The sequence below is a fragment of the Leuresthes tenuis genome, unplaced genomic scaffold, assembly GCF_036924035.1.
Source record: "Leuresthes tenuis unplaced genomic scaffold, fLeuTen1.0.hap1 SCAF_15, whole genome shotgun sequence".
Classification (NCBI taxonomy): Eukaryota; Metazoa; Chordata; class Actinopteri; order Atheriniformes; family Atherinopsidae; genus Leuresthes; species Leuresthes tenuis.
Window position 1 is genome coordinate 1507752 of NW_027325369.1, and position 58374 is coordinate 1566125.

The 58374-nt window shown below is 42.2% G+C and overlaps 2 protein-coding genes across 2 annotated transcripts; one reads left to right on the top strand and one right to left on the bottom strand.

Moving 5' to 3' along the window:
- Positions 1 to 816: 816 nt before the first annotated feature.
- coch (coagulation factor C homolog, cochlin (Limulus polyphemus)) lies at positions 817 to 28381 on the top strand. The gene is made up of 13 exons (XM_072365872.1): positions 817 to 859; positions 11534 to 11690; positions 12425 to 12558; positions 13251 to 13322; positions 14165 to 14221; positions 17035 to 17182; positions 17764 to 17867; positions 21042 to 21268; positions 26174 to 26288; positions 26599 to 26742; positions 26826 to 26982; positions 27596 to 27690; positions 27962 to 28381. Exons 1-13 carry the CDS (start codon positions 817 to 819, stop codon positions 28132 to 28134), a joined length of 1626 nt encoding a protein of 541 aa, XP_072221973.1. The 3' UTR covers positions 28135 to 28381.
- A 5353-nt stretch (positions 28382 to 33734) lies between these two features.
- Positions 33735 to 55113, bottom strand: strn3 (striatin, calmodulin binding protein 3). The gene is made up of 16 exons (XM_072364834.1): positions 54546 to 55113; positions 47219 to 47322; positions 46006 to 46079; positions 45192 to 45270; positions 44789 to 44950; positions 44478 to 44616; positions 43786 to 43921; positions 42503 to 42642; positions 42244 to 42422; positions 40662 to 40709; positions 38824 to 38945; positions 37763 to 37930; positions 35732 to 35872; positions 35492 to 35599; positions 35107 to 35193; positions 33735 to 34998 (listed from the first exon to the last, which is right to left on the bottom strand). The coding sequence occupies exons 1-16, from the start codon at positions 54801 to 54803 to the stop codon at positions 34829 to 34831; spliced, it is 2115 nt and encodes a 704-aa protein (XP_072220935.1). The 5' UTR covers positions 54804 to 55113; the 3' UTR covers positions 33735 to 34828.
- Positions 55114 to 58374: the final 3261 nt, after the last annotated feature.

Below are 58374 nucleotides of genomic sequence, written 5' to 3' on the forward strand. Positions count from 1 at the left end.
TCTTTAAGCGTAGGCGAAAAGACATCAGGAAGAGGTTGTGGTCGCTTCCAATGTCTGCTTTTGAAAAGCTGCGCATCCTCCCGGTGTTAACGCTTGAGCGAAAGCGCTTCTTGACCATGATGTAATCTATACTCTCCACCGGGGCTGTGCCAGATCCATCGCTTGGAGGCCTTATAGGGACCAAGTGTGTTCATCAGCAGCAGGTTGTTTTACCTGACAAACTCCAACAGCCTTAGGCCTCTGTCGTTGGTCTCGGTGTTGCCGTATGGACCACATGCTTCTTTCCAGTTGGTGTAGGCAGTATCTCCAACCTTTGCCTTCCAGTCTCCTTGTACTAGCATGATGTCTTTCTTTGGAGTTTGTTCTAGGACTGCTTGTAGATGGTCATAAAGCTCTTCCACCTCACTGTCCTCATACATGGATCTTGGGGCATAGGCCTGGATGATGGTGATGTTAAATGGGGTTGCTCTCATACGAATGGTAATAAGTCTACTTGAGACTGGCCGGCAGTCCTAGACAGTGTCCTTAATGTCTTTGTGAACAAGGAAGCCAACACCATGCTGGTGTTTGTCTTTCTTGCCGTTGAAATAGAGGTTGTGGCCTGCATCGGTTGATGTTTCACTGAATCTTCTCCAATGTGGCTCGCTGATGCCAAATAGATTCCAGCAGTATTGATCCATTTCGTGGGTTAGCTCTTTGAGTTTCCCATTAGCAGTCAGTGTTCTTACATTCCAAGTTCCCACAACTATGTTATCCCTAGTGCAGAACCTGCAGATTTTCCCAGTAGTACACTTTTCACCTCTGTCCTGGTGGCCAATGGTAGGCACGGTCCTTGGTGACCTGGGCAACGACCGAGCCGGTATGGGTGAAACTGTAGTTGTCGTCATGTGGCGTGTCTTGGGCAATTAAACCTGGCGGCGCCCATCCCTCTCCAGGTTGGATGCAGTTTAACGTCAAACATTTACTTGTCTACAATTTGTATTTTATTTATGCAACATTTACCACATTCGGTAGTCGGTATTATTCAGTATTCGGCCAAGCGTTTTATTTTTATTTGACTTCGGTCACAAATTTTCTATTCGGTGCATTCCTAGTTAACATATTATTTTATTTGCATTTCTTTTCATTTTATTTCTGTTTCACTGTTGGAGGGAGGCCTCTTCTTAGCTGTTGAGCCCACGGTGTTTAATGTTGATCGTTAGTTTGAAGGTGCTCCCTGTTAAGTGTCTTCTTGTTTCAGAGGCTGAGCTCCCAGTGGTGGTGGTCAGAGCTTTTCAGATGGCGGTGTCCCCTTCCAGTGTGCACCCTATTTTGCATCTCGGGTTTTGGGTTGCACAACTGTGTGATGCATGTGTGCTGTGGGGTGATTTGAGATGTCTTCTAACCCTTGACCTTGCTTCTCACTGGTAAACCTCAGCTATATTTTTAGCAGTTTTGGTTACTTCTCAGTCACTCTGGGGGATGAAATGTGTTACTTTAATCACCAAATCCATAACATGGCTAATATTCAGTGTCTTGGCGCAGAGGGCTTCCTGTAGATAAATGAAATATCCATTAAAATTAAACTATATTTATCCTGCATGTCACTTAAAATCCCAAAACTAATACTCACTCACCTGATGTATGATACAGTGCAGTATAGGGCCATTCACTCCACTCTGTTGTGAAACAGGTGTCTTCCTGGCAACGTGGGTGCTCCATCCGTAACAACAGCTGACAGCTTGTCCAAGCCACCATACATGTTTGCAACACTGTTGACAGCGTTGAATATGTCCGTGCCCTTGGTTGTATCATGCAAAGACACCATTTTCAATAAGTCCTCGTGCACTTCAAACAAACTAATACAGCTCTTGTAAAAATCAGCAGCTGCCTGACATCCGTCACATCTGTACTTTCATTCAAGGCCAAGGAGAAGTACTTGCAGTCCTGCATAACTTTCAGCTTCCCCTCGACATGATTGTGAATGTCAAAAATTCTGCGAGTCACTGCAACGAGACAATGAGACTGTATCAAAGTTTTGAACCAGGTTATCGTCACCAAAAGCTCTTGCCATTTCCATAGTACACCTCTTCACAATTTCGCCATCTGACAGGGGCTTCTTTGATTTAGCGAGCTCAAGCGCAATGGCATAAGATACTTAGAGTGCAGACCCTGTGTGGTTGGTAAAAAGTTGCTGTTGTTTGTATACTTTGATTTGAGGTCAGCTAAGATTGCAGTCCTTGCAGCTTCAGTATACTTCTTGTATTTAGCTTTGTGCAAGGTGTTGTAGTGGCAACTTAAATCGACTAAGCAGACTAAGCACAAAGGTTTGCCTTTAAATTCTATGAACAGATAATCTACTTCCCATTTCACCTGAAACACAATTTTCTCGATCAAGTTTTCTCTTTCGTCTCTTCCTCACTGGTGGAGAAGACCTGGAGGAAGCGTGGACGTGGCGGCCAGCTGTGTCATTACAACTGAATCAGTTGCCAAGAGGACACATTTTTATAATTTTCAAAGATTAATCTAAGGGCCAGTTGCTCATCCCTGGTCTAATAGATTAAACAGAATAAAAGCTCCTCTTATCCATTGACAACCCTTTTAAAGTGAACATCAGTAATCCTGGTTTTATTTCAGCAAACTATTGACTCTCCTAATTGGTATGTAACAGCAATCCCTCTTTCTAAGCTAGATCATTAATCCTGTTGGCCTTTCCTGGTTTTTCTGGAGTATTTTTTATATTTCTAAATATACTCTGCTTAATAACTGTCAGTATTTTATTGACAAATTGTTAAAACTAACTAGTCACACTTTCTGGCACTCTGGAAAGGATTATTACAACTGAATATCGTTTTGACTTTTGCATAAGTGAGACTTTAAAAGTTTTTTTTCTGCACCTCATTACAATCCTGGGTGTGCTATACTTTAAGACATTAATTAACTGTTTTTAAGCATCAGCTGGTAAGCTCATTTCAATTGGAAAAACTTTTTTTTTAAATCTTTTTTTTACACCTAATATTACTTAAATTTTACAAAAATCTACTTTATTTATCAATAAAAAGAGGAAAATACCAGAATAAACATAACAAATGATATAAAATATTAAGAAAAACGACTTGCATCATGAGGATTGATTCAAGATTTATTTCTAGGTAAGTTAACATAGCCACAGGTTTTAAATCAGTCTAGGAGCACCTACCTGATAATGGTATGCTTATTCACACCAAGAAAATATCATATTAACATATTGTTCAGTTCAGTTCTATTTATATAGCACCAAATCATAACAAATGTCATCTCAAGGCACAGAGATACAGTCCAATTTGAGCCAATTACAATCCAATTCAACGTAATACAATCAGAATCAAATCAAATTAATTAAAATCCAAATGAATCCAATATATACAATGTTGATTGAACAAAATGTTGCCTAGCTAAGGAATCCAACAGATGGGATCAAAAGTTCTCCTTGATTCAATCCCTTGTTCTGAGCGTGCAATGAAAAAAGAAAAAAAACTCCCTTTTTAACAGGAAGAAACCTCCATCAGAACCAGAACCAGGAAGGGTCCATCTGCCTTAACCAGCTGGGAGCTGAGAGGACAGGAAAGAGGGGACAACAAGCACCGTAACACCAGGCCAGAGACACCTGCTGAGAGAGAGAAACACAAGTTAATGACAGCAATGATGTCATATGTACATGGAGGGAGGAGAGGTGCATCATGGGATGTTTCTGGGTCACTTGAACCATCCCTAACTATAAGCTTTATCAAAAAGGAAAGTTTTAAACCTAATCTTAAAGGTAGAGAGGGTGTCTGCTTCCTGAACCCAAACTAGCAGCTGGTACCACAGAGAGGGGCCTGATAACTGAAGGCTCTGCCTCCCATTCTGCTTTTAGGGGCCTGATAACTGAAGGCTCTGCCTCCCATTCTGCTTTTAGGGGCCTGATAACTGAAGGCTCTGCCTCCCATTCTGCTTTTAGGGGCCTGATAACTGAAGGCTCTGCCTCCCTCTCAGTAATCTTTGATAAATATTATTTCCAGAAATTTGAATTTGTAGTTTTGCATATATTTCAACACATTTCTTCCTAATCATCTACCAGTAAACTGTATGCAAGTTCTTTTTGCCATTTATTTTTTACACTTACAGTATTTTGTTTCACTTAAATAATTTCTTGCACGTTTTTGCAAGAAATCTTGCAAGTTTTCCATCTTTTGTGAAAACAATATTAACTCCACAGTCCATTATATATACTATATACAGTATATGTTACTATATATAGTTGAAAGCTTTTTGAAAGATTTAATTTCTATGTGCAACCTTTGTTTTGCAAATTACTGGGCCTAAAATTGCCCTGGAGTGCCTGGGGTCTGACCATGCTTCGCAACTTCGGTTTCCTGCCCAGTTTGACTCTGTTTTGCTTAACGGTACCACGTGATACCAGCGACTAGATAACAACATACTTTTGCCATTACAAATAAAGTTTGGGGAGAAAAAGACACTGATAGCATTATCATTTGGCTGTCGATGAAGTTGCTGTCAAGTTTAAATTCATGAAAAGTATACAATCATGATCATTTCTCCCTCTGCTCTGTGTAGACTGTAAATCAGAGGAGATAGAAGCTGCCCCTTCTGGTCCAAAGTAAATGTCTTGACAGGTGATGTTATAATGCTGTTTTTCTTTTACCTAGTAACACCTACAGTCTTCATAATCCTTGCATTTCTGTTCTTCATTGTACAAAAGAGTGCAATGGAGTGACGATAGTTCAGTAGATTTCTGACAGTTGGACGTAGATTGTCTTTACTATAACCACTTCTTCCAGTAGTTTCGTTCTTGAAGAAGGCTTGACAAAGATACTAGTTAGAGACAAAACGTCAAAGGTTGTTTGCCAGTTTTATGTTGTTTCAAGGATTCATCAGCAAAATCTAGAGAAGGTCATCTTGCAGGCACATGATGTTAGCTTTGAAAGGGCATAAAAAGTCTCTCGTTATGTTTATGTTTATGCATTTGGCAGACGCTGTTATCCAAAGCGACTTACATATGAGGATATAACATTACAACTAACATCAAAGCTAACAATAAGCTAGCTGGCTAGCAGCTCTTCCCCTAAGACTAATGGGCTAGCTTAGTAGTGTGGTAATGGTCTCAAAATTAGTATTGGGCTATATAACAGGCACAATTATGTTTTCCCAGAGAAGTCTATGCTTTTGACTATTGAAATTGAGAGGGAGAGTGTAGAGCTGGCCTTTCAAATGCATGAGAAGGTTACAAGGGTTTTATTGGTCAATTACCCCTCTTACAGCTGAAACTCCCAAAAGAAAGTTCCATCTGTTAGAATTCTACACTCCCGCAACTCATGTCTTGTATAAATAAAAAAAACAAAAATTGTGGTTATCATATCACCACTTTCACTGTTTCGAAAAATCAATAAATCTATCAGTCAGTGCCAGTGCAACTAAAGAAACGCAACTATACAAGTACTGAACATGAAATTAAATGAAAAAGAACATGATATTCATTTAAACTAATTGATACCTTATTATATCTCCGTCCCACATTTCACAAACACCTGACCTACGCCCACCCAGGACCAGACTCAGAAAAATTATGGAAAGGTCCTTTCAGACTGCTGCTCCACATTAACAATAGCCGATAATGTAAAACAACCTACTGGCTGATGTATTTGCATTAAGTTCATCATCTCTCTCAGGCTTCCCCAATGTTATCGATGCACTGGACTGTACCCATGTAAGCATCCAGGCCCCTACTGGACCTGTGGAGGCTGACTACATAAACCGAAAATTTTTCCATAGCCTAAATGTACAGGTACGTACTGGGGATAATTGTCCATAGACTCTGAACTGGACTCATTCACAGCTCATTCATGAATGAGGATCTCGCACTACCTGAAGCAGCCTAGGAAGACACCCCTTATGGACCGCCCCATCAAAGTACCATCATGATGAGGCAACAACTGATTGCACGGCTTTAGTTGCAGTCATCGAGCGCCTGGCTATAGCGAGACATTTTTTCAAGCCATTGTCATATGAAATCATTTCTTCTTTATTTCGGTGACATTATGAACTACAGGTGACACGGAATTAACAGCACTCGTAATTGCTTCCCATTCCTGCTGAAAAAGACAGATTTTCCTTTTTGGATCTCTGAAAGCAGAACTTCAACCTCATAGCCCGTAAAGTTGCGCCTTGATGCAATTCTCATGACTCAACACTTCTTGGCACAGGAGAAAGGAAGCATAGCCTTATATGGTATTATTTTGGGCTTGGAGTATTCAAATTTACTATCCTCGGGCACAAGCACTTAAATACGCATGGGTGGCATTCATCATTTACGCAGGTTGTTTACATACTTTTCCGAAGTTAAGAGCGTTTGTGGAATCTGACGTGGCATGTTCGTACGAGACCTTCATACGAAAAAAGTGAGAGAATTTTAGAATAAGAATACAAAAATGTTCTTGCATGAGGCCCATTGACTCATTCACACAAGCATCCATAGTTTGCATTTGTCACCTCCCATGCACTGAACATATTGAGTACAAAAAAGATAAAGTGCAGAGATAGAGGGGGGAGGTAAGTACAAGGTAAGTGCTGGGATAGGAGATGCTCTCTGAAGAGCTGGGTTTTCAAGAGTTTCTTGAAGATAGACAGGGACGCCCCTGTTCTGGTAGCGCTTTTGTTCTGGTCATTCCACCATCGTGGGACGACACATGAACAGAGTTTGGATTGTCTTAGGCGTGGTGTAGGAGCTGCTAGACGACAATCCTGCGACGAACGGAGGGACCAAGTTGTGACATAAGCCTTTGCAAGAGCATTCAAGTAGATGGGAGCCGTTCCATTAAGCACTTTGTAGCTAACATCAGGGACTTGAATTTGATGTGGGCGGCTAAGGGCAGCCAGTGGAGCTCAATGAACAGAGGGGGGAGGTGTTCTTTTAGGCTGATCGAAGACCAGACGCGCCGCCGCGTTCTGGACCATCTGCAGAGGTTTCACAGCACAGGCTGGGAGACCAGTGTGGTCGTCAGGTGGGAATGACAGATAGAACTGGGTATCATCAGCATAACATTGGTATGAGAAGCCATGTGATCGGATGAACTGTCCCAGTGAGTTGGTGTATATGGCAAAGAGAAGAGGTCCCAGTACTGAACCTTGGGGGACCCCTGTGACGAGGTGGTGCGCTGCAGAAGTGTGACCAAGCCAGGATACTTTGAATGACCGACCAGTGAGGTATGATTCAAACCAGGAGTGTGCTCTCCCTGTGATGCCCATGCTAGAGAGTATGGACAAAAGGATTTCAATGAAGAAAAAATTGAAAAACTTTTCAATGAAGATTTTCGTGAGGGATGGCTCAGGTGAACCTGAAACATCCCATAGTTATGCTGCTATAGGCCCAGACTGCTGGAGGACCTCCCATGATGCACCTCCCCTCATTCTGCTCTCTTTACTTTCTATGTACATATGGTATTATTGTTGTCATTAACTTGTGTTTCTCTCTCTCAGCAGGTATCCCTGGCTTGGTGTTATGGTGCTTGTTGTCCCCTCTTTCCTGTCCTTTCAAGCCTAACCAGTCGAGGCCACCCTTCCTGAGTCTGGTTCTGCCAGAGGTTTCTTCTTCTTCTTTCGTTGCCTCGTGCATGCTCAGGATCGAAGAGAAGTTTCAGTGCAATCTGTTGGATTCCTTAGCTAGGCAACTTTTTTATCTCCCTGTGTGGGTTCTCTACAGGTACTCCTGTCCAAAAACATGCATGTTAGGTTAATTGGTGACTCAGAATTGTCCTCATGGGTGAGTGTGAGCATGCATGGTTGTTTGTCTCGTTTGTCTCTGTTTGACGCTGTGATGAACTAGCACCCTGTCCAGGGTGTACCCTGCCTCTCGCCCAATTACAGCTGGGATAGGCTCCAGCCCCCCTCAACCCTAAAGTGGACTAAGTGGGTATAGAAAACAGATGGATGGATGGAATTGATTGGATTAAGATTGTATTACTTTCTTATTGTATTACCCATTATTGGACTGTAATTTGTTTGAATTTGGTTGTATTTGTTGTGATTTGGCACTTTTTAAATAAATAAGTTGAAATTAATTGAAAATCTACATCTATTCACACGGGTGAAAACACGGTAAGGAACTGAAAGATGACATCATCCATAATGCACAGTTGCAGGTCATTTTAAGCATTTTAATTAAACAAAGACATCAGCTGTAATTTTTATATTGGCAGTTTGTTGTGCTGCTCACTTTCATATTCTGGATCTGATTCTGCCTGGAACATGTATGGTTGGATTTGAGGTGTTTTACAAAGTTTCTTCTTTGTTTATGAGTTGTACCGTCCTGACCGGTGTAATGCGTTCAGGAATCACCAACATCCTCACCCCCGCCCCACCCCGACAAGTCTCCAGAAATCCAACCAATCAGAGGATACTTCCCCCAAAGCCCTTCTCCAGGCTTACCCCAGGAGAAAGCTCTCCCTTATTCTAAAACTATTTTGAGTTATGATGGGTGCAAACTAATCTAGAGGTACACAGGATTAAGAATTAAATTACTGGAAATAATCATGCCCACTTTAAGGCTGAACTTTTGCAAGACAGCCAAACCAGACAAGTTCCAGAAGGCCTGGGTCCTCTGGTGACACCCATGTCTAAGTGATTATGAAAACATCCAGCTTATTTGTAACAGTAACATCTTTAATCACAAAAAAATGTTAGTGAGAGACCTGACATTTAGGAGACCAAAACTAGCTGCTATTGGTACAAAGGAAATAGAGGAAGGTTTCCAGTGAATAAGAATTAAGATATTATTTACATTTCCCAGTATATTTTAGGACATAAGGCTTTGTCGCTGGTTATGGTTTGAATGTGGAAGTTTCTTGGTGGGATGGATGACACGTGAAACCAAAAGATCAGCGATTGGAGCTGTTTTGTTCTGGGATGGATGCAGTCAGAAAGAATGGAAAACATGCTGTGCGTTTGCTTCTAGCATCCAGCTACATACCATATGCAGTCCTTCAGTACTGAAGAAATAAGATTTGATTCCAGAAATTTTTTTAAAATTGAATTGACAATGAAATTAATTGAAACTCATGATAAGATGATAAGATTTGATGATTAAATTAAAAGAAAATATTTGATACATTTCAAAATGGAAATTATGATATTGCGGTACTTAAAAAAAATAATATTATTGGTCGTAAGCTGTTGTTATGTATAGTTATTGCAGAGCCAACTTTCTTCATCAGTTTGTTCAGTTTCTTTGTGTCACTAGCTCTGATGCTGCTGCCCCCATAGATGGCTGCAAAGCAGACAACACTCTCCATCACAGATTTATGTTTAAGATCAGGTGATTGTTTCCGCACCATGCCACAAAGTGATCGACCAATTCCCTGTAATCAGCTTCTAGTCCATCGCTGATGTGCCAAACAACTGCAGAGAATATTTCTGGAGATCACAGAACTCCCCTGTGGTGCTCTGGGTTGCTGACCATCTTCTCCGACACACAAACTTTGGTCTGTTTCTGAGATAGTTAATAATCTAGACTGCTGTTTCTCACATAAGAGTGCAGGCTGAATTGTATTAAAAGTGCTGGAGATATCAAAGAACATGATCCTCGCAGTGCTTCCTGCTTTGTCCAGATGAGAGTGGGCTCACAGAAGCAAATATATGATAGCATCTTCAACACCAACCCCAGGATGATTAGGAAACTACTGGGTCCTTAAAGGTGTTAAACTGAGGTCAACAGTCTCTCCAGGACTTTCATGATGCGGGGTGTTAAGTCAGCCGGTCTATAGTCACTGAGGACAGAAGGATGAGATTTTGTATGTTCAAGAATGAGATATGATGTCTTCCACAGCACTAGAGCTTTCTTTTGACGCCGGCTAAGGTTAAAAGAGACCTCCTTTTTGATTTCCACTTCTTGATCTCGCATTTAAATTGCTCTAAAAACATGTGTACATGTGGTCTGAAGAATGCATGAAATGTCACATTCTCACCAGCCATTCTTCCCTTATACCTTGTAGGCATACTGTACATCGTACATAGCATGTTTTTGTGTGTAGACAGTGTTTGTGCATCGAGCCAATTAAATCCTTTAAAGGTAAAGGGAAAAATAACTTTTCTGTTCTTGGCAGCACATACAATATCAATGTTCAAATATGCTTGCTATTAACTACGAGTATGCGTGTCTATAATGGCTGCCTCGCTTATCCTGCATATGTTTGGTGTGTTGGTTGTGCACTTCCTCGGAACTGAACATTGCGTGTACGCAAGCTGCAATATATAGGTGGCCGGTAGAGAGTGTATAAGCTTACTTTTGATGTTTCGATGTTGTGTATTGTCAATTTCTTGCACCTTGCTTGGTTTAGGGGCCTCACACTTCTGTCTTGATGTCAAGATCAAGAAAATGCTAACCTCTTCTATTAAAGGGGAACTCTGATATTTTTAAACCTGGACCTTATTTCTGGCATGAAATATGTTCATCTACTCATCGAGAACTGTTTGGTGAAAGTCGGCGTCCTTCAGAAGATATTTAGATAACTGGAGATCCATATAACGGAGTGAACGGGGCTTAGAGGATGCAGCCTCTAAATAAGGCATTATCTGTCTTTATTTCACCAAAACTTTAAGAAGAATGAATGAATGAACGTGTGCTATAGCTCTGTTAGCTCAGAGCTGCTGTGTTGTTGTTATTGGTGGCAATCGGGGGGCTTATAGAGGGCTTTCTACGCACTCGTGTACTGGGATGACGTCATCGACGCCCACTGCTGCAGCACAACTTATTCACTCCGGTAAGAACGTCCATCGTACTCAAAGTCGTCGTCCACGTTGTCAAAATCTGATAAATATCCTGCCCTGTTGCACAAAACTAGCATAGCAAACTGCATGTGAAGTTAGCCGACTGTCACAGAGCACGGAGTAATCCATCCAGCAGCAGCCTCAGAGGATATAAGAGCCCAGTGGATAAACTATATCTGAGGCTAATGTTCCAGCAGAGTTAGCTAAAGACTGTGAATGTGCAGCAGCCACTTTTCACTCTGAAGAAACTGAGCCACAAAGAGGGAACAGGTCCGAAGGAGGGAGTAGCTGCTGACCTCAACAAAAAGGCAGCTGTGAAAATGAGGCTGAGACAAGACCCACTGTGCTTAAACAGGAACTTTGACCAAAGCCTGTCTCATGCATCTCAACAAGATGAAATAAGATTTTAAAAAATTGGCATTAAAGGGCACAATGTGTTTTCTTAAAAAAAAGAAAAGAAATTTATTTGATATTCTTGGTTTGTGTCATTTCCTATTCATGTCTAAATAACTGATCAATATACGTTTACTTTCTTTCCTCCATTTTATTTGATCATTTTTCTTCTGTCTCAGTTTTTGTCTGATTAAAATTTTTTTTAGTCATTTGTATTTAATTATTTTTTAATGATAATGATGCAAATTTTTGTTAATTTTAAATAATTTAACCATAAACTAAACTAAATTTACCAAATGTTTGTTTCAACCATACGCTTGTAAATATTTAGTATTTCAACAACATGATATTTTGTTTTCAGGTGCATATCCAGTGGCCTGTGAGACCCGGGGAACGGACTTGAAAGAGAATTATGTCGTGGTTTTATGTCCACCAGACTGCATGCAATTAAGAGTGTCTGTATTTGGGACTGGAGTCTATGCTGCCATCTCCTCGGTCTGTGGAGCTGCTCTGCACAGGTAGGATTTTCCCTTCTAACCTGTTGTTGTTGGTGAAGAGTACTGGTACTGAAGTTTGCAATGCTGTTGGATGACACATGTAAACATATATGGTGACTTCCAGAGCAGCTTGTCAGACTGGATCAGGGGCTGAGTTTTGAATGTAGAATTTTTGAAAATGTGAATTAAACACTCTTCTCCAACTAAGATGTAACATGTGAGCAGTGTTTGTCCTGCTGTCTGCTGAACCTCACCCAAACACCCCTTTCTCTTTCATACAATTATTCTTTATCTTGAGTGCATGTTCCAATGTTATAGATTTGTTCTATTTATATATTGTATTGTTTTTTTCACCTTTAGTGTTTTGATCAGCACTTCCTCTTCTCCCTGTGAAAAGCCTCAGGGTCAACATAACAAATCTAAGCTACACTTTTGGATCATCAGTTCAGTTCAACTAAATTTCCCTTATATTGCACCAAATCAATTGATTCATTCATGCTAACATGATCCTCCTGCTGCAGCCAGGCCAATATGATGAAATATATCACTAATCATCAAGTTAATTTCTTTTATTTAAAAAGCATCACAACTGCACACACAGCTGTAAGTTGTCTTCCCAAATTTGAACTTTGTGAAAAAGAAAAGACATAATTGATGTCTGTGGTTATCATTTATCTGCTGTCTTTTTCTAAACTTGGATTATTAGTTTGAGCTCAAAGTTTAATGCTTTGTAAAACTTTGTTTTTGTCCTGCAGGGGGCTCCTGAGGCCATCTGGGGGCCATGTCAGAGTTCATAAGCAGAAGGGACAGCACAACTATGTGAGCTCGTATGCCAATGGCATCCACTCACAGGCCCTGTCTCACTGGAGCAGCTCGTTCCGCCTCTCCGGTAGGTGGTCATTGTCGGGATTGAATGCTGATTAGTTGAATTAGATTTAAGACACTGACATCAGTTGTGTTTGGGCAGAACTGGAGCTATTCTGGATTAAAGTGTCTGCTAAATGTAACTTGTTACTTGTCACTTTCTGGTGGAAATGTCACAGGATTGTTACCTGAACAGTGTGATGACAATGAGTACAGATTGTTTTACCTCATGTTTGGATATTTAAGGGAAAAGTATTTTTAACAAAACATTATATTTTATCTGATGTGTTTTTTTCTGTGTTCTTGAATAACTGTAAAGTTATTCAGATTTCTAAATGTTGTTCATAAAAATGTTCAAGGTTGTTATCATTGTCTTGTTTTTGCCATGAAAATGATTTAAAAGGAGTAAACCTGTGTTTACAGAAACTCCAATATAGCATTACGTACTCTACAGCTAAGTTAGTGGAAAACATATCAAATCTCATTTTACTGAGCGTAACGAGTTTGTCTTTCAGCTTTCCTTTCCAAAGCTTAAAGACAAAGTCATGATTTAATCAGTGGTTTAGATGGTACCGTAGCATTTCACAGTTAATGCTTTTAGCATGTATCTAATCAGTCCAATTAGACCTGAATCAGCATGTGTGTCTTAACGGATCAACATAATGTTATATTTATGAAATAATGAATATTTATTGTGTTTTCTGTTTAAACATCCAGAAAATGTTGATGCACCACTGGAGCTGACGAGTGAGACCAATTCTACAGCCCTGCCTGCAGCTGCACAACCAGGTAATGGAAACAGACAGGCTGCAGGCGCCTGGATGTTCAGCTCAAGACAGTGAGACCCCATTGTATCTGTTAGTGACATAAATTCTTCATCACCAAAATGTCCAGTACCTAGTTTTATTGTATAATTTGGTTTATTCCTCCACTTCTGTTCTGAAATCAGCTGTGAGCTTGGTCCATTCATTGTATAAGTGTCCAAATGGACAGAAGATGTGTGTTTGTGTTGGTGGGTCCTGTGGACTACAGATAGTGGCTGTTTGGTTGTGAAAGGGTCTCTACTTACCTCGGCTGCATTTTTTTTTTAAACAGCCATCTGTTGTATATTTGATGACATGTGGTTACTATTTATCTGTAAAAATTTAGTTTTAGAAACTCTCGTAACCAAAAGTGACCCTGCAGTCTTGGGGAAATATGGAGTTATGTGATTTTTATACGATGTAGCTTGGTCATTAAGAGCTTTACATGTAAGAAGTAGAATTTAAAATTCTTCTGGAATTCAGGGGAAGCCAATGAAGACAAGCTAAAGTTTTCCTGCTAATTCCAATCAGAGCTCTTTCTTTGGTATTTTGGGACAGCTGGAGACTTTTCAGAGAGCTATTGGTAGAGAGGAAAAATGACTGAAATGCTTTCATTTTTAAAAGATACGATGTGTTATGTGTAACTACCTCTAAAGTTATTCTACACACCAAAATGTCCCAGTAATTCTTTTCACACCATATTCAAATCTTTTTCAGTTTCTTTTATGTCTGAGAATCTTGTTTGTATGTGTTTTGTGTGTGAATACATCAAGTCAAGAAGGAGTCACAAAAAGACACAAGTGCAAACTCGTGTGTGTTCTGTTGCAGCAAAGAAAGTGTCCAAGAAGCCATCTGTGAAGAAAGCTCTGACAGGAGGAAACCAGGGTAATTCCAAACAGCTCAGTGAAGTATCCTGCCGTTTCACCAGCTTTTGAAATTTAGGAAACTGATTTCTTCTCCTTGATTAACTCTACCATTGATTAATGTACTTTTTGTGAAAGTCCCCATTATCTTTAGCAGTGTGTCTGCTAATGGAACTTCCACTTTACAACTGATGAAAGAAAATGTTGAATACAATTTAAAAAGTTAGATCATTTTGTTTTTTTAATTTATTGTTTAGTCAATCAGGGAGTAAATGTTTAACTTGTGTTCCTTCTGCCAGGTTCTTCTTAAGTTCTGCTGATGCTGAATGGAAGTAAATGTGTCTCACCAGATCTTAAAAGCCTTTGAATTTCAAGCACCACATTTTATGCTTTAAAATTAGGCTTTATTTTCATTCATTTTCTTTACCCAGTTATTCCAAGTCAGGGTTGCTGGGGTGGGGGTGTGGTTGGAGCCTTTCCCAGCTGTAATTGGCTGAGAGGCAGGTACACCCTGGACAGGTCCATCACAGAGCCACACAGAGACAAACGAGACATAAAACCACTCACTGCTACAGTCAATTTAGAGACACCAATGAAACTAACAGCATGTTTTTGGACGATGGGAGGAAGCTGGAGTACCCGAGAGAACCCCCGTATACACGGGGAGAACATGCAGACTCCACACAGAAAGGCCCCAGGCAGGGATCGAACCTGGAATCCTCTGTTGTGAGGCGATGGTGCAAAATAATTTCCTGTGTAGTTATTCACTATTGTACAGTGAAATGGTAATTACTAGTTATCAGCTGTATATGGTGTTTTTGGATAAATATGATTACTAAATAATGTTTCTGTATTTGAATTCAATTCAATTCAGCTCAATTAAGTTTTAATTTTTAATTTTACGCCAAATTACATCAAATGTCATCTCAAGGCACTTAAATAATACCGACCAATTCAAGCCAATTGGAGTCCAATTCATTGTAATCATAATCCAATGAAATCCAATTAATTAAATTCAAAATTAGTCCAATTCATACATACAGAGCCAATTCAATATCCTAGCTAAGAAAACTAACAGATTGCACCGAAACTTGTCTTCAGTCCAATCTCCTGTCCTGAGCCTGAGGGACTGTGGAAAGGAACGACTCCCTTTAACAGGAAGAAACCTCTGGCAGAACCAGAACCAGGAAGAAACCTCTGGCAGTACCAGAACCAGGAAGGGTGGCCATCCGCCTCGAGAAGACAGAAAACAGGGGGTAAAAAAACACCATAACGTCAAGGATACCTGTTGGAACAGGAAACCACAAGCCTGATCTTAAAGGTAGAGAGAGTGTCTGCTTCCTGAAGCCAAACTGGCAGCTGGTTCCACAGAGAGGGGCCTGATAACTGAAGGCTCTGCCTCCCATTCTGCTTTTAGGGGCCTGATAACTGAAGGCTCTGCCTCCCATTCTGCTTTTAGGGGCCTGATAACTGAAGGCTCTGCCTCCCATTCTGCTTTTAGGGGCCTGATAACTGAAGGCTCTGCCTCCCATTCTGCTTTTAGAAACTCTGGGAACCACAAGGAAACCTGCAGCCTGAGAGCAAAGTGCTCTGTTGGGGAAATATCCAACTGTGAGATCTTTAAGATATGATGGAGCTCGGTCATTAAGAGCTTTATATGTGAGGATTTTTTTTTTTTACCAGATCTGGTTCCACAGAGAGGGGCCTGATAACTGAAGGCTCTGCCTTTCATTCTACTTATTCATTCAACTTATGAACAACAAAAAAATGCAGTCTAACAGTTCTGCAGGAAATTTTGACTTTATGAGGGTTGTAATGTTCAGGGTTTGCTATTAAAACATCTGGATTCCGCTCTCAGGTTATTTTGGAAGATCCGGATTGCAGTTTTTTGGCACTGACGTGGCTTGTCGCTTTTTGAAACCTGTGTCGGTAACTTACAAGGTCCTCAGAGTAAGTCTGCCTTGTCTGAAAAAGAACAGTAATGCTGACTGAATTAACTGATGAACAACCTTGGAAAATAAAAAGGAACTGTATTTTCTAGTTGACGTAGTTTGCCAGTGTTGTGCTACTAACTTTAACAAGAAATCTAATAATCAAAGACGAAACTAAAATGAATTTAAAGTAAATGTAGGCCTGCTGACATCAACCATGGAGCGAGACTGAAGAAGGCATTGGCATCACATGGATGCTGGTTTGAGTCGTCCAACACAGACTGATTGTCTTAGTGCCCCAGATGTTTATCCTGAATATCTAGCTCTAAGCACATTTACATGATGCTGGAAAAACATCAGTATTAGGATTTCATAATTTCTCAAATCGAAATAGTGTGAAATGAAGCTAATTGAAAATCAGCTCATTAAAGATTGTTTGTTAAATGTCAACTTGTGGTTGCTTAATGCACTTCCAGGCTGTCACTCTTCTCTAATGACATCATGATGATATAACCACAGAGTCATCTGACAAAATCTCTTTTAAAGTGACTTAAAGACAACGCCTGTGCAGTGAATTTGGCTACAAGTGCGACGGTCTCCCTCAGAGACAGTTAGAAGCAGCAGAAGCTCTTCAGCATTTTCTCACACAGTCCACAAAGTTGCGGCATAATTCAGTCAATAATCCACTCCCGTGAATGTATAAATTAAAATGTAGTATTTGGATTCTGAAAATTTGAACAATGAAAATGAACTGAAGTTGAATTCTGATTCCTGTCTATATGAATATTTGGTATTTGAAAATCAAAGGCTCTGGTGACACATAACTACTTTCATAATGAAGCTCTGCCAAGTCTAAAAATGATTTTATTCATTTTTTAAGGATGTGTTTGTTTCTGTTTGGCAGACTGTCAGATTGACATTGCCATGGTGATCGACAGCAGTAGAAACATTGGGAAGCGAAGGTTCAACCTTCAGAAGAACTTTGTAGCCAAACTAACAGCAGCATTGAGAGTGGGACCTGCAGGGCCTCATCTCGGCCTGATACAGGCCAGGTCAGTCATACTACATGCATGACATTGAACTCATAAAACAAACCTTAAAAACGTCACAGCCGTTTGAGTGAACACTATATACAAATCGTTTCACACTGCAGCACATTTGGACTGTTTCTGTTACGTCTGAAGTGATTATTGTTTTCTTGGTCACTACATCTTGACTTGAAATGTTTGTGTTGCTCAGCATGATCGTGCAACTATCCCCTAATAATGCTGCCGCAGGCTCAGAATGCATGCATGACACCACCGAATATCATTAAAATGTCTTACATCTGTAATTGGTGTTCTTTCTGTAACTGCCTGCATCTCTGCTTCATGAGCTGAAGCGTCTGATCAGCAGTTTCTGGCTCTACCAGCCTGCTCAATGTTTGTTTTTTCTCTCGCTCTCTCACCCACTGCCTCCCTAAATAGTTAAGATAGATTACCCCTTCTCTGAGTCGCGTTTTGCAGGTTTCCTCGACTGTTGCCATGTTCTTGCTCAGTGGGAATTGTTAGGTTTTTCTCTTAGTGAAGTGCCCTGAAATGTATAGAACTGAAATCCAATTTAATTGAATATGGCTTCATATATGTGTGTGTAGTGACTCTCCTCGGACAGAATTTCTACTGACCAACTACACTCAGCCTAAAGAGATGCTACTTGCTATCAAGAAGTTGGCCTACCTGGGAGGAGATACCAACACTGGTAATATATACGTCAATCCCTGCCAGGTCCATAGTTTTTTACTTAACATGGACACACAAGGCCACACACACACAAACAACTGTATTTTATTCTGTATTATTTATACGTTGGAAAGACAAAGTTAAACTTGTTGACTTTAAAACCAAAAGTAAGTTTTCAATCCGTTTTGAATGTGATCTCTTATCTAGTCTATTCTTCGCTGTCTCTTTGAAATAGCGGAGAACAGATCAAATGTTCTCCTGTTACAGGTCTCCACAGTCAGTCATATGTTAAACATATAAGAGGACACACACACCTAAGGACCTACAAAACATTAGCAAAGATCCCTCCATTTCACAAATGCTTCTTAGGGTCACAGCTGACAAAGGGCACAAATTGGGTACACTTTAAGTGTTGAGCACACAGACCTTACCCAGCAGCACAAGATCGTCAATAATTTAGGAAAAAACAGTCAATTGTGTCAATATGGCTTTTCATGGCATTAAAACATCATATAGAAAAAGAAAGAAATATCTTATAAAGCATATCTTTAATAAAGATAAGATATATTTTAAAAAGATGTTATTCTATGTATGATCATTCTAAACTGATTTCATCTCAGCAGATTCTAATCATTCGAAGCCATTGCACTAGCTTATTGCATTGTTGTTTGGCAGCACTTGCCAAAAGTCCAGCAAGTTATCAGGATTGCTTCTTCCATTGTTTTATGTAGTACGTACATACAGCTTTCTGCCCTCACTTCTGAGACTATTGACGATACTCTGCAGAAAAGCTACAATCCTCAGCCGTAGCACTGATTTTGCTCATAACTCTTGCAACCTTTTAACTAAGTTTCATATAGACTAATAGTGGATATGGTTAAAAATTCATGTTTGTGAAAATCAGTTTGGATGACGTAAGGATCACCAATCAAATGATTTACAAGGATTAAAGATCTATTGTTTAATAAACTATATATATATTAGATAATCTTAAAAATAAAGGGGAGATTTATTATTGAATATAGGTGAATAAGACAGAATTTGCCAACACCGGATTAATAATGAAGTCAAATGGAAGGGTTCACTACATAGCCAATAGATATTATAGGTAGGTAGATATTTAAATAGGAAACCATCCTTCACCGTCTGGTTGGGATGGGGTCTAAAACACATTTACAGTTTAGATTTAGCTATTGTGGGCTTGAGGTTTTGGTGTGGTTATTTTTTCCCCTCCACAAGCTGCCTCACAAAAACGGACCCAAGAGCAGACACAGGACTCAGGGAGAAGAGTTAGAACAGAGTTTATCTACAAGTGGTGGGTGTTGAAAGCCAAAGGGAGGATCCGGGTAGATGTGGAACTCGGAGAGGAGGGAGATGGTTTGTGAGGTTCTGAATAAGGAATTTACCCAGACAGTGGGTATGTTTGTCCTTACTTGATCCAGGAGGGAATCCAAAGTAGAGGGGAAGGTGCTGGCTGTGGTGCAAGGGTTCTGAGTCGGTGTCAGGGCGAGCAGGCAGGTATGTGGAACAGGCTGGCGGGATGAGGGTAACCATAGATGCCAGTCCAGGCATAGAAATCCAAGGCTTGGAGAGTGGACGAAGGAAACGGCGCTGAAGGAAACCAGAAGGCAAGGTCAGAGATAGGACTTTAACTTCCAATGCAACACAGGAGTTGGCCTAATTACCACTATCTGGCAAAGACTGGTTGCTCCTGCAGCTCCTAAAAGAAGATCCTCCTGATGAGGGCAGATGAGGAAAAGGTGTGGAAGCAGAAGCAATCCAGACTCTGCCCCAGGAAACCTGCCCAGCCCCACCTTAGACTCAGAAACCACAGCAAAACAACACAGCCAAGCATGATCGTGACACTATCTTTGCACACTAGGAGATATTCTTCAAAATGAGTGAAATTACACTTCCACTCCAACTTTTTCAAATCAGCTTTATATTTATAATTTATCCATCCATCCATCATCTGCCGCTTATCCGGGGGTCGGGTCGTGGGGGCAGCAGCTTGAGCAAAGAAACCCAGACGTCCCTGTCCCCGGCCACTTCCTCCAGCTCTTCCGGGGGGACCCCGAGGCGTTCCCAGGCCAGCCGAGAGACATAGCTACATTATAATTTATATTTTATACATTTATGAATTAAACCAATAAGCCAATGAGTAATTACCCTCTTTTTGAGAGGGGCAACATTATCAAATGGTGTTTGCAATGATGCTGTATCTCTGTCAACAAGATAATCAGCTTGTGTAGGAGTGCATTTTGGGTAGCAGCCCTTTGCTGTATTAGCATATGGTAATAAAGTAAATAAATTACGTATTATCCGATTTTTCAAATGTTGTAAAATAATTTTCTGATAGACACACAAATATAATGAAATTTTTGTTTATATGCTGTGAACGCTAAAAGTTACAAGAAAAAAGGTCAGATAAAAGAGGGTCTTAAGGGATTTCTACCGTTTCCAAACTATTTATAACGCGCAGAGCAGAAAACATACAATGTGATTTTGTAGGGTTGCATAATGTTGGGACTGAATATAACATTTAGTTATTTAGTGAAGGTGTGATTTAGCAGGCTTTATTGGTTTAATTTAAATACGACACATTAATATTCATAACATTTCTTATAATCATGTCAAATTACATAAATACAAACATTGTTGTGTTATTCTTATTTCAAGATGAATCCTTTATATCTGCAGAAGAGTAGGTCTCCTTTCTCAAGTTGAGCTGCCATGTTTCTGCAGTAGCTCATAGAAAACTAACAAGACTCACTCTATAGACAGTCTCTTGCTTTTTTTGTAGACACCATCGTTTCTTTTACATTATTGGGTGTAGAGGGTGAGACTAAAGGTATTCAGATTGGTCGCAATCTGTAACTTTACCACTCGACACAATTACCATGCAATGCTTCCTCAAAATGCATGTGCATGCACAGCATGTTGCAGCAATCTCTCATCAATTGGTGAAATATCTGTGAGGCGTAAGATGTTAGAGCTAGAAACAGAAGGGAGTTTCCTACCCTAACCCATACCCAAATTTACAGGATGGGATTAGATCCCACCAAAACATGCAAACAATAGAAAGACAGACATACAGTGGCTTCTCTATTTCTTAATAAGATATAAAACTGATGGCAAAAGAACAAAATTAAAATGAATATTAAAAAAATGATTGCCTTGTTTACCTCTTCAGGTAAAGCTATCATGCACACAGCGGAGACCTTTTTTACCCAGGGCAATGGGGTGAGACGGGGTCATCCTCAGGTGATATTGGTTGTGATTGACGGCTGGCCATCTGATGATGTGGAGCAGGCAGCCATGTTGGCCAGAGAGTCTGGCATCAATGTTTTCCTGGTGTCTGTGTCCAAACCGGCAGCTGAGGAGCTTATCATGGTGCGAGACAAAGACTTCATGAAGAAGGTTTGAACTTTATTTACATTTGTCTAAATACAAAAATATTTACTTATGATGAAGCTTTTGCTTTATTTGAATAGGTACAGATTAATATTATATGGGTTTTTGGTTATATTTTAGTAGGAAGCAGTTCATTCAATTATCTGTCACTGACTAGGAAGTTTGTCTAAGTTTTTAGTTGTCACTGAATGCAGCAGGAATGTTTGTAAAAGTTAGACTCAAACTATGGTCAATAACAAAAAAAAACAGAAAAAAATATTAAAAGATTATTTTCATTGAGGCTACTTTCTAAAGCATTAATTGACATGTCAGTGTGTCCGAACAACACCACTGGAAGTTGCTGCTTATGTAGATTTCATGTGAAAGACAATGGTCCTCGTGCAAGAACCACTCATACGAACAGATTTGTTCTTAAGTCGTGCGTATGAGTGATTTAAGAGAACTTTTTGTATTTTGAGTTTTCTTTCAGATACAAACAGAATTTACAAGTGATCCAGACCTGTCGTAGGAGTCACGTAAAATAGCTGTTATTCGAATCATGTTTGCTTGACGAATGGATTGTATATTTAATTACTTTGAAGATACCATAAATTTTAGAGTCCTCTAGAGGAGGCCCTGCAACTGCAGGAGACTCCTTTGTTCTACTGGGGGACTTCAATGCTCATGTGGGCAATGACAATGAGACCTGGAAGGAGGTGATTGGGAGGAACGGCCCCCCCAGATCTGAATAAGAGTGGTTTCCTGTTGTTGGACTTCTGTGCTCGTCATGGACTGTCCACAATGAACACCATGTTCAGGCATAAGGGTGTCCATATGTGCACCAGGACACCCTAGGCCACAGTTCGATGATCAACATTCGGGTGAAGAGAGGGGCTGAGCTGTCAACTGATCACTACCTGGTGGTGAGTTGGCTCCGCTGGTGGGGGAGGATGCCGATCAGACCAGGAAGGCCCAAACGTATTGTGAGGGTCTGCTGGGAACGTTTGGTGGAATCCCCTATCAGAAGGAGCTTTAACTCTCACCTCCGTCAGAGCTTCAACCATGTTCCGGGGGAGGTGGGGGACATTGAATCCGAATGGGCCATGTTCTGTGTCTCCATTGTTGAGGCGGCTGACTGGAGGGTGTGTTCCCAATACAGGGGGATCCCACTCCTCAGCCTCTCTGGTAATGTCTATTCGGGGGTACTGGAGAGGACGATTTGTCAGATAGTCGAATCTCGGATTCAGGAGGTGTGGCTTTCGTCCTGGCCATGGAACAGTGGACCAGCTCTACACCCTCAGCAGGATCCTGGAGGGTGCATGGGAGTTCGCCCAACTGGTCTACATATGTTTTGTGGACTTGGAGAAAGCGTTCAACCATATCCCTCGGGTCCTTTGGGGGTGCTCCGGGAGTATGGAGTGCCGGACACCTTGGTAGGGGCTGATCGGTCTCTGCCTGACTGGTGTCAGAGTTTGGTCTGCATTGCCGGCAGTAAGTCGGACGTGTTTCTGTTGAGGGTTTGACTCCGTCAGGGCTGCCCTTTGTCACAGATTCTGTTAATAATTTTTATGGAAAGAATTTCTAGGTGCAGCCAGGGTGTTGAGGGTGTCCGATTTGCCGACCTCAGAATCAGGTCTCTGCTTTTTGTGGATGATGTGGTTCTGTTAGCGTCATCAGGTCGTGATCTTCAGCTCTCACTGGAGCTTGTTTGCAGCCGAGTGTGAAGCGGCTGGGATGAGAATCCAAGACCATGGTCCTCAACCAGAAAAGGGTGGAATGCCCTCCCCGGGTTGGGAATGAGATCCTTCACCAAGTGGAGGAGTTCAAGTATCTCGGGGTCTTGTTCACAGTGAGGGACGAATGGAACGTGAGATTGACGGGCGGATCGGTGCAGCGTCTGCAGTGTTGCGGCTCTGCACCGATCCGTCCTGGAGAAGAAGGAGCTGAGCCAGAACGCGAAGCTTTCAATTTACTGGTCAATCTACGTTCCCATCCTCACCTATGGTCACGAGCTGTGGGTAGTGACCGAAAGAACGAGATCGCGAACACAAGCGGCCGGAATGGTTTTCCTCCGCAGGGTGTCTGGGCCTCCCTTAGAGATAGGGTGAGAAACTCAGTCATCTGGGAGGGGCTCGGAGTAGAGCTGCTGCTCCTTCACATCAAGAGGAGTCAGATGAGGGCATCTGGTTAGGATCCTTCCTGGACGCCTCCCTGGTGAGGTGTTCCGGGCACGTCCCACTGGGAGGATAATAATAATAAATAATAAATAATAATAATAGATAATAAATAAAAAGCAGAATTATGGGGTACAATGTTTACATTTATTTATGATATCTTCAAAGTAATTCTAATCCATCAGTCAAGAAAACTTGATTAGAGAAACAGCAGACTATTTTACGTGACTCCTACGACAGGTCTGGATTACTCTGTTCGTAGCTGCAAGAAAACTTAAAATACAAAAGAAATGGTGTATGCGGCAAGTTATCTTAAATCACTCGTATGCACAACTTAAGAACAAATATGTTTGTACGAGTGGTTCTTGCATGCGGACCGTTGTATCATATAGCAGTTTGGTACATCCACATGTGTCAAAATGTTTTCATGCAGATCATTTAAGGTAGTTTTAGAACATTAAATCATTTAGATTTTAGTGGCCTAATTCCTTCGTGGCCTCAATCCAGCTTTAAACAATCAAGTACTTTTGCAAGAAAAATGTCAGGCTTGTGAAACCAGAATATCTCCTAAGCCTTCCTGGAAAGCCTTTACTTCAGCTGCACTAACTGCAGAAAAGGTATGAAAAGCCATACCACACCAAAACTGACAGATACTCTTTAAAGTCTAAAGTTTGTTCAGATTCAGAAGTGCTTCAGCTGAAGAACTTACAGAAAAGGGCTCTACCATAGAACAAAAGGATGGAGTAGCTGTGTGCAATACCAGGTTGTTTTCGATAATTTTCACAGAAATAATCTGTTTGAAGAGTTTCAGTCAGGATTCAGAGTGCATCATAGCACAGAAACAGCACTGGTGAAAGTTACCAATGATCTCCTCTTAGCATCTGATAGGGGACTTGTTTCTGTGCTTGTCCTGTTGGATCTCAGTGCTGCATTTGATACGATCGATCACAGCATTCTGTTACAGAGACTTGAACATGTTATTGGGATTAAAGGAACTGCATTAGGCTGGTTTAAGTAATATTTATCTGATAGATTCCAGTTTGTTCTTGTAAATGAAGAATCTTCCTCACACATTGGAGTAAGTCATGGAGTTCCTCAGAGTTCTGTGCTTGGAACGATTATTTTTACTTTATACATGCTTCCATTAGGTAACATTATCAGACAGCATAGCATAAATTTCCATTGTTATGCTGATGATACTCAGCTGTACTTATCTATGAAACCAGATGAAACCTACAGGTTGGTCAGACTACAAGCCTGTCTTAAAAACATAAAGACCTGGATGACTCAGAACTTTCTGCTTCTAAATTCAGACAAAACTGAAGTTGTTCTCTTTGGACCTGAGCGCTTCAGGGAGAAATTGTCTAGTTATATAGTTACTCTAGATGGTATTTCCTTGGCTTCTAGTTCTACAGTGAGGAACCTTGGAGTTATTTTTGACCAGAATTTATCATTTGACGCACATATAAAACTGGTTTCTAGGACTGCCTTCTTTCACCTTCGTAATATTGCTAAAATCAGGAACATCCTGTCTCAGGGTGATGCAGAGAAACTAGTTCATGCATTTGTTACTTCAAGATTGGACTACTGTAATTCCTTATTATTGGGCTGTCCCACATATTCTCTGAAAAGCCTCCAGCTGATCCAAAATGCTGCAGCCAGAGTTCTGATGAGATCTAACAGCAGATCATGTTTCTCCAGTTTTAGCTTCTCTTCATTGGCTCCCTGTTAAATTCAGAATAGAATTTAAGATTCTTCTCCTCACATATAAAGCTCTTAATGGCCGAGCTCCATCATATCTTAAAGATCTCACAGTTGGATATTTCCCCAACAGAGCACTTTGCTCTCAGGCTGCAGGTTTCCTTGTGGTTCCCAGAGTTTCTAAAAGCAGAATGGGAGGCAGAGCCTTCAGTTATCAGGCCCCTAAAAGCAGAATGGGAGGCAGAGCCTTCAGTTATCAGGCCCCTAAAAGCAGAATGGGAGGCAGAGCCTTCAGTTATCAGGCCCCTCTCTGTGGAACCAGCTGCCAGTTTGGCTTCAGGAAGCAGACACCCTCTCTACCTTTAAGATCAGGCTGAAACTTTCCTTTCTGATAAAGCTTATAGTTAGGGATGGCTCAAGTGACCCTGAAACATCCCATAGTTCTGCTGCTATATGTCAGGGTCAGAGCCATGTGTCAGTTTCCTGTCTTCTTTTGATAGTCTTGTCTCTCTGTTCACTCCCTGTCCCCCGTGTGATTACATGTCCCCACCCTTATGTGTTTCACTTATGTCTCGTTATCCTTTCCCTTCTGTGTGTAAATAACCAGTGCTCCCCCCGGTGTGGCAGTGCCAGGTATCCTTCGAATGGTGTTATGGTGTTTTTCCCCCCTCTTTTCCCTCTTTTCTGTCTTCTCAAACCCCAGCTGGTCGAGGCGGATGGACACCCTTCCTGGTTCTGGTTCTGCCAGAGGTTTCTTCCTGGTTCTGGTTCTGCCAGAGGTTTCTTCCTGTTAAAAGGAAGTAATTTCAATTATGATTATGATTATGGTTATAATGAATTGAATTCCAATTGGCTTGAATTAGACTATATTATTCAAGTGCCTTGAAATGACATTTGTTGTAATTTGGCGCTTTATAAATAAAACTGAATTGAATTGAATTGAAAAACCTAACTAGCAAGTGATTACTGTGCTGACATAGGGTCACAGCAGGTGTTTTAAGATTAACCAAACATAGTTTTCAAGATGGTGACAGAATTTCTTCCTCTTTTACTGCAGATGGTGTGTAAAGATAATGGTTTCTTCAGTTATTCCATCCCCAGTTGGTTCAGCACCATCAAACATGTCAGACCTCTCACACAGAGGCTCTGCTCAGTGGACGGTCTGCTCTGCAGTAAGACACATCTACATCTGTCTAATACTGAAAACAATATACAGACGCGAACAATAATCCAGGAATGACAAAGAAATCATACAACCATCAAATGAGACTTTTTTTAAATGAAAAATATAACTACTTTCATGTCACAGCCAAACATCCAAATGAGAATAAAGTGTTGCCTTTTTCCCATCCTCTTTGTTCATTTAGTCTCTGTGGACATTGTTGGGTTACTGTACAACAGTTAGCATTTTAATAACTAAATTAGGTTATCCAGAAACATGCAAGTTTGTTGTACGTAAAAGTCATTTAATATGTTTTTTAGGTAAAACCTGCTACAACTCTGTGAACATCGGCTTCCTCATTGACGGTTCATCCAGTGTCGGTGAAAGAAACTTCCAACTGGTCCTGGACTTCCTGACAGGAATTGCCCAGAGCTTTGACATCTCAGATGTGGGAGCTCACATCGGTCAGCTTCACCATATTCCTGCACTTGTTTGCGCTCCATTGGCTGACGGACTGACTGACGGACTGACTGTGTTTGTGATGCAGGTGCGGTGCAGTTCACCTACGATCAGAGGCTGGAGTTTGGCCTGTTGGACCACTCCAGCAAAGAGGAAACCATCAATGCTCTAAGGAGGATCTCCTACATGAGTGGAGGAACCTCGACGGGATCGGCCATCAGCTACGCCACCCAGAACCTATTCGGGTAACACAGGTTCTGTTCCAACACTACTTTTCCTGTATTTGCAAATGGCATTTGTTTGGCTCCAGAGGATCTAAGGGAAGACGAACACTATAATAAAGAAAGTCAGACTCCCACAAGTGCTCCTTCGACATTCTCCACTGCTGCCACTGAGTCTGTTCCTCGATCTTCTATTATTACGTTTTTTACATTTGCTAACACAGGAAAAATAAAAGACTTCAGAGGACAGTTGGGAGAGTGGAAAACATTTCTCACAGGAAAAAAATGTCTCCAGGGTTAGGAAACTGAATTCATCGGTAACTTCTTACAACCTTCCGCAGGATTATTGTTTTCCCACAAGCTTTCTCCATTTAGAGGTGTTATAAAGTAACTCCTGCAGAGCTGCACTCAGATACTGTCCTCACTGATGTGTGTATATATATCCACTGTGTGTATGAATGCTTATTCAGATGAATGTGTGAAGCTTTTTTAAAGAATATTCGTTTAGCTTCAGAATGATTAGATTTCTGTTCTATAAGAGCACTCTGTGATCAAATTAAAACAGTGAAATTAAGTCTTGGAGGGCTGGACGTTGATTAAAGATTAAAGATTCATTGCATTTATTTTTATCCAGCAGGCAACCAAGACAGAATCACAAATTTCTCATAGTGGTGACAGACGGCCAATCATACGACGACGTTAGGAACCCAGCGTTGACTGCACAGAGTCAAGGTGTGTGTAAAAGCTTTCCTTCTCAGCTGGTTTGTAGCCTGTTGCACATGTTTCTCTGGGCTATGGGATGGTTTTAAAGGCATCTATTTGATAATGAAGGTGTATCATTTAAATTCTTATTGGGCCACAGGTGATTTCTTTTTAAATACCATTCCATGAGCAGCTAAAATTACAAACAGGTGGTGCCAAATCAACTATATTGAATGGTAAAAAATGGTGACAGATCAATAGCAGATAGTGTCAGCTGCTTCTCCTGTCCACCAATCATCAGGAATTACCATCTTCTCGGTTGGCGTGGCCTGGGCACCCAACGATGACCTGAGAGCAATGTCATCAGAGCCAAAGGACAGCCATACCTTCTTTACCAGAGAGTTCACCGGCCTCACAGAGTTCATCCCCCTGCTGGTCCGAGGCATCTGCAGAGACTTCACCGGGAACAACTGAGGACACCGATACATAGGCCTGTTCCTCTATGTAAGTGAGGATCATTAATATCATACATTAGCTGGAATTTAACCCGAGAACATCGAAAGCAAAGCCGCTTTGATATCACATCACACTCAGAGCACTATAGTGGGAATATGTGAGCGACTTCAGTGAGTAAAGGTTCCAGAAGTTTGTCTTTTTTACACAGTGTAACAACATTAAACTTTAAATCCAATGAGTAAACTAGGGAAAAAAGCCAAAGTTCATCCGTAAATCATTAATGTAATACAAAAACATTATTATACGTATAAATTATTGTACTTCTGTAGTTAATGTCAAATTCTTTTCAGAGTTTTGTAAAGATGCAGAATTGTTATCGACAGTGTGTGGATGTGGTAAATACAATGAAGGGTGACCTGAGACTAGTAGCTCCATACGAGTGCATATTCATATATTACTGCCTGTCACTCCCTTCTTCATTTCCTGTTGCTGTGTTCACTCCTTTCTGAAAGAAATAAAGAAATCCAAGTGATGAAGTCTGAGACTAGTGACTGCTGGGGTCAGTTCCAGATGCACTCAGTGTGTGAAACCCTCTTTTACTCTTTCCTGCGGTAGTGTGTGTGCCTTTTTCAATAAGACTGGTCCCACAGTGCCCCCTCGTGGTCACTTTAAGTCACAAGCTGCGTTCATGGACCTCCTCTTCCACTAAAAACCAGAACGTAACCACAGCCTCCGTCCTCAGTGCCTCTTATCGTTGGGTCACACAGGTGTGTATCATAGCCCACTGGGACTTCAAAGATATTCACTCAGGGAACCTTCTTCTTCTTCAGATTAATTCACATGGATGTTCTAAACAAGTTAGACAGACACTTTATTGATCCCAAAAGGGAAACTGTTTTGTCACAGAAACCTCGCAGTCCAAAACAAGTGAACATTTTAGGATAAAAGAGCGGCGAAACACTCTTATTAATCTTTCAGTTTTCAAATGTCAGCAAGCCTTATAAAACCAGTCCCTTGTAAAATAATATATATATAATTACAATACAAATGAAATAGTTATAGAATACTTAATTTCTAAAGTAAAATAAGGTGATAGTCTGATAAAGCTGAATAAATATCTGACTGCAAAGGCTTTGAGACTTTAAAACGATACAGAGAAGAAGGGTGATGGCATGTTGGGCTTTTTAAAAAGATAACTCTGCAAGCAGCAGTTTGGTGTCATTCTACGCTCTTATAGGTGGTGTTTCAATCAGTATTTCATGCTGTTCAGCAGAGCAGCAGCCCTGGGAGATGCAGGAATGAAGTGGAACAACTGATGCTGAAGGTCTGTTCTTACAGCCCAGTACGATCTCTCTCTTTAATTTCAATAGACTGTATTGTGGCGAACAAACTAAAAATGGTGCTTTTAAATCTCATCACAACCTAATATGTTACAAAACCTGAACAGTTAATATTTAAGGCTTCTTTGCCGGTGGAACCCGGGTGTCGCTTCCCCAGCTGTGGAACCCAGCAGTCCTTCCATGTGTCCTGGAAACGTTCATCGTCAGCCGTGTGATGAGAACCGTAGAGGCTTTAAATCGATGTGTGAGAGGTTGCTGGGCCTAAACTTCAGAGCCTCTTGCTTTAAGAGGCGATGGACAACAGCAGTGATTGAAATGTTCAGTGTAGAATAAAGACGGGAGCAGCACACTGTACAGGTACACCAATTTAATAGTTATTATAGACATTTTATATACAATTCAACAGCTGTATTCTGCTAAGTGGTACTGTCTTTAAAATCTCCTGTTCAAAGTTTATAAATCAAAAGAAAAGAAAAAGCAAACTGATCAGAATTGAATTTTCCTTTTCTTTGGAAGACTAGAAAAAATACTTTTGTTGTATTAATCATGCATTACACTAACAGAAGAGTCGTAGTAACAAATTTGATCTCAGTGGAACAGAAACAGTGAATCAAACAACAAAAAGATTAAACTCATGTGTCAGGGCAGAAAACAGCCAATGGCAGACCGGCCCCCACCCCAGACGCGTTCTCCAGGAGGTCAAACACGTTTCCTGATGAGGAGACTAACAATCTCTGAGATATAAATAACTTCACTCCAGCTACAGCCTAACGGCACGACAGCGAGGGTCTCACCCGAAACAGCTCCTCTCTGAGCCGAGGGCCTGCAGCTTCACCCCACCCGACCTGTGCTCGGCTCAGGCACCACGCACCAGCCCGTCAAGCCAATCATTTAGCATTTAGCAGGCAGAAAACTACCCTTTTCATGTGGCGTCACAAACGCATGACATGCTATTAAAAAAGGTGGCAGGTTTGTGGAAAAATGAAGAAAATCTTAAAACTCGCAGTGAAGAAAGAAGCCTCAGTTTTTTTGTACTGAAAAAAAATCTATTCACAATACAGAGCCCCTGGATGAAGGTTTGTTCCACTTTACAGGAACGGCTCTGATTAAAAAGTGTCGACGGTTCGTCTTTTAATGTTATTTTATGTTTGATTTGCCCCACCTTGGCCTTTAGCTGTCAGCCAGAGCAAACCCCTGCCTACGGCTTCATCGAGCTGCCTTTTCTTCCTAAATGAGAAAACTTTCTCCACTCCTGCCGTTGGTATTAAGAATTTGTCCAATTTAAAAATCAGCTTTTTGGATCAAAGTGAACTGTTGGCCGTTCTTCCTGCTAGCTGCAGGTCTCTCTGAAGCTGCCTACTTATCTGGTGCTCAGCGTTCTTCAGCCACCGCTCCTTTCCTCCAGATAACGTCAATCTTCAAGTCGGAGGACAGTGAGGCTTAGGCGTCGCCGTGCAATGGCAAACAGAGCGGGCAGGATCTGGGATGGCAAAGCTGGACAGGCCAGAGGGACCGAAGTCCTCTTCGGCTCCAGTGAGGCGGCGTTTGTAAAAAAGGTTTATAAAAACTAGATTTATTTCACACAAACAAAAAGAACTACAGTAATGCTAAATGAGGAAGCCTCGGCTCATTACATGACCCGGCTCTAAATGAAGGACTCTGATTGGCCAATAAAGAGCTGAGGTGCAGAGTATTAACCAATTAACATCCAACCTGCTCAAACCTGATGTTTGAACAGCTGTGGTTCTCCGTTTAAAAAACATCCGCTTGTGCTGATTTTCTTATCTAATCATTTCTTTTTTTACAAAAGGACAAGTGTTAAAAAGTTTCTTTGAGTTTTCCTGAAGCTTTAATAAACAGAGAAAAACCACAGTGAGTTCAAACATCAGGTGTTTGGCTGAATCCAGACGATGTTTTTGCACGTTTAAAGGAAAAATCCCCCTCAGATCTTCATCATCTTCAACAGTTGAACGGTAAATTTGATGCACTGATCAAACCCACGTGCTCCCCAGAGTTTCCCCTCTCTGACTGAGGTTTACCGTCATCTCAGCATTTAGCTTCTCCTCGATACAACAGAGCGGTGACAAACTGGTATTTCATCCTTCTGATCTTATTGTGCAACAGAGATTTGGTTCTGTACATGTTGGCAAAACATCCCTCTGTGAAACGTCCGCCTCACACAACAACAGCTCCACTAAATTATGGAGAAAATTCTGGCTTTAGGGTCAACTTAATCCCAAATACTGTCGGAGAACCATTAAAACACTCAAATCTGGGACCAAAACTGATTGTAAGCGGCTGTGCCCTGACAGAGGAGTGGTGTATCGAGGATATTTCGATTGATTCCTTCAGTCAGTGGTTCATTAGATGTTTGGCTGGTGACAACAATGGCAACTTGTCTCTTTTTCTCTAAAAAGTCCCGAGAATGTTCTACTCAATTAAACAAGAGAAGAAAAAGATGTTGACTCATTATCTGTGACATGAGCTCCCACCCGTGTCAGCTCTGTGGAACACACCGCTCTTACCAGCATGCTGTTATCAGCCGACCTTAGGTCAATGTGCTGCGGTAGCACACACTGATGCAGCCCTGAGCCGCCTGGTCTGTGCAAACGAGCAGCACTGAACAGCAACAGAGGGCTTTTCTTTTCATTGCCATATTCCAAGCTTCGGGTTATGGATAAAAGATGCAAGAAACTTCTCATCCATCCAATTTCCATATCAGCTTATCGTAGTTTAGGGTTAGGGTTCCCGACTGACCCAGACTTCCAAGCCTATCAGAACCGCTTCAGAAACTGCAGAGAAACTTTACAGAGATTTAGAGAAAAAGGTGCGGACAGTAAACTTTTCCACGGCTGCTGTTCACACGTGTTTCGCAGCTGGAGGCAGGAAGTGATGCAGAAATTCCACAGTGGAAGTTGAGAACAGCAGACCCGATTGTGTTGGCGTCTGAACATACCCACAATGCAAAGCAGCATACACAATGTGAAAGGATGAATGAAGCAGCAACTCTCACTGGCACACAGGCAGGAAATGCTCCAGAAGATCTGCTGCAACGTCATACACTGCCTCATCAGCTGACCTTTCACCTCATCAGCTGACCTTTCACCTCATCAGCTGACCTTTCACACCAAGTCTGGAGTGAGTGTGGTGAATATCTGTGTTCACACATGCCATCGGTCTGGAGTATTTCTAAAACGTTTCAGAACAGCTTCCACTCGAGCCTGTAGCTACGGCAACACGAAGGCTGGCATTACATTACATCCTACAGGCCTGTCACAAGTGGGCAGTGAGGCCTTGTGCACGTGCTCAGTTCTTTTGGATGCAGTCTGAAGTTTTGGTTGCTCTGTTTGGACATATCACTTTTTTTATTCTCATATCTTTGAGATGTTCACGCTCTTAGATTCAGGAGTAGATCTGGCCAACAGGCCCAGTAAAGCCTGGCTCCAGTTTGCACAGCCCACGTCACGGTTCGGACTCATGGCCTCATGGCCATTTCAGACAAACAGATACTGGACCACAGTTAAATGGTTAAATCTCGCCCCATGTGACACATTTCAGTTGGTAAACACGCATTTTGCGGGCACAGCATCCTCACTGCAGCATCCTCACTGGAGAGCAGTGGCTGCACCCAGGTGTTGTGTTCTCATGAAGGCCAGTGCAGACGAAAAACCCACAACGACAGCAATAAACACGTGTGAATGCACTCAAAAGCCAGATGTTAGCATACATATTTGACCAGTGTAAAACAGACTTAAAAATAGAGTTTATATCACTCTGAGGAACCTACGAAGGTTAAAAAGTGCTCAGTGAGGGTTTGACCATTCCCTGGGGAGATTCCTCTTTTTGGAAACACATCTTTAGATCTCTTGCTGCATCCCTGTTAGGCTGAGCGCTATTTTGGCTCTTCCATTTATCTAAATACGTTCTTTTAAACCATTTTCTACAGTTTACAGCTGTCAGTCTTTGCGTTTCCCCTCGCTCACAGTTAGGCTCCGCCCCCACCCTCCACCTCAGAGTCAGCCTGGCCGCAGTTATGAGTGTAAACTCGCTTTCTCAGAGCTGCTTTAAGTGTATGTAACAATGTCAAATCTCAGTGACTCACTGATGGCCAAAGTGTAAATCGAAGCCCTGAAAGTTCGAAGGACTGCAGTTCAGTTACGGCAACCTTAGAAAGTCTGAAGTCTAAGTAGTATTTCAAAGCCATGTAAACTTTAAAATCTATGCTTCCCTGGCCACGTGACAAGCCAATGGGGTATAAAACTGTATAAAGCTGTAAAATTTCTTTCATTCTTATTTTTATTTGTTGAAATAAAAACCCATTTGTCATTTCTTTGCTTGGACAGACATCACATATCAAAGCACTGTTTCACTTCAATAAGCTTAGACTAATTACTGACATTTAATTTAGGTACTACAGAGACAGTAAAGTACCAAAAAAAGGTACCACAGGGTAAAGAACTCCAGGTACCTGCATGTGTACCACACTGGTTCAAATGTGAACGGTACCCTCAAAAAGAAAAACTGTCAAACATATCAAGATATATATTTTGTTTTGCCATTTTCGGCCTTAATTCTCAACTGTGAACGCTATTTGACATACTGTGCACTACATTTACTGCCATCTTCTGTGTGCATTCTGAGAGAGCTAAATTTATCCACTGTATGATTTCAGAAATTCAAGTGAAACTGAGGGCAAAAACATGTAAAACACCCAACAATCCCAAGATGCAATGTGTTGCAATTGGCTGCTGCACAAATTAATGGCTTACGATGATGCAGGAAAATGACAACGCAGGTGTAGTGAATGCATGAACAAAAGGTTTAACCTGTCTGCTGGATATAATATCACCACCATCAGGAGGAGGAAGGGAAATCACCAAACTACTGAACACAGTGCTGGTTTGAGGGCGATTTTTCCTTTAAGCTGCTCCGTTTCTCTTGTCTGGATGAGGAGATAACACTATTGTTAACATGGTGAGGAGAAGATGAGAACCGTGTGATCAGAGCTAAGGTTAGGACTCTGCAGAAGGGGTCAGATGACATCACAGTACAATGTGAGCTGCTCTTTGTGTGTCTGCCGGTTTAAACAATGCTTCCACATTGTTTCTGCAGCTGAAAAGTGTCTCAGTCTCTTCTGTTAGTTGCAGGGAGCTCACGCTGCCCCACCTTTTAACGGTCTGCGTGTGTGCTCGCATGCGTGTTTTCAGTCTTCGGATGGAGATCCTGTCACCTCCAGTCTTTCATATTAATATATAATCTGTGTTCAGAAACCTGAACCGACCTGAATCCTGGCTGTGGGTCCAGATTAGCCTGTTTCGCTCTGTCTCTTGCCCTGCGGTCATCTGCTTCCTTCTTCTCCTCTTCCTCCTCATCTACACGTAGACCCTGGCAAGGGCGTCCGCTCCAGCAGAGGCAATGTAGGCCTTGGAGGGGTGAAAGGTCACATCATAGATGGCTTCCTCACTCTTCTTACGGTGAGCTGTGATCTCCTGTATACACGTTTTACTGTCCAGGTTCCACAGGCGCAGAGAGCAGTCGTGACCTGAGAAGCAGAACCAGAGGAAAGTCGTCACTGTCCAAACTCACATTTCACTAAATGAAACATGAGTTTTCAACACCTCCACATCAGCTGTGCTTCAATGAGACTTACTGCCAGAAATTAGGTAGATGCCATTAGGATCCACAGCCAGACTGGTCACTGCATCTAGATGAGCCACCATGGCATGGATCAGTTTACCTGCAGCAGGTACAACACACACATGTTAACACTTCCACAGTAATCCAGATTCTTTAGGGTTAAATGACCAAAGTCAACAAAGAGAAAGAAAAAGGTTCAAACTTTCTGCTTTTTTGGGTTTCTACACACAACTCCACAAACACACAACTCCAAAAACACACAACTCCAAAAACACACAACTCCACAAACACACAACTCCACAAACACACAACTCCACAAACACACAACTCCACAAACTCTCGACCCGTGTGGTATCAGATATCCAGCGGGGCGCAGCAGCAGAGCAACCCAGACTCACCTGACTTGTTATCAAAGAATTTGATATGTCGATCTTCATGAGCGCTGATGGTGACCGGCAGCGTGGGATGGCTCACCACTTTATTAATATGATTCAAACACGGCAGAGCTGAGTCAGGGAGAAAAGACAAGAGCAGCTGAAGCAGGTAAAAATGACACAACCGTTTTCTCCGTCTCACAGATGCATGTGGAGGAGGTTTGCACACCAAACAGCATCAAACATCTGTGTTTGAGGACTTACAGCTGTCTCCTTGTCCCTTCAGCACCATTACGACCTGGGAAGTCTCCAGGTCATACACCACAATGTCTCCATTATTGAAGGACACCACGATGTGGGCGGGGTCACAACCGTTGAAGTCCATCGATGTGGGGATCCCGTATTCTGCACACAGACACATGGAAACTCAACTACAGCTAAGTAAAAGACGTACTGCATCACTTCCTGTTACCTTACATCACTTCCTGCTACCTTACATCACTTCCTGCTACCATACCTTGTTCTGTGGAAGTTCTTGCTCCTCTTTGACAATTAAAAATCACTCAATTTCTTCTTAGAATTTACACATTTTTGCAGTTAACTCTATCATGTTCTTGTTCTATTCTAACAATCACACCCTTACAGATCTTTGGTCTTTATTTTTCACTTTTTAGCAGTGTGTCTGGTTCTCTAGCTTAGCATGGCTACCAGTTCTCTTCCTCCATCTCCTGCTTTCACCTGCTCCGTGTGTCAGATGTTAATATGATAATGGTTTCTCTTCAGCACTGTTGCCAGGCTGACAAAGAGTCCGAGCTCTGTTGAGCCATGTTTTCCTTTAACTCTCAGCAGTAATGATTTCATGAGATTCTTTATCAATAAAATTGTTTCTATCAGAGAGAAGATTAATGGAATCCTTCCCATTATTATCACTGATGTATCATCAAGTAGAGCAGCTTTAGAAGTATTTTTCGAACCTGAATTGTATTTAGACAGCTTCTGTCCAGTTGATCTCTCTGAGCTAACAACAGCAATAGTCTCTTCTAAACCATCAACTTGTATGTTAGACCCAATCCCAACCAGACTGTTCAAGGAGGTTTTCCCCTTAATTGACACTTCCATATTGGATTTGATCAATCGGTCTTTGTTGACAGGATATGTACCTCAGACTTTTAAGGTTGCTGTAATTAAACCTTTACTTAAAAAACCTACTCTTGATTCAGAAGTGTTGGCTAATTATCGACCTATATCCAATCTCCCTTTTTTGTCTAAAGTTCTTGAAAAAATAGTTGCGGCTCAACTTTGTGAGCATTTAAATAGAAATAATCTGTTTGAAGAGTTTCCCTGTTAAATTCAGAATAGAATTTAAGATTCTTCTCCTCACATATAAAGCTCTTAATGACTGAGCTCCATCATATCTTAAAGATCTCATTGTACAATATTTTCCTAACAGAGCACTTTGCTCCCAAACTGCAGGTTTACTTGTTGTTCCCAGAGTTTCTAAAAGTAGAATGGGAGGTAGAGCCTTCAGTTATCAGGCCCCTCTCTTGTGGAATAAGCTGCCAGTAAATGTCCGGGAAGCAGACACCCTTTCCACTTTTAAGATTAGGCTTAAAACTTTCCTTTTTGATAAAGCTTATAGTTAGGGATGGCTCAGGTAATCCTGAAACATCCCATAGTTAAGCTGCTATAGGCTTAGACTGCTGGGGGACCTCATCTGTCACACCTTTCCTCACTTTGCTCTCTTTTTCTCCCTGTTTAATTTCTCAAATGATTTTATGTACATGTGGCATTATTGTGGTTATTAACTTGTGTTTCCCTGTTCCAACAGGTATCCTTTGAATGGTGTTATGGTGTTTTTCCCCCCTCTTTTCCCTCTTTTCTGTCTTCTCAAACCCCAGCTGGTCGAGGCGGATGGCCACCCTTCCTGGTTCTGGTTCTGACAGAGGTTTCTTCCTGGTTCTGGTTCTGCCAGAGGTTTCTTCCTGAGTCTGGTTCTGCCAGAGGTTTCTTCCTGGTTCTGGTTCTGCCAGAGGTTTCTTCCTGGTTCTGGTTCTGCCAGAGGTTTCTTCCTGGTTCTGGTTCTGCCAGAGGTTTCTTCCTGTTAAAAGGGAGTCGTTCCTTTCCACAGTCCCTCAGGCTCAGGACGGGAGATTGGACTGAAGTTTCGGTGCAATCTGTTGGTTTCCTTAGCTAGGATATTGCCTCTGCTGTGGAGAAGTAAACTGCTTCCGAGAGGGTTCTAAATTTGAGCCTCCCTGAAACAAGCTGGTGAAAAATGGTTATCTGCCTACTCACCGTTGTTTGTGTTGAAAGTGCTGATGCAGGGATCTTTCTCCATGGGGTTCCATAGTTTCACTGTTCCGTCAGCTGAGCAGGACAGGAGGCGGTTCTTGATGCCACTGTAAGCTAATCCCCACACAGCGTCACTGTGGCCGACCCATGACCCTGCCAGGATGCTGGAATCTGACAACACGAGAGGAGAGAGGAGAGAGGAGAGAGGAGAGGGCTCATGTTAATCAAACATAAAAACACATGCACTGCAGCCCTGGAACTTTCAGGAAGAGCTGCACGTGTAAACATAAATGTTTGATAATGATCCAGACATCTGCATGATAGGTTCAGAGGATCAATGAGTAGATGAGTATATATGTCCTATATATGGCCTATATGTGAGGATACTGCAACCAAATCCTCTCGAGCATAACAGCAAGTGTGTGGACGTGTGTGTTGCTGGATCATAGCCTTTTCTGTTGACCACCTGTTGGCTTCCGCTCACTCGAAGTGAGATCAGCCTAACGCTCCTTTCTCAACATGCTGGAAACACGCTGACTTTGCATCATCTGTTCTCCACCTGAATGCTATTCCAGAGTACTGTGTGAACAGAGAAACTCCAGCTGTGAAGTGCATGTGCTAACCGTGCATGTGCTAACCGTGCATGTGCTAACCGTGCACGTGCTAACCGTGCACGTGCTAACCGTGCACGTGCTAACCGTGCATGTGCTAACCGTGCATGCACGTTAGGGCTAACCCTGATCCATGTGTGAAAAGGTGGCAAAAATTCTGAATTGGAAATACAGAAAGTGAGACTGTGAAAGCATTTTTATGTCAAAATGATATAAAATGTCTACAAAATGGAAACATCATCTAAAGGTTTGGACAGTTTTACAACACGATGACACAAAGTGGGAGAACCTTCACGTGATGTGCCACATCTTTTGGGTATGTGAGCATGTTAGCAGGCAAACATACTTTGGAATATGGTGATATACTAAAAGGTTAAAACATTTTATGAATATCTTTACATGACATTTGCTGATAATGCTGGCTCTCAATGCTACAGAAGGAAAAGTGAGTACCGTAGGTGTCGTACGGGTCAACATTGGAGCAGGGGATGTTCCACCACTGGATAGTTGAGTCAATGCCACCGCTGAAACACTGTTCACCACTGGAGGTCATAGCCAGCGACAACACTGGACCGCTGAAGACACAGGGCATACAAACAGAACTGCTTTCACTGGAGCACCGGGAGGCGTCACAAACCACTTTAAAACCTTTAACACAAAATACATGATGGAAAAACCCTTCTTCCTGGTCCTGGGAGCAGATAAAGGGTGTGGAAAAGCACCAGCAGGTGTAAAACTCCCCAAAAACACAACCTCCCACAAGTTCCCCTTTGTTTGAAAGGCCCTCACTTAGCCAGAGGTACAGAAACTGAGCCACAAAGAGAGATCAGTTCCAGAACTTCAGATGAAGGAAACGGAAGTATCTCAGAAACAATTATTTATGGTTTATTTATTATATGTTTAGCAGCAGCTAACGCTAACAGCTTAGCTAATGAAGATGACGTACAGCAACTTCTAAGTAGTTACTGCTGTTCCTTCCTGAAAGATGAACATTATTGTTCCCACATTACTTTGTTAGCTGAAGCTAACGCTAACAGCTTAGCTAATGAAGATGACGTACACCAACTTCTAAGGAGTTACTGCTGTTCCTTTCTGAAAGATGAACATTATTGTTCCCACATTACTTTGTTAGCTGAAGCTTTCTAGCTGAACGGTTCCGTTCTGTAACTCAGACAACCTGCAGCTGTGTTTAAGGTGTGTTTCCAACACAACACTGGTCCTCTCCTCACTCTCGCTGTGTTAACGTTACATTATCGGCATGTTTCTGATAAAGATGGAGGTCTCCAGGTACAACTGTTTAATGAGGTTAATAAATCCAAAATGTTTAAACGCAGTAATTAACGGTTCACATGCATTACTACGAGTTACGCTGTGCACATCTCCGGCTTGGTCCATTACTGTTGATGAGAAAGCATTGTTTGCTAGCATCTGCTGCTAACTTACAGCTAACTGCTAAACTATTTCCCTCTGGGATCAATATAGTAAACTATCTGTATCTATATGCAGAGCTGGAGTGTTTCTGGTGTGGATAGAGGAGAAGCTTCAATGTGTTTGTATTTACTGCATTAAATCACACAGCAGGTCCAGGTGTTGATGGCAGGTAACCTACGTAACACACAGACGTCCTCTCTGGGAGCTCCATGACTCCGTTTCATACTGATATAATTCCACAGTTTTGTCAGAGACAGTCACTTTCTGTTCAGAAGCTTGCTTCAGTGCGTTCTTCAACAAGATGCACTGTGCTCAAACTAACAGTCAGCGAGCTTAAAGTTTTGAATTATGATCTTTTTCTCTGTTTTCTGGAGATCTTACTATAATTAAAAATATATTTTTTAACCATTTTATTACCATTTTTCTGATATTTTATCAACATATTTTGAACACTTTTGGGCAAGGACATAAAAATGTTTGATTAAATAAATAAAAATATTAAAAAAGGCATAAAAACTATAAGCAATAATGACACTGATCAGTTGTATCAGTAAGAATCTAAAGAAAAGGTCAGGATTTTTCAAACGGGATCCTACTTTTTGTAGTTTTTTTTTTAATGTAAAATATTAAAAGTATTCTGATACAAAGAATGTCATGAGTACTAACCACTACCTGAACTTCAGAGAGCCCCTTTTCAAATCAAACACATCCGTCAGTCGCATATGCAAGCACTCTTGCACTGCTGCATATTCTTATTTTGACTGTTTGCCACTCGAGTGGGTCTGTTACTCCGTGGGTCCCGACTCAAATATTCCAGGATTTAAAGTAGAACAATGTGTGGTGAGAGCTGAGATACATACACGTGACCCCTGAATGTGTAGATGGGCTCCACGTCAAAAGAGGCACTTCTGAAAAACAGTAGAAACAGATGCAGATTATTACTCAGCACACGATCATTCATAAGCAGAGAACTCATCATCTGTGTCACTCCCGCTTCTCCTCAAAGCTAAGATCTAACCTGTGTACTGTGGTGCAGAAAATCCTAAAGGCAATTCTTTACTGAGAATAAATTAACTGATGCGTCAGTGTTAAAGCTTAGCTGAACAGCATCAAAGAGATGCCATGAAGGGGAGAAAAACTGTGGGACCCGTCAGGACTGAGAGTATTCTCCTCTACAGCAGAGGGAACCCAGGACTTCACCATCTCTGGTCAGATTAGAAACAGTGTTGCTGAACATGGTGAAATCATCTGTCATAACTGGCACAATCCATTACAATCCATGGACTGAAAACAACACGTCTTTCTCCACCTCATATCCCTGCACTCTACGGTTCCCACCTGTTGCCTTTTAACCAGTTCCATGAAGTCATTGCATTGAATGGTTTCCAGGTAAAAGCTGAGCGTTATTAAAATGATTTAAAGTAAAAAACACTTTGCAGGCTGTTCTGAAACTGGCTCTCATGTGGAAATCTACATTTACCAACACCTGCAAGTAGGGCCCACATCAGCGCTTCCCAGAAGTAAAACAGAGACAAAAAGCTCAACAGCAAGTGTAAGGAGATGTTAGTCAGGTGGAACTACTGCAAAATACGAGTGTCTGAGCTAAGAGACGCAGCAAATATCCTTCTGACCGGTGGAAAGACGAGAATTCCTCTCATGAGATGTGAGATTTTTGGTTGCAATTAGAGTTTGTGAGACACAAGTGGGAATCAGTTCAACGCTGATGACTCATAAAGCTGCTGCAGTGACATCATAAAAGCAGATGGAGCCAGCTTCCAGGAAGTCCATTTGAAATATTTTATTAATTCTCAATTAGTTTAAAAGTTAAATATTGATTTTTATTTGACAAAGAAGAACTGCCGGATGAGTACATGCACTCAAACTACTGACTGCTTTTGTACTTACACTTAAGAAACTGCACTTTGATCAAGATTTGTCAAAATCTGACGTAATTTCTAAAGTACAGTAAGAGGCTGCATGTCAGCAGCTGTCAGTGTGGAAGAAGCTCTGTGAAAGTGAACGAAGGCACGAGGTGAGCTGCTGCCAGCAGGCTGCAAGGCTGAGTAAGAGCACCGTGCTGCTGTGTGACTACAACCCTACTGCTCCAGTGTGTGTGTGTGTGTGTGTGTGTGTGTGTGTGTGGCTCAGCTGTAGAGCTGCTGTGTGACTACAACCCTACTGCTCCAGTGTGTGTGTGTGTGTGTGTGTGTGTGTGTGTGTGTGTGTGTGTGGGGCTCAGCTGTAGAGCTGCTGTGTGACTACAACCCTACTGCTCCAGTGTGTGTGTGTGTGTGTGTGTGTGTGTGTGTGTGTGTGTGTGTGTGGGGGGCTCAGCTGTAGAGCTGCTGTGTGACTACAACCCTACTGCTCCAGTGTGTGTGTGTGTGTGTGTGTGTGTGTGTGTGTGTGTGTGGCTCAGCTGTAGAGCTGCTGTTGGTATACTTTTTGGCAGCAACGGTCTTGGTGAGGTTCCACAGTTTGAGGGTGTGGTCTTCAGACACGGTGACCAGGCAGGGCTCGACAGGGTGGAACGCCAGGGCTCGTACTCCATCAAAGTGGCTCCGCAGCGTGTACTTGGGGTTCCACGTCTTCCTGAATGAAGACTCCTTATTGGATGACAGCTGAGGGGATGACATGAGGACAGTGTAATTAAATTCATTAACATCAGGAAATGAATGACAGCTGGAGTCAGTTTTCTCACATTGTAGCCAAAGTCCGTTTCATCGTTGGTGACAGTGAGGTCAGCAAGGTCACCCAGACCCAGCACACTTTCCAATACGTCGTCTGAACCCCCCAATAAGAAGGACTTCCCCCCACCGGTGGGGAACGGTAGAGGTTCCGCTGCAGAGAGAGAAACTTAAATAAATGCCTTTTGCCATTTAAATCCAACAGAGAAATATTAAGCTCAGAACTTCCTCTCCTTTAGTTTTAATAATGACATGTTTCCAAAAGAAAAGAAAGTTTAAACTGAGCCTTTTTGTCACACCTTTGTTTGTTACTTTCCCTTTGAGGGCACGTGTACACGATGTTCTCCTGAGCCAGTAAGCTTCTTCCTGTCCCTCACAGTGTTGAGAAGCTGATCTCCTCTGACAGTTAGCCATCAAACTATTGATTTAGCCACTTTGATCCATCATAAATGAATAAATAAAAGACTGCAGCTGCACTGCAGCGCATCGTAACACAGCATCTGTCACACGTCCTGCTGCACCACCCTCAACAAATGGCTCTGATCATTACGTAAAGGGCACGCCTCACTCTTTCATGACAGAAACACACACCCACCAACTGCAACAAGTGCTGAACAGAACCAGCTGTGAACACGTTTCCCTCAGAGCCAGCCAACAGCGGGGAGGGATTTAACCGGCTCGCTTCAGTGAGTGTACCCACATTTTAAAAAACATGTCACTTTTGGTGTAAAACAAGTATTCGATAGATGGAATGATGGTCAAAGGACAAAGGCCCAGATGTTCGAGAGCGCCTCTGAACCGGCCGAACACACACCTGTTTTCTGTCAGTATAATCATGTTAAACAGATTTTTCTGTTTCATCTTTTACTCTACTACCACATGAGCAGTGCTGAAAGGGATAGGTGTGTGTTAGCAAGTCTGATCCTGAAAGTTCAGCAGCACAAAATGTTACATAGAAGGTCCCAGACAGGTTCAGTTGCTGTGGACTTATTCGTCTATCAATTCACAAATAACAAATCAATAAACGAGCAAATCGGTCTTGATAATCAGCCCAATCTGAATGTGGTGATATGCATGTGTGTTGCTCGGCAACCGATATGCTACACTGTTTGAAGAAAGACTGTCAGTGAAAGTAAGATGTCCAACATTTCTACAGTTAGGAAGCAGGAGTCTGAAGCACAAGACCAGCTGTCCAGAAATTCAGATCTTTTAAATCCATGAGGGTCTGACATGCCATCTTTGTCAGATTCTTAGTTTTGGAGCAGTAAATGGAAGGCAGGAGGACTGAGCATCTCACCCCACTCTGTTCCGTCTCCCGAACTACGAGCTTCACCGGCCCCTTCTCCATCCTCCGCTGTCACCAAGAAGTCAAATTCTTTCAGGGCCTCCTCTGTGTCAGCATCATCCTCTGATGCTAAGCCCTCGTTTCCAACCTAAAAGAGGAGAGGAGACAGAAATAATGCTGCAGCCAGAGTTCTGATGAGATCTAACAGCAGAGGTCATGTTTCTACAGTTTTAGCTTCTCCTCATTGGCTCCCTGTTAAATTCAGGTGAGCCTGAAACATCCCATAGTTCTGCTGCTATAGGCCCAGCCTGCTGGGGGAGCTCCCATGATGCACCTCTCCTCCCTCTGACATCATTGCTGTCATTAACTTGTGTTTCTCTCTCTCAGCAGGTGTCTCTGGCCTGGTGTTACGCTGCTTGTTGTCCCCTCTTTCCTGTCCTCTCAGCCCCAGCTGGTCCAGGCAGATGGACCCTTCTAATGTGCAACTGAATTCATTTGATTTGAATCCAGTTGGACTGTAATTGGCTTGAACTGGATTGCTTTGAGATGACGTTGTGATTTGGTGCTATAGGAATAAAACTGAACTGAAGTGAAGAGAAGAGAAAAACAAAAAGAAAAACTGTGGAAGGGAGGAGAGAAGAAGGCGAGGGGGACAAAACGTGTGGATGCAGCGGTGTAGAAAGGGCTGTCAGCTGCTGACATACCCTGGTCTTGTGTTTTTTGGCTCGGTGGTGTTTGTCGGTGCCGACATCATTCATCAGGTCTCCCTCCTCGTCCTCATCCTCATCGCTGTCCTCTGCGTTCTCCAGAAAGTTGAAGGTCTCTAGATCGTCACTTGGAATCCTGCACACACACACACAATAACAAAGTGTTTCTGTACGTAAGTGGAGTAGAAACACGGTGTGTTTAAATGCTGCAACAGTCGCCCTGTGACAGCTACAGTCGGGTCAGCTCCACGCTCCTGAGGGTGAAACTCTGATGTGAGCTGGGCCAAGGCCACGGGTTGAGTGCTAACCTTTTGCTGTCTTTGCAACGCTCTGTCCCATTGATCAAGTGCTGCAGGTTTTTGTTCTCCACAGCTCCGTTCTGCTCAGAACCTGACAGCCCAAGCAGAGAGCGAACCCTTTGAGTCCGTACGTCCAGAATAGTGTCTGTATAACCGACTTCCTGCAGGTACCTGAACACAACACAAACAGCGTGGCATCAGAGGAAACTGGAGCAACTGTGGCAGTTCTAACACGCACTGCTTTTCAATAAGAAATAATCATAAAACAACAAAGCAGTTGGGAGAAACCAACAAAAATGGAATTCAACTTTTATATATTCGACTGCGGTGAGGTTATTAAGATTAAGACGTGGAAATTTGGGCTTTACGGTACAAACTCGTAAAGCGCATGAGTCAGATCTTAGATTCTTACTGTCTGAGTAGCTGCCGTCCTTGTTTCCATGTGAGCTGACTGTTGGTCGGAACGGCAGAGACCTCCGACTCTTTGGTGTCTAAAGGACAAAGACAGAAATGCTGACTAATGAAGCACCACCTCAGAAACAGCTCAAAAGACCCATACATGAAGGCTAACTACTGGCTTTTTGCTGTTCTCTTCAAAACTATGAAGAAAGAATGATGAAAGAAGGAAAAAATGTAGATAAAATGAAATATAAACTCATTGAAAGTATGCACCTCCATGCACGAGGTCTTTGCCACCTTCCAAAACGATGTGTGAACCACAGACATTAAGATGTGGCCTAAAGTCCTGATATTTCCCAGTTCACCTGTTGTATGCCGTCAGAGTTCATGGAGGAACGCCCCAAAGACTGTGGGCCCTGATGAAATGATGCAGGCCACTGTGCAGCGGTGTTACATCTGAGCAAAGCTGTGGCTCATGACACAGTTTCCCCCCCACTGACCTTAATTTATCACTTTTCTTTTTAGATAATTCATCTGTGGTCATAAATCCAGCTGTTTCCTCTAGAATTAGCTTTCACTATCATGAAAAAATACATTAAACATGCCTGTTTTTTTTTTTTTTAAATAAAGACATTCAAATATTTATTGATATAGACCGTTTTGACACATTAAAACAGCCAGTTTTCCATAAACAATGGAAGAGAAGGGAGTCTGAATGTGAAGACCAGCAGGAAGTGTGACTGAGGAGCAGAGACGGGACATTAAAGGGATGCCTCTGCTCTACTCGATGAATCTGTGGTACAAAAGGTCAGAGAAGATCTGCCTACCTGATTCAAAGCTTGGCATCTTCATTTCTCCTTGGTTCAACTCTGTTCCATATTTTAACTTGTGATATTTTGCTCTGAGGAGGACAGAACAGAGCAGAAACATTTAAACTTTCATTTCCAGGTGTGTGCCTCGGCACAGCAGCAACTGTGGCTTAAAAAGACTACATGACACAGATTTAGTCACATTACTCTGCTGAACATCAGACACCAAACTCACCACAACACACACATTATGTAAATCAGAGACCAAACTCACCACAACACACACATTATGTAAATCAGAGACCAAACTCACCACAACACACACATTATGTAAATCAGAGACCAAACTCACCACAACACACACATTATGTAAATCAGAGACCAAACTCACCACAACACACACATTATGTAAATCAGAGACATACAGCTGACTTCATGTGGAAGATAGACGGAGAATAAAACACTTCTCACCACCTTAAAGGTGATTTGAGCCACGATCTGTGAACAGTAATGCCTAAAACATGCTAAATGCTGCATTTTGATGAGCTACTGCTGTGTGTCTGACAGAGGAAGAAGGCTCCGCTACAGGATCCATCGTCTTGTGCAAATTTCACTTTTCAATGAGTCAACATCCCTTTTATGACTGCTGTCAGCGTGTCACCAGTAAGAAAATCTCAGAAACGCCATCAGCACAAAAGGCTGTTTGTCACACAAATAATCATTCTGGCTTTGACACACAGCAGTAATAAAGGTGTTATTAACCACACTCATTCTAATTGAGATTTTTAGGCCTAAACTTGGGTCTTTTTATGGATGTAGCTCAGGAAAGAGATGAAATGTACACGCGCTGCGTTAACCATCTCAGCGCTGAATTCCATTTGGTTTGTCGGCACACAACTTTCCCTTCTGAGTCTTTGTTTCTGACACACAGCTACATACTGAGTTCATTCAGTATTTGATCAGGATTCCTGCTCGAGCAAACTTAATCCTCTTCAAAGAACACCTGCGGTGTTGCTCCTCCCTCTTTGCAGATCATTTAGGCTGCTGCGATGACATTTGCTGTAATTTGGTGCTACATATAAATAAAATTTAACTGAACTGGATTATTGTGTTCAACAAATGTTTATTAGCTTAACTGAAACTTTAAGGGAACACACACACAAGTTTGTACAAGTTACCAGTGTGATTTAAAGTTCTGACATCTCAGGAAAGAGTGAGGGAAGTCTCTTACCTTTCCTGCTTTAAAGCGTATTCTAACATTTTAATTCTTCTAACGAGGTCGTTCTTCAGGTTCTCCTGGCCCTTCCTCTCCCCCTGCAGAAACGCTATTCTGGCCTGGAGAGACACAAAAAGGAAAGAGGATTCAAGCCACAGAGTCACACCAGGGTAACAGCGAGGAAAGTTTCTGATGAGCTTCTGGAATTGGAATTAAATCACAGGACAAAAAGAGCCTGACTCTTAACTGAAGAAGTTTCCCAGAAACAAGCAGTCAGAGTCAGCCTGTGGACACCAGAGCCGAGCGGCATCATTCAAAGTCTCCACCTCTGGACTCAGCTTCATCTGAGAGCACAGAGGAGGCGCAGTGTGTGGGATTTTAACAGGTAACGTTCAGAGAAATCCGGCAGTAATCTCAGTGTTACTGCAGTTTAATACTGCAGAAAGCAGACATGCTGATGTTTCTGAAGGAAACTGCAGAGTGAAAAGTATCCTCAGTGTGGAGGATGGTGTTAGACACCAACCTGGCACCTGTTTGCAACGGTTTTGCTCTGGAAATTATTTGATATTAATTTTTTCTGTAAGAAAACTGCTTGGACTGGAAAAATACTGAGCTGACAAATAAAACTGAAGATTAGTGCTGTTATGTGTGATGTCATTTCCTTTCTGTTAGAATTGATATTATAAAATTGGTATAGAATAAAAAGTATCGCTCAGGAACCGGTATCGAAGTGAAGGTACCGGTATGGAACATTTTGATCGATACCCAGCCCTAGTTATACGTGACGAATGACTGCAATAGTGAGAAGACCAAGAAACCAATTCAACACACATCTGTCACCTTCTTTTCTCCAAATAAAACAACACTTTGATCACTGCGTACTACAGAAACTGAGGAGAGCACCTGATAATCATGACTGATGGGAGAAAAACGCCGCCTTCAGCTAACCCTGACCCCAGCTAGCAGCTGGAAGCAGTCTTTGCAGCGTGTTGAAGCCTGACAACCTGAGGAGGAGACGCGTGACTTTTCAGTCTGCAGAAGCAGGTGAGACATGACAGCACAGAAAACCAGATCTCAGACTGGACATAACAACAAATCAGTGAAACTACAGCAGAGCCCGGTCAAAGAGAGGCCAACATACACCTGCTCCATCAGGTTAAAACACAAAAAAAAAAACAGTCCTTCCAACCAACAGCAGCACAACACTTCAACTTTTCTTTAATCTTTTTTTCCAGGGAATTTTGCATCAGCTCCTTTTTGTCCTCAGTGTTTGTAAAACACTTTAATTACTTTGGAATAAAGTTTGACAGAATTTGTGAATTTGAATTTGCAAATTCTCAGATATGTTACAACTTACTTACAGGTACTTTTTTAGTGCTACCTTAAGCCAAGGTAACAAGAGAGCCAAGTCAATCCTAAAAGGCAACGTGGAGACCGCTCCAGCTGGACCGCTGATTGGCTGCCACCTGCGATTGTGCACAGCAAAATGTCTCTGCCTGTCTGAAAGTCCAGCGCACAATTTACAACAGAGATGGAAATCTCCTTTGTGTGCTTGGATGATATAAATATTGATGATATACGTTTACCAAATGCAAGTATGAATTTAAACATTCTGGGTTTTTCTGGGTTGATGGGAGTCTCTAGCACTCAAAAGCTTTTTAAACCCTTCTAAACTCACAAACTCATTCAGTCTACAAACCACTCCATATACCAGTCTGGGTTAACCAGTCTACTCCTCCTTATATTCCTCATCTGTAGATCACTTTGGATGGAAGCATGAGCGAAGGCGATGTGATGTGATGAATGCACACAAAGCAAAGCAGTGTGGCGCTGCAGATGAACAGCTGATCATGCCTGTTGAGGAGAAACCGTCTGAGACGGAAAACAAACCATGGCAGAAGTCTGATGAAGTGATGGAAAAACACCATTAGAATCAGTTTCTTTTGTTTGGATAACCTGCTCTGTTGAAGGAAAGAAAGAGAAAAGGACCGTCTGGTCTTCTTCATTAAAGGAAAGAAAGCCTTTCCCATGTTTTTCAGTCAGTGTTTGTGAGATCACACTCACCACCTTTAGTGTACAGCAGAAACTCAAATGATGATGTAAAGACTAGTTTGCAGGAAAACAAGACAAATGCTGACAAATAGCTGACGCTATCACGCTTTACACTAAGACCTACTGCATCACTTCCTGTTACCTTGTTTGTGTGGAACTTACTGCTCCTCATGGACTATTAAAAGAATTAAAATCATGCAATACTTCTTAATAAGTTACATGTTTTTGCACAATTACTCCATCATGTTCTTGTTCTATTCTAACACTCACTCTAGTCTTTATTTTTCAGTTTTTAGCGGTGTGTAGCGGGTTCTCTAGCTTAGCATGGCTACCAGTTCTCTTCCTCCATCTCCTGCTTTCACCTGCTCCGTGTGTCAGATGTTTAGTTACTCCTCTGCCTCCTTTAGTCAGTGCGGTTACATGAGGGCCACCGGATCAGATCAATGGCTAAATTACAATAAGATTGAGTTATTCAGCTCTGGTTCCCAGAGTTTCTAAAAGCAGAATGGGAGGCAGAGCCTTCAGTTATCAGGCCCCTAAAAGCAGAATGGGAGGCAGAGCCTTCAGTTATCAGGCCCCTAAAAGCAGAATGGGAGGCAGAGCCTTCAGTTATCAGGCCCCTCTCTGTGGAACCAGCTGCCAGTTTGGCTTCAGGAAGCAGATACCCTCTCTTACCTTATCTTTAGGCTTAAAACTTTCCTTTTTGATAAAGCTTATAGTTAGGGATGGCTCAGGTGAGCCTGAAACATCCCATAGTTAAGCTGCTACAGCGGTACATATTTTAACAATAGTTACAACAACAACAACAAAAAAAAAAAAAGATGAGAACAGAGTTTGATGGTCTTGTTTTTTTACCCCAACAAAGAGAAATAGCTGGTGCAGATGCTCCCATTAGGTCTCCCATTCTTCTGCAGCTGCATTAGTGCGACACCTAGTGGCTTTTAGGTGATACATCGGCCCTTTAAGACTGAAGTCATATGACTTCTCAGTGTGCCTGATTAACTTGAATCAAGAGCTCCTTCGGGAGATGAGTGAGGTCAGAACACCTGGGTGATGATGACAGTGAAAGAGCATGAAGGGGTGTGTATGTATGTATATATATACATGAGTAGTGAGGTCATCCACCCAAATTTACAGAGCGAGCAGATCAGACCCGACTGTAAAAGGGGGTGAGTCATCAGGGGCATTCCCCTGAACAACTGAATCATTTACACACAAACACACACATTTGTCCTTCCAGCTAAATGAGGACCCTTGCTGACCGGTTTCTGAGCCTCCTTCTTCTACGATTCTCACTACCAGTCCAATCTCAAACGGCCCTTTTAAGGTGAAGGAGCAGCCCATACAGCCCCACAGTCCTGACATGTCTTTTCTATAGAAACACAGCAAGATACACAACAAAAAGTCACGAGACAAGCACTAAGAGACAGAACACGCACGGCCAGTACCAGATTTACACTGTAAATCATTACAGCTGTTTTCTAACCAACTAATAAACAGTAAAACAACAACAACATCATCTCTTTATTTTGTGACTGAGATTAAGTTTAAGCTTAGCTGCTGTGTGTGTATTGCAGCTATTTTGAGCCTTTCTACTTTTAGCATTCAGCTGGGATTGAGCCGTCAGCGCAGGGCCCAGTAGGCCAGGCTGGCTAATTACAGCCTCCTGTTCCACAGCCCTGCCCCCTTTACAAGTCCACCAGTCAATGGCACTTCCACAACTACTGCCAGAAATGCCAGGTGAACGGGACACATTTGACTGGACCTGCAACACATGGTGTCCAGTCCGACTTCTTAAGCAGCGCTTAAACCCAAACAGAAAAAATAAGCGGACCGGTCCTCTGTCGCGGCAGACCGGTCCTCCGTCGCTGCGGACCGGTCCTCCGTCGCTGCGGACCGGTCCTCTGTCACGGAGGACCGGTCAGCCGTGACGGAGGTCCCCTGTCACTGCAATGAGCGATACTCTGCAGCTCGTTCATTTTAAGGAAAGCAGGTCCCCTCAAAATGTTCATCGATCACCAACAAATGTAGTCATGATGTAAAAAAAAAAAAAAAACATGTAGAAAAGCTCCTAAAAGATGGAGAAAGATCCACCTCAATTAAGTTCACTAAGATGGAGAATCTACAGATCGGGAGTCAACTTTCCCTTCAGCTCAGTTCCAGACTACACAAATCAGATGGACTGACATTATTAAAACATTTAATTAATATTTTCATCATTACGCTCTTAATCTCAACTAGAATTTGAACTAAACAAAACCATATCAACAAAATTACACAGTAAACAGCCGTTATAACAGTGTAATACTGTAGAATTAAAAGCGGAACAATTAAAACAACATGAAGTGCCGTCTTTAAGACGTGAGGATTTGGGCATTTATAAAACCTGCCTGTACACGTCAGGAATGACAGTTGAGCAAATGAGGCGTTGCCCCCCCTCCTTTCATTTTAATACTATCAGAATCACCGTGTGAAGTTGCTGTAACTGGTACCAACTACAATGACATGGTTCTATCCGGCACTTTTGTGAAGAACGTTGATAAAGAAGTGTTCTTTCGTTAGGAAGCAGGTTGGTAAAACCCGGTGAAAGCCTACAGTTATGCTGCTAGCTGCATTAGAACAGCTGGACTGACCTTAAAACTGATGCAGCCACTGAGTAATCAGTAATCTTGTTGTAAACCTCATGAGTGCTGACACTTTCTCTGACTGCATGAAGGGTCCCAGTACCTGTCCCAGACCCCCAGACACTTAAACTCAATCATCTTTCAACAGATAAGTCCCCAAAGAAGTTGGTAACTGAAGTCCATTCCAACCTAAACAAGCTATAAACAGTAATTATTCCTTAAATATTCAGCAGTGACGACAGCGGTGTGGGTTAGACTGCCACGTTCCCAGCCTGTGGTAATTAACCAGTTACTACCTGCCTCGCAGGTGAGAAGCACTCTGACCCCACCATGCCATGCCCTCACTGTTTCTACATGTGACACCGGCGGGCAAAGAAGGGTACATCTGGGGCACATCTGTCCAGCCAAATCTGTACGAACTGCCTTTGTCGTTTCATTTTGTTCGTTTAATTTCATTTTTCTTTGTTAGAAGAAGAGTTTAAAAACAGACTTTGCCAGTTGCTGATGGTGAGTGTTTAAGCCTGTAAATCCCACAGAGTCTTCCTGATTCTCAATGATTTCTTGATTGTTCTGGGTGAGACTTTCCATGTCCCCGAACACGGAGTGTAGATGCGGGCAAACGTTAATGTGGAGCCCGCCGCAGGGTGTCGGGGCTACGGTTACAGACCTCACTGGAACAACAAGTACACAGTTTAACTTGAGCTAAAAACTGTCAAAAGGAAGAAAAAAAGACCTCTGCATCAGTAATCCACTGTGGAACAACTGGTGCAACTTAAGTATATGTGACAGCTCACCAGTCTAAAGTGAGGGTTCAGATTGTTGCATCCCCACAGAACATGTTTCTGATGGGAATAACGATTATTCAGTGAACTTACAGCTGTTGGATCAAATGTGCAACGCTCTCGGATGCTGCTGCATTAGCCCTACATTGCTTCAGGGATTTTGTGACTTTAGGAGAAAAACTGGGAAATGCTGAAGTTCAGCAAAGCCCTTTACAACAACTTTCTCACTTACTCATTCAGACAAACACTCTTCTTATATATTTGCACTGTATATGCAGTGATTATTCCTAAAAATAACCCACCAATCACATGCGAGTGTGTATTTAGGATTATCAGCTTCGACTTTTCTCCAGCATAGATTATATTTCAAAGAAACCTTGCAGCCTGACAGAATATGCAAGTATGAGGAACTGATCATCTTCCAATAAAAATATATGGATCTGTTGCTGAAAATGTTCAGAAATGGGTCATGGATCAGTTCCATGAAGTAAAGGTCGAATTCTGAGGAAGTCATGTGACCGTATCAGGACAAAGTCTTATGTCATCCATACCTCTTCAACAGTAACCAGACCCCTTTTATTTCTAATGATTTTACCCGGCGTAGTCACCTGCTGTGATGTGTGTGTGAGCCTGTGGTGCGACACGAGAAAAGGTGCCGGTATTCGGCCAGTTTTTAAATCGTATCCATATAATTCTATACGAAGGATACGGTTATTCTTTACCAACAGACCTCGAATCACACCAACAGGCCCATTTCTCCTCTTCCTGACTATCACACGACTTCAGGTGCTCCCTCTCTCCCTGCGTTGGAGAGGGTGGTCTTACTGAAGCAGTATCCCACCATATCGCGTGGACGTGCTCCCTATCGCGACCGTGGAGCAGGACGGCTTCATACAGCTGCTCAAAACCCTTGACCCAACATATCAGTTACAGTGTTGAAATGACTTTGCCAGAGAAGTACTGCCAGAGCGTAGACGGACGTGAGAGAGAGCCCACCGCTTGGCTGCCGAAGGTGTCTCACTTTGCACTGACGCCTGACATGTGGTGCAGCAACAGGACCTGGAAGCCTTTCTGTTAGTCCGTTACAGGGAAAAATATTGAGATATATATCACCATTTAGCCCAAAAATATGGAGATATGATTTGGGTTCAATGCCGCCCTATTGTGCAGTTTTAAAGCAGTATTATTGGTTATTGTTCTGAAGCCAACCACAGTGAACTAATACTGAGCTTTTCTTGCCTTAAAGTTGCTGGATTATGGCTGGTTTTCCTCCATCAGTGGAGATGTTCGTGCTCCCATTAGTGGACAGTGCAGCTCTTTTCTTTTAAATCACCACTACTACACACAAGAATAAACTCATTTGACACTGGGTTGTCAACTGTAAGTTTTTTTTTTTTTATCATATCCCTTCTTAAACTACTCTGAAAACAGAGAGTGTCTGTGAGAGTCAGTTTCAGGCCTATCCTTTAAACCTAACATTAGCCACACAGCTAACTGTGCTAACGTGACAGACGAGAACAACTCAAAGTACTTCTATTCTCCTTTTTCACTCTGATTAACATCTAATCAGCAACTTTAAACTTTTAACGTCACAACGGAAGGACAAACAGACAAGCCTGCCACAGAGGCAACAACAACGCGGATCCACCAGAATTAGCTGACAACACATCTTTGGCAGCGATGTGTAGCCAGCAGCTAACTCCGTGTTGATGCTGTTAACTCAGCGGGCAGATCCCAAAGCTTCAGGCTGGTTAAACGTCCCCCAGTCCTTCTCTAAAATGCCATTTAGACACTAAATGCTCACTTCTACAACCCACCGCCCCCTCCTGTTATTGGCAGTGTGGGTTTGGTGTAGCCGTGTCAGTGCTAAGCTAAGCGACTAACCTGGAGCTCAGCCCTCTCAACTTCCCAGTGTGCCCTCTCCATTTCGAACCGGGCCCACTCGTGCTGGATGTAGTGCAGGATTCCGGGAATGGTGTACTGCTGTTGCGGCCGGGGCAAGTCGTCTGTCTGCTGCGGCACCATGACTGCTCCGACAGAAGGATTAGGGCTACTGATGCTCCCCTGCTGCTGTTGCTGCGGTTGTCGTGGAGCGGCCGCTCCTCCTCCTCCTCCTCCTCCTCCGCCAGGGTGCTCGTCCATGTTTTTTTTCTTTTCGTATGATTGTTTCTAATGTTTGTTTAAAAAAAAATCGATTTATGTTTTAAAAAAGAAAACTCGAAGGATCGCTGTACCTCCGCTTGGTGCCTATCGCGCAGGCACCGCCGCGGTGCGAGAAGCTGGCTGCCCCGAACTGCTTCAGCGACTGCGGCTATGTGAACGCTCTGTTTACGTGTGGGTCTAACCGGCCGCCATCATCGCTCTCTGGATGTGATAGTCACGATGGGAGAATCCAACCGCGCTGCATGATGGGGCATCCATCTTCCTTCGCAATCCGTATTAAAGTGAGTCGGAGGCTGGAAGGAAGTGGGTAGGACGCTTTACTGTGATTGGTGGTAAGGGTAACACACACATACACGCGCGCGCACGCGCGCACGCAGATGCACAGGTAATTCTCTTGAGGTATGGAAATTATTAAATACAATGAAGTGGGTAATAATTTTCAAAATAGGCTGGCTATGACAAAAAGAAGCAGTTCCTGCGTTTCCTACTTATGTTCATAAAGAGAGAATAGATCACTGGCATAAGCTTACTTTAAAAGATTATCGTGATTGTCAGTCAACAGGGGAGGGAGAATTAAATAAGGCAGCATGGTTTTTTAACCTTTAGATTAAAGAAGATGGAATAGACTTCGACTTAGAAAACTTTAATGTCCCCGAGAGGCAATTTGTTTTACAGTACAATCATTGACATATAACCTATAAACAGACATTGAACCAGACATTTACAGCACTATATGTCTAACACATAAACACACACACATCAGTTAAATATAGTACACTAAAATAGAGCATATTGCCCTTCCCTACCAAGCCTAATGTCAGAAATAAATCTACAGCCCTATTTATCTAATAACATGTATTTCAAGTACAGTAAGAAGGATATTGCACTTCCCTAGAAGGCCTAAAAAACATAAATAGGTAAGAACTACTGTGCAGTGCTACAAATATCTAGATCAACAGCACTATTTATGCAATACGTAACATACACACATCAGTAATCAAATACAGTCAGAACTATATTGCACTTCCCTAGAAGCCTATGTGTCATAAATAAATAAAACTGCTATGGAGTGCTACTAATATTGTTCTAGTCGTACTTCCCCCCGCATCTTATTTAATTGGGTTATTGCCATTGGAATGAAAGAGTTTTTTGCTCGGTTGGTCCTGACTTTAGGGTATCTGTATCTATGAGGGAGTGGCATGAATTCCACTGAAAGTGGATGGGTTGTGTCCATGCGAACCCTGTCTGCCTTCTGTTGGTATCTGGTCAGATATAGTTGAATACTTAATAATCTGATTATATTGATTACAGTTACAATGAAAATTAATTCTATGCAGAATTGCTAAAAGGGTAAGAATTTGCCAGAGACACCTAATCAGTAACAGGCTAAATATGTTTTGACCTTCATTCATTAAAACGTTAAGACTCGTTTATGAAAATAATGTAGCTACAGTTCACAGTGTTCAATCATGTTTGTACAGTAACTTCCAATATAACAGCAGTTACATATGGATGAGATTAATTCAATAGATAAATGTAATATCAAACAGTGTTTTATAGATAAGACTGTGGGAGGAAATTTATTGACATTTCACTTATTTTTAAAGTTTTATTTACGCAGTCAAAGTCAACAGCCTTTAGACCACCTACTTGTTAATCTTTGACCACATGGGCTTCAAAGTACTGACGTTTTATTTAACTCTAACCCAAATATCGTCAAAGTTTACATGAATCACACTCCCATGTCAACTGCAGGGAGTTTGAAAGAAAATCTAGTGTCAAATCCTGGAAAACAGAAGCAGTGTTGTTTTCAGATCATTCAACAGTGCAGTGCAGAGCAACTCAGTGGGTCATAGGAGTTGGACCACCCAGTCTACATGTGGTTTGTGGACTCAGAGAAGGCATGGTGGTTTCTGTGGAGGGTGATGAGGGAGCACGGAGTTTTGGAGTTGCTGTTGGAAGCTATTGGGTCCCTGTTTAACCAAAGCTGTATCCTCGTCCTCGGCACACAATCACACCCGTTTACATTGCATGCGAGGGCTAACCCTAACCCTAACCCTAAGCCTAACCCCCAAGGCATATGGGAAGAGGTGGGCGTGATGGTTTGCAAACATTAGGGTTGCATCTCTGCTCTTGCTGGACGGTGTGGGTCATCACACATTGGGTGGTTCATAACTGAGTTTGAAGCGTTCATGATGTCAACCCCTCCAAATTGGAGGTTAAGGTTATCAACAGTGAAAAGTGTGTCTTTCTACAGGCAGGTCGTAAAAGTGTCCCTGACCTGAATATTTTTTACACACCCTGTGTAATCATTTTTGCCCTGGGAATGCCTTGTGATCTGACAGGAGGACGTAGAGAGTGTTGTTGCAGAGAGGGATATCTACGTTTCCTCCTGGCCCTGTTACTTTTATGTTTCTGTTTCTGTATTTAGCAGACGCTTTTATCCAAAGCGACTTACAAATGAAGATATAACAAGCTATATAAAAAGCTCACAATAAACTACAAAAAAGGAACCCACTCGTCCTGTGACAGAGGTGACAAAAAGTAACTTTTAAGTTGTAGTGTGTTTCTCCATCATTTCGATGACGTAGAAATGTGGACCCTACCGTGGACCCCTCCGCTGTAGCCTGACGTGCACCTCCAAAAAATTCTAACAACATGTCGCATGTCATTTGTTCATCCACTGGTTGTGAATACACTGATGTGAATTTACAACCAGTGTTGTAAATTCACCCGTTCCCAGCCTCAGCCGGTCGTACAGACCACTTCCGCAAACGTCTTCTCTGTCACCTGCGCTTCAACATTTGCAATTTAAACATTTGTTCTTCAGTATTGATGAACTCCAACTGCAAATACAGCTGCTCCACCTCGGTTTCCATTGTTTACTGTTGTTAACTGTAACCGGAAGAAAAAGCAAGGATTCGGCTATAACCCCTGAAATCACACAAACATGCAGCCACACCCCCCTAGCGGCATGGTGAATTGCAGAGCAACGTGTTCCCTTGACGCAGAACTTCGAATGCTCAATGACGACGTCACATAGGCATCATCAACGTTACGGAAGACTATAAAATCAAGCTTGAGACCCAATTGTCCTGAAGTCAGATTGGGGAGGCTGGGCAGAAGGACTAACTATCTTTTACCAGCCTGACCAACCAGAAGTAGTCCAAGCTAAAGAAGGGCTACTTGGAGACTGACATGATCAAAGTGGTGATGAAAGCAATAACCCAGGACCTGCACTGTAGAGATTTGCTGGAAGTTAAGCAGGAGCTCACACTTATCACATTAAGAACCATACTGAGAGGACCATACAAAATGGACTCATGTGATCTGCTTCATAGATTAATGAACATATCCCAAGACCCCAAACATCAGCTCAAGAGCTCCTGTTCTGAGCAACAGAGTTTAGAGAGATATTTCTCTGGAAGTCTGGTGATGAGACAGAGGGAGAGCAGTTCAGCCCAGTCTTAATCCAAGGTAAGTTCCTGCACTCATTAGAGACTGGTCTGCGTCGTGAAGCAGTGAAGTTTCAGCTGACATATCACCTTAG

Bases quoted from the DNA above. Each gene is read 5' to 3' on its own strand.
- strn3 (XM_072364834.1), bottom strand. From the start codon at position 54,803: ATGGACGAGCACCCTGGCGGAGGAGGAGGAGGAGGAGGAGGAGCGGCC. The intron at 45,271-46,005 runs GTAGGCAGATCT...TTTGTCCTTTAG, and splicing joins GATGCCAAGCTTTGAATCAG to ACACCAAAGAGTCGGAGGTC. The intron at 35,194-35,491 runs GTGAGTCTGGGT...TACCTGCTGCAG, and splicing joins ATTCTTTGATAACAAGTCAG to GTAAACTGATCCATGCCATG.
- coch (XM_072365872.1), top strand. From the start codon at position 817: ATGGTAGGCACGGTCCTTGGTGACCTGGGCAACGACCGAGCCG. The intron at 14,222-17,034 runs GTAATTCCAAAC...TCTGTTTGGCAG, and splicing joins TCTGACAGGAGGAAACCAGG to ACTGTCAGATTGACATTGCC. The intron at 26,289-26,598 runs GTAAGACACATC...TATGTTTTTTAG, and splicing joins AGTGGACGGTCTGCTCTGCA to GTAAAACCTGCTACAACTCT.